This window comes from Oryzias latipes, chromosome 22, assembly GCF_002234675.1.
Source record: "Oryzias latipes chromosome 22, ASM223467v1".
Lineage (NCBI taxonomy): Eukaryota > Metazoa > Chordata > Actinopteri > Beloniformes > Adrianichthyidae > Oryzias > Oryzias latipes.
In genome coordinates this window covers 9,272,975-9,343,110 of record NC_019880.2, presented here as the reverse complement: position 1 = coordinate 9,343,110, position 70,136 = coordinate 9,272,975, and the positions used below count along the sequence as shown (strand labels likewise).

The window sequence follows — 70,136 nt, the reverse complement described above, 5'->3', positions numbered from 1 at the left end:
GTTACATTCGGCGGGCCACATGCTCGCTGCTCCTCTCCATTATGATGCATCCACTTGTAGACGACTAGATCCATGTACGTCTTCGTTTTCCTCGTCTGAGCTGACATCTGGCTCCAAACTGTACGGCTGGATAGCTCCAATATTGCTCATGATTTTTGTTGCCCTGCTCATGTTTAGATGAGGTTGTGAGGGGCTGTAAGCTAGCGGGAGGGAGGGATGATGGGAAGTCGTGGTACCAGTCAGATTTCAAATTGATGTCCACTACCAACTATCTATTTATCAATGTTTTTAATGCTCTTTATGAAACATAATCATGGTACATGTCATGTATTGAGCAGGTGGCAAACATCTAAGAATAAACTGGAAATTCTGGCACTCGAGTTTTGAGGTCAGTGACCAATGATTTACCAAAAGAAAAAAACAGAAGATGTGTTGAATTTACTGCCAGGTCGCTTCCTTTAAAATGTTGACTGCTGGGTATGTACGGTCCGCCTGAGGGCTGGATTTCCGCTTGTGGTTCATGCTCTTAATGCCTCGATGAGTTTTGGGGAGATGAGATATGCATGAGGCCGACAGCAGGTCACCAGCGAGTGACTTGGAGCTGTCAGCTGTGCAAAACCGCCTGTAAGCCCTAAAGCGAGCAAGAGGTGGCATGTTGCTGTATGCAGTTCAAACTCCTTTTACTTTTAGTTAACTCATTCAAATTTGCATTTCACAGAGAAATGCAACAACATTTTGATGAGAATCCACAGGGTCTAATCTGAAATACATTCTTACTCATCTTTTTTTTTCCTTTTTGCTTTCCTTTTCTCAAGAGCTTTGTTTTTGATGCGGTGCTATTTACAGCAGGAGACACTCCTACATACATACGAAGACTCTTCGCACAACCATCAGAAGATCATAACAAATGCACACCATTGTGTTCCCATATTATTGTTGTTCTCATTTCTGTTGTTTTAAATTCACACTCTTTCATTTTTTTTCCACTCTTCAGGAAGACGGAGACGTCAAAGAGTACAACATTACCAATGTGGTTAAAGAGGGTTCGGAGAAGGCAGATGCCTCCCAGTTTGAGCTGCTCAAGGTTTTGGGACAGGGGTCCTTTGGAAAGGTGACATTAAACGTTCTCCTTCTCTTCACACCTCTTATCTTCAGAATTACACATTTTCTCCACACTTTCTTCATTTTGAGCTTCAATAATATTCTTAATTTGCCTTTTGTTTTGTTTTTTAGGTGTTCCTTGTGCGAAAGGTGACTCCTCCAGATGCTAACCAGCTCTATGCCATGAAGGTTCTCAAGAAGGCCACACTGAAAGGTATAGAAAACCAGCCATGCTCGCATTTTTGTACAAGAGATTTGGGATTAAACAGCTTCATGTTTGTGTGTTCCTGTACTGCATTAAAACTTTAAAAGTGCGTCCATCCATGAATCTTCCTTGCTTTAAGCTACAATATTAATTCTCAAGTATCATTTCAGAAACGTAAGAACGTGTGTGCACTTCCTGTAATTAAAACTAGCTTCATGGCATGATGGCTTAGACCGTCATAGCATTCAGTGGGTTCTTTTGATATCTCGATACCTCCTAAAATGTCACCTGTTGTGGCTTTTTGTTGGTGTTTACATCTGCAGCAAGGATTGCTTTTTTTTCAAAATTACAAATGGCTAAGACTTCAAACTACAGTGATTCCTTGTTTATCACGTTCAAAAAAATAACCTGCGATAGGTGAAATCCATAAAGTAGGATTATAGATGTTATAAGGCTATAAAACCCCAAACTACACACTTTTTTTCAAACAGAAATGAATATTTTCACCCTTTCTTTTAAACCCTCAAAGTTTAAGCCTTCATAAAAAAAAGTCCAGTTTTATAGAAGGAAAAAAAAGATCTGATTGCAATCAAACATTAGTGTAACTCTGGTCAACTACATGCATTCTGTACAGTAGACATGTTACAGGGGAGGTTGAAAATGGTCTCCAGCCAATCAGGATGCGGAACACAGTGCGCTGCTTAAAAATAAATAAATAAAAGCAAGCAAAGGTTACAATGAAAAAACGGAAACGGCTCGACCATGAAAGGGTGAAAGGTGAACCGCGATTAGGATAGCGAACAATATATCCACAAAAAGAACTGTTTTTCTAAGGTAAAAGTTAGTTCAGTCTCCACACAAATGCATAGTAAAAGTAAATCATTTATTTAGCATTTGGTAACACGGGGCTCTTTTCTTCTGTCTTTTAGTGAGAGATCGGGTCAGAACCAAGATGGAAAGGGATATCCTTGCTGATGTCAACCACCCATTTGTCGTCAAGCTCCACTACGGTGAGTCCGTCTGATCAGTCCCTCTTTAGGCCACACCTGATTGTTACTGATGTTCTTTCTGCAGTAAAACTACAGAATGAATTCAGCTAAACGATGAATTTTGGTATTTGCAGCATTCCAGACTGAAGGAAAGCTTTATCTGATCCTGGACTTTCTCAGAGGGGGAGATCTTTTCACCAGACTTTCTAAAGAGGCGAGTCATTCTTTGCAAGGCTGAACACGGTTTCTGTCACTTTTATGATCTAACTTCTCTTTTTCTTTTTCTGGCCTGCAGGTGATGTTCACTGAGGAAGACGTGAAGTTTTACCTAGCAGAGCTGGCGTTGGGACTGGACCATCTTCACAGCCTTGGCATCATTTACAGAGACCTTAAACCAGAAAAGTGAGCTAAAAGTTCAACAAACTAATATCCAACCAGCTGCTCACATGATGACATTTACTTTATTGACATATGCCCAACATGACCTGCTGACTATATGAAAGCGATTTGGAATGGAGAAAATAAATGTGGTAGAAACAAATCTGCATCATCTCACCTAAATCAGTTGACAGAGGATTGGAATGTGGACTGCTGCAGTATTCTGTTCTCTGATTGAAACTCATGCAGAAAGACACACCCCGATCATCTTTTAATCCATTTTAAAATATGATTACGCCATTTTTGGCCAATATCAAAAACGCTGAGTCGACTTTTTATATGTTTATTTTTTATTTTTTAGGATGTAGCAATTCCGCCCCCCCTTCCTCTTTCCGTTACTGAGAACTTCACACACTCCACACACTCTCCTTCTGGCTTATAGTGCCCCACACCCTAAATCTAACATTACCGATGCAACAAAAATAGCGTGCAATATCAGATCTATTCAGCCGGACAGTTTTACTAAAACTGCAGCTGTCTAGATAAATGAGATAAAGTAGAGGAAAATGGGCGCATTAGGTAGATGTCTACAGCATAAATTAAGAGCTTTTTCTCATCGAGTTATGGCACTTTTGTTTTAAGCAGTGTATGCTTTTAACCTTTAATATTGATTCATGCTGTGTGGTTCTGGAGCTTTATAAAACCTGATTGCTCTTCCTAGCAAACAATGCAAAGCAAACATTATATGCTTATATTTCATTGCCCCTGACTGCATTTCCTCTTTTCTTCCGACATAGATATGAGAATATGCAAACTACACGAGTAATTTTAGTTCAAGTGCTGCGTCAGATAAAGATGTTCATGCTTCACAAGTTTAAACCATAGACCTAAAAGTGAAAGTTTTCTGCAGAACGATGACTTTGAACATTGTCGTTTGCAGCATTCTCTTGGATGAGGAGGGACACATCAAACTCACAGGTAAGTGCTGCTGCATCACTCCATACACCAGCTCTTCTGAGATCACACGCCGCCTCTCTATGGCTCGTTGGCATTTGTCCTTTACAGTGCCCTGACTATCTTATCTTTTTATCTTGATGGCAGATATCTGCATTCAAGCCTGTATATGTTCACAAAGTTAAATATGATTTATCAGCACTAAAAGGTCTTGAAGACGCACCACACACAGTTTGGATAAAAATACAATGTTGCAGTTAGATGAAATTCAGTTTTTGAGCAACCACGTTTTTTTAAGCGTTTCATACTTTGTCTTTTTACATTTCCAGATTTTGGTTTGTGTAAAGAGGCGATTGACCATGAGAAAAAAGCTTACTCCTTCTGTGGCACTGTGGAGTACATGGCTCCTGAGGTCGTGAACCGACAGGGACACACCCACAGCGCCGACTGGTGGTCATTCGGAGTACTAATGGTAAGGAGCAAAATGAAAATTGCCTCAGATCATGTTTCTTTTAGACCTTGATACCCAGATGTTTATCTGTAGAGTTAAAAAAATAAAGTAGCTGAGGTTTTAAATACAGTTGTCACGACTGCGTGTTTTAATTTTCCAGTTTGAGATGCTGACAGGAGCGCTTCCATTTCAAGGGAAGGACCGCAAGGAAACGATGAACCTGATTCTAAAGTGAGCCCCTTCTGGCTGTGGTAGCAATGCTATAGAAAATCTTTTTGTCATATACTGTAGGCATTCAGCGAGCCTCAGGTGCAGCTATCAAAGCTGGGTGTTGTGTGCCTCTCCCTGCAGGGCACGTCTAGGAATGCCTCAATTCCTGAGTGCGGAGGCCCAGTCTCTGCTCAGAGCTCTGTTCAAGAGGAATCCCTCCAACAGACTGGGTTAGTTTCATCTTACTGTTTATACAGAGAAAGCCATAAAAGCCCTTTTTTTCATAGTTTGATGCTTTTAAATGTAGGATCTGGAGCTGACGGAGCAGAGGAGATCAAGCGGCATGGATTCTTCGCTACTATAGACTGGAATGTACGTGTCTGACTCTGGAAAACATTTGCAATATGCACAAAATAAAACGTAGATGTTTTTGTTTTTACATTATACACTTGAAATCTTTCTTTCAGAAACTCTTCAGAAAAGAACTCAAACCTCCATTCAGACCAGCCGTTGCCCGTCCAGATGACACCTTTTACTTTGATTCAGAGTTCACTTCCCGCACGCCAAAAGGTAAGTAAAAGATTCAGCGGAGTCTTGCTGACAGCTGCAGGGATTTTGGTGATTGAACACTCCTAAGTCCAAAATGCATTTTTGTTTCTTATTTTTTAGACTCTCCTGGTGTGCCGCCAAGTGCAGGAGCTCATCAGCTCTTCAGGGGCTTCAGCTTTGTTGCATCAACTATGTTGGAGGAGGATGGTTCGGTGGAGCCGCCACAGCCCCCACCACACCCAGTGGTCAAGGTAAGGTTGTTGTCAGACATTCACAGGAACAGCCTAAAGCTGTAAAAAAAAAAAGGGGGGGGGGGGTATAAGGGTTAGAAGAATTTACAGTTAGAGTTTAGTTTATAAAATGAACTTCTTTAAATGTTCAGGCCACAATTTGGTCAAAAGGAACTAAAAGTGTGCCGTGTAACTGTATGCACAATATAAAACTAAATACCCTAAAAATATTATTTCCATTGACAAATGGGACAAACAACGTAACAGTTTAGACCCAACTTTAATTTTTTTTTTCATATTCGTGCCTCATATGTCTTAACCCTTAATAAACTAAGTACCACAGGTTTTCATAACAACTAAGAAATGCTTTGTGACCGAGAAAAATTACAAAAATCTTGACTATCTTCTGGTGAAGATGGCAATAGAACATAACTTTTGTGAGTCTTTCATAACTTTGCTTTATTGGCAATCCAAAAATCTCAAAATATGTTCTTCGTTTTCGACATTTTCAATTTCAGCATCATAACAGAAAAATGAATTTTTAAAAAGGGCTTTAGAACCAAATCAAATGTATTTTTTTTGACTAGGGAGGAAGGTATTTCATAAGTATTGAACTGTATGCAGATTTAGTGAAATGGTGAAATTTGACATGAGTAGAATGTGTGATAATATCACACTATAACGTAATCAAATGCACTAAGAAAAATATTCATAATAAAAACATCCTAAATTTCAGGATGTTAAAGTTAAGATCAAAGACTATTTCCATTTCGGTTTTAAAAGTGAAAAACTATCAATATAATTTCTGGACTGCGTAGCAACATGGCAGTTATAATTACAGCTTCACTAGAAGTGATTTGTTTGCATGTTATCTGTCAGTTTGTTTGCTCACAGATTGAACTATAGTCTAAAAAGTCAGCTAACATGTCCACACGTGTGCCAGTAGGAAAAGCCCTTACAACAGAGAGAGGATGGACAGGAGCAACACATTTGGGTTGTAAATATGTGCTGCAGACTGCATCACAGGGGGAGTTAAATGTGTGAGTGGAAGTGCATGGCTTCAGATCCCGTTTTGGGCCTGACAGGAGCTGTAATTAACTCTGTGTGACAGATTCCGAGTGACATTTTAACAAAGAGAGGGGGGGACTAAACAAATGCATTCATCTCTGTCCCTCAAATCCATCAACAGCCTCCAGCTATGTCATCTCTGTCAGTTTGTCACACCTCCGCCTCACTTTTTAATTTCCACTCTTGTTCTGCAGCAGCTGCATGGGAAGAACTTGCTGTTCAGCGACGGGTACGTCCTCAAAGAGGACATCGGCATGGGGTCCTTCTCTGTCTGTAAGCGCTGCATCCACAAAGCCACCAACACTGAGTATGCAGTCAAGGTATGAACTACAGTTTTTAAACTTTTTATTTTAGGTTGAAATCAACTTTTTGAAAGTGTGTTTATTGTGGAGCTAAATTAAAAAAATCATTCAGATATATTTGCGTGATTGACAGGTGATTGACAAGACCAGCACAGACCCATCTGAGGAGATTGACATTCTACTTCGATATGGACAGCACCCAAACATCATTACCCTGAAGGATGTCAGTACAGATTCACACCTACGTTTTTTTTTTTTTTTTCCCCTCAGGGATTAGAAATGAGTTACAAAGTAGTTTCCTGTGTTTCTCTGCCTCAGGTGTACGACAACGGGAAGCAGGTGTTCCTGGTGACGGAGCTGATGCGTGGAGGAGAGCTGCTGGACCGGATCCTCAAGCAGAAATTCTTTTCAGAGCGAGAGGCCAGCGCTGTACTTCACACCATCACCAAGACTGTGGAGTACCTCCACTCCCAGGGGGTGAGGGCGACTGACGTGTTTTATATTTTTGCAGATAAAAGCAGATAAAAAAAAAAGACTTGAGAAAATAGGAAATAGGATTCAGCAAAAGCTTTAGAAAGTTGGGTTGTTCAATCTTTGTGTCCTTCAGATTTTTATTAAGTCTGTTCAAAAGGCATCACCTTCATACATCAAGGAGGATAACAAAGTTTTTCTGAAATTTGCATAAATCTTGTACAGTAACTGTGTAAAAGTCATTCCTTCTGTGATAGTGCAGTGGGCCGTGACAGATAAGTCAATTAGGAAATTATTTAATTTCACCTAATTGGTCTAAAAAAGCATTTTTCATTGCCAGAACATCAGCTTGACAAACGGGGACCGGTCTCAGTGGTTAGGAAAATGAAGGATCATAAAATACTTTTCTTTCTGTTTATTACTGGACAATATTGGCCAAATGTTTTTATTTTGTAAAAGCTTTAACCCCTTAACCTGTTTCTGCCAATCATTCTTGGAGTATATACCTCATCAATCTAACCAATCAGATGGGTTAATTTCCTCAGAAAGTCTCTAAGTTACAACAAAAATAACCGTTAAAGATGGCCTTTAGCAGCTTAGCTTCCCGTGTGGTCAGACCGGGTAAAAAGTGCTTAAAATAATAAAGCTCAAAGGCGTAAGTCTGTCCATGATCAACACCACAGTTATTTCACTACGTATCCCATGGTTCATTGGGTTGATGTGACAGCATCTCTGCGCTAGTGTTAACCGTCATGAGGACAACAAACACAAATACTGAACAGTCTGTTAGAACAGTTTACAAATATTCTTGATTTCAGACTTTAAACACTTTTGATAAAATATAAGTTAAGTTTAAATGTAAGTAATTGCAAAATAAAGAAACAGAATTAAGGTAAAGTGGGCAACAGACATATTTTACTAAAAATAATGTGAAAAAATAGTTTTTCCCCCCAAAATAAATACATAAATATATCTTTAAGAATTAGAGTTTTGATTAAAACAGAAAAAAAACGAGTAAAACTGTTGAAAACAATATTTTTTCTATTATACTGATCCATCACTAAACAGACTATATTTTCAGTTGCTGATGTGTCTTGTGACTTTTGTCAAAAAAGACTGCAGTAACATGTTTTTCCCCATTAAAACAAGTTAAAGGCGTTAAAATGTTCACGATTCCCCTCTTTCCTTTTCCGTCCGGTCCAGCACCCAAAATTTTCAAACATGGTTGAAATTAATAACGTTTGGCCTCAATTACAAAAGGGTTTTATTCAGACATACCTCTGGTTTGTCTGAAGATTAATAACCCCTGTTGTTAAAGTAAAATATGTCCAACACAAGAGGCCCTCAGCTCTCATCTGCCTGCCCAGCTGTTGGACAGGACAAGTTAAAAAAAAAATTAAAATGTTCACGATTTTTATCTTTTCCACATTGTGCAGCTCAGCCCTCATCCTGTCCTTAACCTGCTGTTTTCCAGGTCGTACACAGAGACCTGAAGCCCAGTAACATCCTATATGTTGATGAGTCAGGCAATCCCGAGTCCATCAGGATCTGTGACTTCGGCTTTGCTAAGCAGTTGCGTGCCAACAACGGCCTGCTTATGACCCCGTGCTACACGGCTAACTTTGTGGCTCCTGAGGTAAAACCCACATCTCACAGCTAAACCCAAAGTCTGGATTTATGAGTCCAAAGAGTTCATAATCACAGTGAAAATGTGGAACATTTACCTCACAGGTGCTGAAGCGTCAGGGTTATGATGAAGGATGTGACATCTGGAGCCTGGGAGTTTTACTGTACACCATGCTGGCTGGGTGAGGAGATACCCAAACATACTTTTATCTTAGCTTTTTTTTATGTGCGTGTCATTTGTTTTGACCAAATTTTTTGTCTGTTTCTTTTTTTTTTTTACCAGTTTTACTCCGTTTGCTAACGGACCTGAAGATACCCCAAACGAGATTCTGAACAGGATAGGGAATGGTCATTTCAGTCTGAATGGAGGAAACTGGGACACAGTGTCAGACGCAGCCAAGGTATATCCCTCACAGCTGTTTAAGACTTTTACTCTGTTTATATTTCTTTTTCCCTTCATAATGTTTTTGTTTTGATGTTGTTGTTGCTTTTAGGACCTTGTCTCTAAGATGCTTCATGTGGACCCCCTTCAGAGACTTACGGCTAAGCAGGTCCTCAAACACCCCTGGATCGTCCAGAGAGAGAAGCTACCCAACAGCCAACTTCCACATCAGGACCCTAAACTGGTCAAGGTAACAAAAAAGTTCAATTTGATGAAGATTAAAGTGCAAAAAAGATTTTTACTTTTACCCATCAACTATTATAGGTGTTTTATTTTTTTGTTTGGACTTTTTATTTGATCTAATTCATATTATTTAATTGAGCCAAAGCAGACACCTGTATATCATGCTGACGTGAGTTAGTTTTCACCAAATGGTTTATAAATGTCTTGGGTTAATTAAAAGGTATATACCAAAAATACAGATTTTTTTATTTCCTTCAATAACTTTTAAAGCAATCTAAAAATGTGCAGTTTAAAAAAGGGTTTTAGCGTTTAAGACATTGTGACATCACAGGTTGATTAAACTGCCTGGCTGTATGTCAACCTAAATAATACATTGGCTTGTGATCAAGTTTTATAGTCCCACTTCGATTGTCTTTTGATCTGTTATAAAAGTGTTCCCAGTGGTCTATTAATCATGATTATGCCATTTTTAGCCAAAATATTTTTTTTTTAAAAGAAGCGTTTCTAGGACTTCATTAAAAATTCGAGTTGTGGCCGGGACCGTTGGCGTGGAGCAACCCCACCCCCCTTCTCCTCACTGTTGTAGAGTGGAGAAGGGAGCTGGTGACCCACCCGTTGTATTTTCTATATCACAAATGGACTCTTTTTCATACAACATATTATTTTATAAAATCCAGTGCTTAATTACAACCGTTTGATTAAAAAACAAAACTCAGAAATATAATTTTCAGATTAATTTTCTTTATGTATCTACTCTATCATCAAAGAAATGCCACAAAAACGTGTTTAAAACACCAAAAAAATGACTTTCATGAGAGTGGGGTTTTTAAATATTGTAGATCCACAGCAGGAAAGAACAAAAAAACAAAACAACGGAGGGGTGTACCCAACTGGCTGACTCCACCCCCTAAAACCAGCTGCTATGAGAAGACGTGGTTAGAAACGGCGCCCTTGCTCTGCATCTATTTTTGTTTCTGCAACAGCTTCTAAAAATGCAACATCATTTCCTTCCCATGAACACACGCTACCGTTTTTGTTTTTAATATTACTTTGTTCCCCATCCTCTTGTAGGGTGCAATGGCTGCAACCTACTCTGCCCTGAAGAACTCGCAGCCCACTCCAGAGCTGAAACCCATTGAGAGCTCCTTCCTTGCTCAGAGGCGTGTGAAGAAGCTTCCCTCCACGTCTCTGTAGAGACTGAACACAGCCTATCACCTCACTGGAGTCAAGACCACCCAGTCAGCTTGCTTTGGGGACATAATGTCCACCCGCCAAAAATCAGCCAAGGAACACTGACTGTGATCCTGCCTCCATCATGTGGCATCAGTTCTCCTGCTCTTGCAATCATCCTCTTAGCTGCTGACCGCTACTTGGACCAGCAAAATATTAAAAGGATGGATTGGGAGCGAGAAGGGAACGAAGAAAAGAAAACAGAGGGAAATGCAGGTTATTTTGGCAGATGTAGTAAAGTGTTGGTGTGATTGTGTGTGTGTATGTGTGCGTGCATGACCTGCCACAAAGTAGATGCAGCCATGTTTTGGATGGTGGCCATTTCTCCTGATCACTGCTGTAATTGATTCTGGCTGCACGCTGTTCTGTCTGCCTGTTTTGTTGTCCTTCCTGTTTTTTTTTCGTGAAGTCCATGAGCTTTAAACTACTGGTCATGCTGCCTAATCAGTCTGTGCAGACAGCACCCAACCACATCACTGTTAAACTGCTGTTAAATGTTTGTTGAATAGCATTGTTAAAATGAATATTGACCCTTTTTTTTCTTGCCATTAATGCCTCTTTGGCTTTGGTCCAACCACAAAAAGTGGCTTCTGGGAAATGTCAAATGCTAATGTTTGGTAAATGTTAAGCTTGATTTTCAGCGTGCGTGTGTGTGTGTGCGTGTGTGTGTGTGTGTGTGTGCGTGTGTGTGTGTGTGGTGGGATGCTGCAGAGTCATGTGCATGATCTGGTGACGTGATGATGTAATGTGGCTTCCTCTTTCGCTGCTCTCCCTTCTTCTCTGCTTGGACGATCTGCTGGAAAACAGTTGAGACATCTATTATTTTTATTACTACAAAAAATAGTAAAATAGGTGGCTTTCTGTGAAAGAAGACCTGCCCAAGGAACTATGTGGCATGTTGGTACTTGCTAACTTCTTTGTATTCTCTTTTTCTCCTCCCCTCTGTGTTTCTCTATGCATATTGCAAGCTGTTTTTTTCTTTTGTGTGTGTTGGCTGCTTTCGTTGTTTTATTTTTCTTCTCTTTTTTTTTTTTTTTTTTTTTGTCCAAATAGTGGAAGACACGCTGAGCAAATCTTGCTTTTGTTTTTTAGAAATAAAAAAAATGTTAGCAGACTGTTTAGCAAAACTGAGCACTCAAATGTCAATGCTTTCTATTAAATCGCTGGTAACAAACAGACCTGCACTCATTCTGGAGTGTTCTGTTTCCCTTTCATTAAATATAATCCCATCCTCTCTATTGATTATATGGCTCGCTAACACTCCAACTATCAATTAGAAATCTTCTTAGTGGGAGTAAAGGTTTTCTCCTCACTTGCCTCATAAACACCCAGTTTCAGCTCAGCATTTATACCCACATGTAAGGCAGAATTTCCACTGAACTGCCCATTTCTGAAAGGGAAAGGCCTGAGTGGCTGAACCAACCAGTTGTCTTACCTCAAAAGGGATCAAATTATGTTTCAACTTTTGTTTGATGACAAACCTTTTCCTCCTTTGACTAATGGTGTTATGTTGAGATGTTATTGTATGATGAAGATGAAGATTTTTATATCTTACAATATTAAAAATTGAGTTGCTATGACAGTCTCTGTTTTTGATTCTTAGCAATGTTTGCAGTGATGTAATAGGAAATCTACTTTTTTTTTAAATATATGGATCTCCATCATACTTTTGCATATTCATATTAAATAAGAGTTTCTTTTACATTTTTCTTGTAAAGTACCGATAGGCATTCTTCGAGGTTTTTTTAAATCATTTTTATTTTGAAGAATTCACAATTTCAAAGGTATAAAACTGAGCATGTTTGATCAAACTTTGTCCTTCAGATACTGATGGATTTGCACGACAGAGTACTGGGGCCACCATGAAAAAAAATTTATCAATTAAGAAAATATACTATGAATATAATTATTTAAAAAGTCACCATTTTAAGACAAAAAATGTACATTTAGTATATAAAGTAGTTGTTCAAGTAATAAGTAGTGCTTTTATGCAAATAAAGTTGTAATTTCATGAAACTAAAGTTGTACTTTTACAAGCAGTAAAGCAGACTCAGCGAATCTAGAACTGTTTTATGTACATGCTATTTTTCTGAAATCTTTGTAACATAAATTTAACGGGTAATGTTCGATTGTACCCTGCGACAGACTGGCGACCTGTCCAGGGCATCCCCTGCCTACGCCCAAGTAGCCGGGAAAGGCTCCGGCAGCCCCGTGACCCCGAAAGGGACAAAGCTGTACAGAAAATGAGTGAATGAATGTTCGATTGACAAAAAACAAACAAAAACAAAAAAAACCACTGGTGTGGTGCAGTTTTACACATGCTCACTAGAGGGAGAGAAATGTTACTCTGTTCTTCATATATATAAACAGTTGGTTTAGTCCACTTTGTTCAGAACATTTCCAGAAAAATATAGTGATACAAACCAAAACTAAGTAGGTCATATTTTTATTCATGCTGGACTTCCTTTAGATGCTGATCAGTCCCTTTATATTAGTCTAGATCTAATTTTTTTTTCAGAATTAGACTTTAAATTATTTCTTTTCATGCTCATCTTAATCTTTCTCTTTAATTTTGTTTCTGAAGAATTGTATTGTCTTTCGCTTTGTTCGAACTGAGTCTTTAGTATCACTGTGTGCTCCCTCCTCTTTGCAGGAGTCAATTCAATGAGTGCACAGATTTAGATTTATGTTGAAAACTTTAGCCTCTTCGAGATAAACCAATTCACTTTCATTCATTCTCTCTGGTCACTGACGTCATCCTGCCAGTAACTCACACTGGAGTGAAGGTCTTTCTGCAACTTGATACTCGTGCAGCAGACTGATTGAGTCTGCATCGGCAGAATGAGGCAACCGATATTGATCTAGAAGCGCTGACCTTATTTATAGGTTATCATTGGAGGGGAAGTGGTCCGTTTTTGTCCTCAACCTGGTTTCTCAGATTACTGTCCGTCAGCTGGAGCAGCTCAAATAAGGAATATTTTGGGGATTCTGTTACAGTGGGAGTCTAAACCTCAGAGTGGACACAGATTTTAACGATAATATCTACAGCCTTGGGTTAATCAAAGTTGACTGTTCAAGGAGGTCAAAGATACTTGATGTGTTTTTTATCACTCCAGTCAGAGTTGGCACAATGAATCAATCCTCATCTTCTACACCCTCCTCCCATCATGTCCTCCCTCATTACATCCATGACCCTCCTCTTTGGTCCTCTTTGTCTGGTCGCTGCAACCTCAGCATCCTTCTACCAACATAACCGCTGTCCCTCCTTTCAACGGGTATTTCTTATTTACCCAAACACAGAAGCTCCACAATAATGTACTTATTTTGGTAATCCTGATCCAACTAGATGCAAGTCCTGTGCAATATATATTACAAATAATAACCTGTGCATGAAAAATGGCTGCGCCTGCTATGAAATTAAATTACTTCCAAGGAGAAACACAATTACAACTGAGTAAATAAAGCAAAAAATGCAGAGGCTGTGTGTTTAACAACAATATTTCCCTAGAGATACCAGCAGAGTCTGACATATTGGTGTTCAGCTGAGGTGTCTTTCTCAAATGATTTCGACTCTTCTGTTTTATATTGATCTTTTACTCTTTTTTATTGACAAGCTTTAAAGATCTGACTGAGAAAATATGAAGCAATCATAATAAATTCACTTTTTAAAAAATTCTTGTGCACCACAAAGAAGAATGATTGTCATCCTGCATTCTTCAGTTCATCTTTTTATATGATTCTGACCCTCAACTCTGTTTTTACAGATAAACTGAGGGATGCATATGATATGAAAACATAAGGCATCAGCCAGCTGTGTGAGCTTGTAACTGGACATGAAAGGTTGGCTCACATGGAGACCACTTTTCATCAAAACGCTGACTACATATGTGCTGGTGACGAAGACTGTCTGGGTTTGGCGCACAGGGGATTAGTTTCGAGTAAGTGTTTTTTAACTGATGTTGTGCAACCATCAGTCTTCCAAAAAAAATGGACTGAATTTCTGCTTTCCTTTGTAAGTATCCCTACATTTTTGGTTGTTGCACTGCTGCTAGAATCCTCTTTGGAATTAGTTTACAGGCATGTATCTTTGAAGTGTCCCGCCTTTCTAACTGGCGCTCTGAGCTTTTCCCTTTTTAGCAAAGATCTGCATCACACCTCGTTCACTTTAAAGATCAGCGCAGCTAAAAGCAGGAAGAGAGCCCTCTGGATGAATGCTAATGCAACCCTGAGATGAGGCAAAGAGCTGAGTGAACACTCACACACACGGCAGACAGCATCTCACGCACCTCTGACCTGCTGAAAGCTGCATCTGCTTTGCCTCACTTTAACGGAGGACGGTTGTTTTAAAATAAATCTAAAATCCTAAAGCAGTACTCATTTGTCGATGCACTTAGGAGAACCCATGGATAAACGTTTGCATCCTTTTGTTTTTTACCAGAGTCTGGTTTTACATCTCAGCCATGAGGCTGCAGTCAAACTTTGTATTCACTGGTTGCTCAAGTAGGAAAGAATATTTATATGTTGCATCAGGATGATGTAACTGGTTACATCAGACTGCATGAAAATGTAAAAAAGCAATTTTTAGTTTTAGGAGGGTAAATATTTGTGGTTCATATACTGAGCTAAAGATGTTTTAGAATGTACAAAAATAATTTGATGATGAAAATCATTTTTTAATGAACATTTAAGTCCACACATGTTGGATGCATTTGGCTCATGTTCCATTACAGCCAAAGTCAAAACTGTTTATGTCTCACTGAACGACACATCTGTGCCTGATGGCTCTTTAGTGCTTCATTAATCTTCTAACTTCCTTCTTTTTTGTGTACTCAAACTAAAATGGGGGCATCCATTAGAGTCAACAAAAAAAGCCTCCTCCTATAGAAGGATTTAACTTCTCTCTGGGTTCAGTTGCTTTGCTTTTAAAGTCTTGAGCTCTAGAAAACCTGATACATTTTTAAGCCTCCCAAATCCCTTTGGGAATTATAGGGTTGCTGGAGCCCATACCAGCTATCATGGGTCAAGGTGGGGTAAGCCCTGGGCAGGTTGTAAGTTTTCCACACCTGGGAACAATCTAGAATCACCAATTCATCTATGAAACATGTTTTTAGACTGTGGGAGGAAGATGGGAAGCCCAGAAAAAAGAACATGGATGCACAAGGATAACAGAAAAGTCCCAGCCAGGATTTAAACCTGGAACTTCTCGCTCAAGGTAAGAGGGCTATCCACTACACCACCATGGAACCACCATTACAAACATTTAGGGTAAAATTATTTTTTATTTGAATTATAATATATGATTATTTAGACTTTTGAAATTGGTTTTTGCTCTTTTGGATTCAGATTGTATTTTTTTATTTTGTATTTTTTTAATGCAAGAATTCCTGATGTTACCCATAAGAATGACAGATTTGATAAGCCTAGATAAAATGTTCTGCAACAACTGTGATATATCCAAACAAAACATTTTTACATGGACATTTTAACATTAATTAATAAATCTAACCAAATCAAAATATTGGTAAAGAATTGTTCTATTTTTTTGGTCAATTTTTTTTTTTATAAAATTGCTGAAATTTAAAGGGATACAGTCTTTCATCACATTACACTTTTGTTAGGTTAAACCTTTGCAAATGTCAAAATCTGACATCATTTTGCTCTACTTTAATGTCAGATTTTGACATTTTTTTATCTCTTGTTTTTATTGTAAAAAAAAAGAAAGAAACTAGTATCTATTTTATAGACTGAATCTGTCAATCACTGAATTCCTTCAGGTTTAAACAGGACTGAGCTGCCCTTATTCTGTCAGTTTGTGCAAAAAACAAGAAAAGATCATTATTCAATTCTTAATTCAGGCCATTTTTTCTTTTTTACACAGCCAAAAGCAACTATTTTAAGTGGGTTATTTAGAAAAAAAAAAGTCTCTCATGCAATATGTTTTATCATAAACTTTGACATTTATCTAAAGATAATATGTGTTCATTTCTAAAGTCTTACATCATCTAGAAGGCCACAACTTAAAGGAAGAATCTCCCAAATGGGTGCAAGAGGTATTGCTGAGCTGCAAGGTGATTAGGGCAAAGATAAAGTGGAGCATCACCCCTCCCTCCTCTGTTGTCATCTGAAGTCAACTCAGTGTTGCTAGGGGCAACATGCCTTGCATGGAAAAAGCGAGAGATGGAGAGACCAGCTGGCGAGCGGGATGGCAGCACAGAGGCGGGGAGAAAGACTGACTGGCTGCCTCTGCTTCTCTGGACTGAGCAGAGCTGATCCAAGCAGAGCTGGGATCGTGACGATGAAGCAGAATAGTTGAGACACGACAGCCTGGCAGCATCAGCAGCACAGAGGAAGGCTGCCCAATCAACGGCCGACATGCTCATGAGTTCAGCAGCCAATGGAATGCCAGGAAGCACCCACCCTTGCAAAAGCACTCAGTCGCAGAGGCTGCACAGTCCTGCCTCAGATCTCTTATTAATGAATGGAGCTGTTTTCAGGCTGCATCAGTGCACATCTCTGCCCTCTCGGTTCAGCTGCTCCATCCTCTGACAGAGAAGACCATCAGCAAAGACAGCGGCTATAAGGAGATTCCAGCTCTGACAATGGAAGGACAACAAAGAAACTCAGAGGTTCACGATGGGGACACAGCCGAGGACGTGGCAGCAGCTATTAAAGCCACAGACTCCATTCTTGATCTCCACCTTCTGGATTCACCATCTCCATCCTCATCTTGTTCCCCTCTTCCTCCATCAGCATCGGCCTCCGCCCTGCTGGCTTTGGCGTCTCCAGCCACCAGGCGCTCAATTTCTATGGGAGACTTTCGGAGGGTTACAGGGGCACTCCTAGCTCGTTCGGAGCCCCCATCAACTTCTGCCACGGCCCCCTCCTCCAAGCTTGTCACTCCCAGCTCCAGCATGGAGTTTGAGGCCGCTCGCCGGCGCCTCCTGGAGGTGGAGGAGCGTCAGCGTGTGATTAGAGAGATGGAGCGGCGACTGGAGGAGCTCAGGGAGATGTTTGTGCGCTCAGAGCAGCAGGTAGTGCTTCATGGGGAGCTGGTGACACGGATATCCAGCGCAGCCCAGCAGGGGGAGCTGTACGTGGCAGAAAATGGTCAACGGCTGAAAAAAGGCTTAAAGTTCAAGAAACATCGCCCGACCATCATCTTTTCCTCCATGCTTGGACTTCGCACGTGCCTCCCATGGCCTGTGAAGCTCAAATAGGACAGCAGGGGCATTACAGTTTAGTCCTGCGCTCTACATACCTGAAGGGCAGGACTCCATCTTTGAACCGTCTTTGGCTAACACAGCTACTTTCCATTTTTAACCTCTTTGCTCTTGCATCTTGAGGCTGGACCTCAGGGGCTTTAGAGTGCCTACAAACATCACAAATGCTAGTAAGGAACTTCCAGTTCAGTGAGTGTCTGAGGAAATTATCTAGCAGGGAAACCAAATAAGCCTGAACTAGTGAAATGTGATCAGAATCTCATTATGTCCACATAGTTTTTAGATCTTTTTCTGCTTGTAAGTTGTTTTAATGTTGCAAAGTAGAGCTTTAGATCAAGCCTGCAGAACTCAGATGAGTCAAACAACGTGGGAGGAAAGGTTCAGAATGACCTGTGAGACATCTCTATGGCTAACATATGCTGCAGTGGGGCTTATGTAATGTTAGATTGTGAGAAGAAGAAGCAAAGCAGGACAGAAGTGGAAGAAATGGTTAAAGAGCTGAAACATCTTAATAACCTGCTTGTTACCTTAGCAAATCTAAAGGCTGCTTCACTAGAAAACCAGGGATACAGAAATGATTTGGAGAAGGACAAAACCGTGCCTAGGCTTTTCAGGGACTACTCTTCCTCTACTCTGGATCCTAATTTTAGACCACAACCAAGGAAAAGCAGGACAGCAGGAAAGCAATTCATGCTGGGACATTTCCACCTGTGGCCTCTTTTTATCCAGTCACCTAGCAACCACTCATCCCTCCATCTTAAAGCCGATTCCACACATGCATATGATGCATCCAGATGAGTTTGTGACAGCTGGAGATCCTCTGAGGGAATTAGTCAAAGATACTATAGATAGAAATTTGTAATTAATGTGCTACCTTTTTTTGATTTAGGTGATGGAATTGTGGTGATTTATCAGTGTCAGAATGAAAATCTTGACGATGCTGATTTGGTGAGCAGATTACGTAGAACAAACAGGTAAATGCTGCTTCTTAGAGCAGTCCCGCTTGCAGTCCGGGTTCTGTCTCATCTGTAAACATACTTTTATTTGAGTTCTTTTGAGAGATTAGCCATGAGTTAATGCATGCACCTGCAAGAGGTGACCTGATTTCCACACGTGATTTGGACCGGTCTTTGCCTGTTTCCTCTCTTTTTGGGTCAGTGTTAATTTAACCTCTTGAATTGATTGGAATTTCTGCCATTACTTTGCTTTAGCACACAACGTGTAGCTTACTATTTTGGCTGTCAAAAGGTAAAAAAAAACAACCTTTAAGATTTCTGATGGTGCTTTTATCATTATTACTAGTATTATTATTTTGCTTTTGTTGTGATAGGTAAAAAGAACAAAAGAGCAAGGCTGTTTACAACACAAGCATGCGGTTTCATTGTATAATCAATGTAGGGTTCATAAAGCTTCATATGCTTCAAGGCAGTTGTTCAATTGTGGCTTTTGCTAGCCTGCACAAATGAAGATCATGCATTAGATGCATTTATGCCCTTCCTGTTTAGTCAAGAATATTTGAAAACAGTGCTAGTAAATAATTTGAGGATGGTTGTGTCAGAAATCCTGCACACAACAAGGAAGGAAGATAAGATGTGTGGAGTCAAACGATGAGGTTTGACATGTTGGTTGGTGAACCTGAGTGACAGAAAAAGATCTTTAATAGACTCTAAGGGCTAGACGTTATCACTCTGGCCAAGCTGGAATCAAACAAAAGGTCACTCCACCATTTGCACAAGCTGCTACAAGCTAACAAGCATTTTAGTCAAGAGAAGGAACCAAAAGAAAGTAGCAGATAAATCAAACTTTCTCTAGAAAGCAGGGAAGACTTTCTGTTTTGAATGTAGACTGCATTTCACATGCTGGCCACCTTTGTGCACAAACCAAACTGTGTTTTGCAGTTTCTAGCAGATTGATTTTATGAATGAAAAGAGTCTCAGAGACCTTAAACATGTTTTCACACTTCTGTGTACATAGCTGCAGATTAACCCGCTTATCAAGCTGGAATAATATGCCTTATTATAGACGTTTTTTTCTGTGCATTAGAATTTAATGTAGTCCTGGTATTTTAATGGTCTAGGCAAAGACAAGGGTATTTCATGACCATCGTTGACTTCATTTAAAGTCTCTTTTAATCAGGAGAAATATCCCACTTGAGTCAAGAACTGCTGAAAGACAAAACCTTTTTGTTTTTCCATGAATGAAAGGAAACTCAAAGATCTTTACACTTACAGAATGAATGTAATGCTATTTTTGGTTTATTAGTTTTAAATCTATGTTGTTGTAATCTGTGACTGGCTTTATATGCTTATGAATTTATTAGCTTTTTCTTTTTCTCACATCCCTTTACAAACACCTGTGCTAGACAAACACAAAAAAAAAGATCTGGATTTCATATTTATACGTTGCTAAATATTAAATATTGGCACTAAAAGCACAGTGTTTTTTTTACAAGTGTTAAACACATTTATTAAGAGTTTTGTAAACTTGAGAGCTTTACTTTCAATTATTATAAGATCAAAAATGTCTTCTTTTTAAAATTTGCTTGTAAATACTTGGGCACAATTTTGCTTGGAACAGATTTTATTAATTGCACAATACAGAGTGGACCTTGTTACAAATGTAATAGTTCTGGTTTTAAGATTTAAAAAAAAGGCACTGTGAAATAGTGAATGTTCTGCGGTTTTCTGCCTTCAACTGCTTTATTTCTTGACCCATTTCTTTTATTTCAGCACAAAGCAAATGTAAGAGACATTAATATTTATTAGAAGCTCTAAGGTTAAGCAGTTCTATTTGAATTTTTGTAAGATAGGCTCAATTATTGAAATAAAATCAACCTAATGGCTTAAATGTTGCAAAGACTTCTCATTTTCTCTGCATCTTTTACATCAGAACAGGAAGGTGTAGAGTCACCTTGAAGCTGCTCGCAGAAGCATAAAGCCTGGTCAGCAAAAAAAAAAAAAATCCATCTTTGACGTAATGCGATGCTGCAGAACAAAGGAACAACAAAAAAAATCTCAACAGTGACTTCAATCTGGCAAATCCTTCACGTCTTTTCAAGGAATCCTGATTATTTGTTTTGAATTATGTTATGTAACAATGAATTCAGATAAAACAGATAATTAGAACCACTGACGTTCAATTTCTCTTTAATGCAAGAATAGCATGCAAGGCATACCTTTCTAAAAATAATAACTTGTGCAGTAGTTTTGGTGTATGGATACCTTTGTTATGACCCTGTGGATTATTTTGCACCACTATAGCTTCCCATTGTTGATGGATGACTGAGCGAAGGCTAGGGAATGTCGTTTCGCTCTGCTGACCGTCAGTGAAGGGGCCGGTGACGTAAACGACACGGTGGCTTTTCATCATCCTGTCAGATGGAGGGAGGGTCAGAGTAAAGTGGGATCCAGATGTGGAGGTAAATAATACTGGAAAGGCAGAGGAGATGAGGGCTGGCTACCCGAGACTTACAGGTAACCAACCTATTAGCAGAGGTGGATACTAATCAGTTACACTTGCACAAGCATTTTTATGTAAAAAATTGCACGTCTAAGAGCGGTTTTGCAGTACTATATGCTTTACTTTTACTATAGTAGATTAAACAAAGGTGTTTATATTTCTTTATTATTTCAATTTTTGTTTTAGGACCCCATAAACAGCTAAATTTCCACATCGTAAAGTAAATTGATGGCTACTTTTACCATTCACAAACTAAAGCTACACTAGCTTATATGTACTATAGGTTTGGTTAAGAGTTTCTTTTTTTAAACAGGAGCTAGGCCTGCAAAATAAATCGCAAATAGCTGTGCAAAATGCATATCGCAAAAGACGGCAACAATTGTGCTAAATTATTACTTTAAATGTGCTAAAAAATCTTCCTCCTCCTATCTATGTAGACGATTCTCATTTGGGGTTTAGTTTAAGTTATGTTAACTCTTATTTAAATTAAATTGCTGCAGTGAAATGGAAATGTTTTTAGTTGTTTTGCCATTTGTTCATATTTCGCAAGTTATATCGTCATCGCAATATTGATCACTAAAATTGCAAATTGCAAGTTTTCCTCATATCGTGGAGCTTTTAGTTTTTCTAAGATTCAAGACTTATAAATGTAATGTGTTTTCCCCTGACTGCCCAAAGCTCAAACATTTTAATTCACAAGGGTGAATAGTTCTAAGCATGAAAATGCTGCTCAGCCTCCGGCGAGCATAATGATGGAAGTGAATTACTGATGTTTGTATACGTGGGGTGTTTGTGCCAGCTCCAGGCAGACCACTTCACAGCACTTGAGAAGCTTTTAATCAGTGCGTTAAGACAAATATAATTAAAATGAGCTCATTTATCTACATGACAAAGAGTTCTCAGACATTTCTGCTGCTACATGTATTGTTTTATTAAACACGGAAATGTTAGCAAGCATTCCTTAGCAACATGCTAAAAGAATGTGTTTTTTCATGCATTTCTCTGGATATTAACCTTTTTTTGTTTTAATTCCCTCTTTTTCTCAGACTTCCTGGTTGCACATCAGTTCCACATGACAGTAAAATAGGCATAAAACGTGAAACTGTCCTTTATGACGCATAACTGTAAAATGAACACAAGTACACAGTAACTTTAGATAAATATGTACAACAAATAGAATAGAGAAGCAGTAAAATGTGTTACATTTACATGTTAGTTTTTGAAACTTTATTTAGAACACTGATGCAGTGGTGCATGTGTTGGACAAAAAAAAGACCTTTCAGTAAATAAATGTTATCTTCAGCTATATGGAATAGTTTTCTCATACAAACACTCTTTTTAAGTGCCATTTGTGGGAAGACAGTGGGGGTGCTATTCTGTCGAAAACGTCGACATTACCTTATCAAGAGACGGATCCATGGAGCCGAGGGAAACTGGATCTCTCACACCGCCTGCAGACGGTGATTTATGCCCAGACCCCTGACGACTGAGCCAAATATCAGAGCTACACAGACAGACGCCTGATATTTGATGGAGACAGACCGGCAGGCGGACTGCCCCAGACACGCACAGCATTTGATCCCCTTAAGTCTGTAATTTGCAACACTGGACCTTCTCTGTTTGACTCTAAAAGCAGCAACATCCCTCTGCAGCAGCAGAACCCCATCATCTCTTTAAGACTCCACTGAGATTCAAACGTCTCATCTGCATTTGAACTTTGACACAAATGTGTAAAGATGTGCATTAGCTTTGCACATTTCAATTCCTTGTCGCAATTAACAACAGCTGAAGGTTTTGGTTAGTTTTTGAGCTCAGTAACTCCTCAAATGGGAAAATCCTTTCAAAGCTTATATTTACATGTGTCCCCAGGTGCAGCTTCAGCTGGCTGAAGCTCGCATTAAGTTCATTCTCAGTTGATCCTCCAGTGAGAGTTGAAATCAAGAATGTAACAGAGTGTTCCTGTTAATAAATTCCACTTGGTGGATATTTCCCATATTTCACAGGTAAGCCGATGTCAGCCTTTTAGTTTTTGTACATAGTTTGCAGGAAAGGTCCCACTCCTGGATTGCTCCCCCTCTATGTGGCCAAGCTGTTGAGGTCAAGAGAAAATCAGTGAGTACCCCCTTTTAAATGACTTGAAAACTGCATTCAAAGGGTCATGGGGGGGGGGCTGCAGATGTAGAAAGATTTGTAGTTCCACTCACCCACCAGTGGGGGTCCTTAGTGTCTGTGACCACGATGACTTCATCTTTGAAGAAAGCCAGCTGCTCAGAGCCCACAGATTGGCAGTCCACCAAAGCTTTGACTCTGGTTGGAGGTCTGCTGCCAGAAACCTGAAGGAGACGTGAAATAGAGTTCTCAGAGTTCCATCAGCAACACCGACTGGGAATTCTTCCAGGAATCCATTTTCATGCTTCCACACTGAAGATTGAGCATTAAAAAGGTACCAAGAGGCTTCTGTTCGGTTCTGACCATTGCATTTCGGCGGGGTCGTGGGGCACAGGCCATGACAGGTGAAGATGAAGGAGCAGGACCAGGACCAGGACCTGGACCAGAAACCGGTGCAGGAGAACTGTTCCCAACTAAGCTGCAGTACAGCTCCTCCTGGCTGCCAGTACTGCTTGGAGACAAAGAACTGCACTTTCCCTGGCTGCCTCCTCCACTGCTGGTGCGGCGGTATGACGTCGTCTTCTCTGAACTGCAAAAGTATTTTTAAAAATCTGATTAAAAAGCATCAACGCTGTGTAATTCTTCAGTACATTCTCGCAGGAGAACAAGCTAATTGGCATTAGTGAAAATAGAAATCAGAACACGTTCCTCACCTCACAGGTCCTATGTGGTTCTGAGTGGATGTGGGTGTGACAGAATTTTGAGACCCAGAAAACGTGGCGGAATGACCATCCCAGGTCTGCCGGTGAGCCCGCTGAAGACCTCCCTGTCCGTGAGGAGTCCTGGACAGTCTGCCGCTCTGGCTTTGGCTCTCCGCAGTGGTTAAAGTCGAGCCGTGTTTAGTGTGCGTCTGAGGGCTGGACGAGTGGGAGTTCGGGTTCCAATGCTTTCGCGGAAGGACGCTTCCGTCCTGCATCGGGACTGAAATCTGGGGGTCAGAGCGGCCTGCAGAGGTCAACAAAAAACGTTATTTAAATTTGATCTTTGAAGGAAGTTTCTTGAGTCTAGAAAGAAGTCTTTTACAACGACTGAGCCTTTAAGGAAAGCAGCTCACTTTTTTACCTTTATCAATAAAGCCAATATGTTATCTTTAACCATGTTTTGATGCTTCAAAATCCACTTCTGATTGAACTCATTAATATTTGACACTTTTTAAAGTGAGCTGAGTGTAGTACGTATATGTGGTTAGAGCGTTACCTGCAGCGCTTTCGCAATAGTTTAAAAAAACAGCCCCTTAAATTAAAAATAACAACATTTTTACTCTACTGAAAACTTTAAACTTGATTGGGGATCAAATCACTTTTTACACCATCCTTTTGTACGCTTAAAGACCAGTCTGCCTTAAAAAAAAAAGTAACTTGTAAAAGTTTGTTAAACAGCAAAAAATAAAAAAAAATTCCAAGGGACTCCAATTAGCTTCAAATAAAGGCAACATTAGTGCTTCACAGCATTACTGGGCATAGATATATGTTGATGATCTAATAGAAAACTTATTTTTGATCAATCTCACCTCTCAGGATGGATTTTGATGGAAGTGGCGGCGGTGGCATTAATGTTCCTGATGGGAGGCTATTAGCAGGAGGATTTTTATAGAGGAATTCTAGGTTCTCATAGGTTTGACAGGGCCTGCCTGTACTCGCTCCATTACTCCCACACCAGCGGGCTGTTCCAACGCCTCCAGTCGAGGACGGGGGGGAACGGTTCTTTGGAAATGGGCTCACCTACGGAAGATATAAAACTATTTTAACCAGCAGATCTTCACTTTGAATTTTAATGACCATTTTATGGTTTTTATTTCCTTTAATACTGTACAAATATACACACTCCCAGGACAATATACAGCTTGAAATAGCCAGGGTGTTCACGATGTCTGCTTTACCCTTTCATCCAGGTCATCCTCACTGTCATAGATCTCCTGGGAATGAGTCTCCCACATGAACTCCACATGGATCTGAGAGTTAAACTTCCCACTCTGAGCCAGCTCCAACTAAAATAAACACACACACACACAGATTGACATGAGGATTAATTCAACTAGAATTAGACATCATCCAGTCCTGTAGATGTCAAAAACGTTCATAATTTCCAACTTCCCTGCTAAGCTATTTACATATTTCTGTCTCTTTAACTTTCCAAGAGGTACTGCTTCTAATTTAAAGACAAATGACAATAATTCAGTTTTTATATTCAGTTTAAAGGAAGGGAAAAGTCCAATTGGGGTGTGTCAATACCACATTTTTTTTACACACCTTATAAATAACTTCTAAACAAGTCGGTCTACATGAGCGGTCTTCATCCCTGTTCCTCCAGATCTAACACCCTGCTTGTTTTCCAAACATCCATGACCTGTCTGCTGCTAGTTACATAATCGGGAGTGCTGGAGTCACCTGGTCCAGGTAAAACGCAGTAAATGGAAGGTCCTGAGTTAAAACCTGCTAATCCACACCCAATAAAGACGCTTTCAAATAAATAATATTGTAAAAACCATCAAGTATAGTAAATAATAGTTGAATAAACCAGAGATTCTTTAGCCCTGACGCACTGTAACGATGTTACTCAGTCGAGCAGCAGGTTGCATAAGACCAGTCAGCTTAAGCAGAGTAGATGAGCCGTAAGAAAATAAGACCAGTTTCTTACTGACAAACACTGGGACCTGATGAAGATGATGCTCCTGTTGGGAGTTCTGCTGAGCTGCACTGAGTTATTTTAAGATATCATTTCAAATGTTGGCTAACTTTCTTCCTGACAGCATGTGTTCTCCAAGCATCTTAACGCACAACTTAAATGAAACTAGGGAATCTCACCAGTTCAATGCAGTGTAAGTGCTGAAGCCTCTTGGCAATATCAAGTGCAGTTTCTCCATTTGAATTCACTTTAGGAAACAGAAGGGACAGTTTGACTCGTTGCACTATGTGGCACAGAAACACAACCCTCAGAATACAATGTACCTGTATTCAGGGCTGCTTTTGCTTTGAGTAGCAACTTGAGAGATTCGGGTTTATGGTACAAGGCGCTGTAGTGGAGAGCTGTGTTTCCTTCTGCTGTGCACTTGTCCAAACAGTTGCTGCTCAAAAAACACATGGCACACGCAACCAGAGTTAAACTTTGCTGAAGGAGAGCAAACAGCGTCTCAGAGCTACACACAGAGCTGTTACTGAATCCAGTTAAGTTGTCTGACCTGTTCTGGCAAAGAAAATCCACCAGCGCCAGCGAGCTTTTCTCCTCCAGACGCACAGCAAGATGGAGAGCAGTCTCCTTAAACCCCTGACCGAGGAAGATGAGATGACAAGGATGCAACATTGTTAACCTTGTAAACACTGTTTTCACTAAATTGTACTTTTTTAAAATAATGAAGTATATGTTTTGTTATGTAGCCGTAAGCTTTTGCTGAAATTCAGATCAGCCTACAGTGTGGCAGCTCTGTTACTTTTGTACAATTTATATTTTAAAGCTTTAATTTGTTTATATGAAGAAGCTGAAAGCTTCATTTAAGTGTTTAACCTTTATAATGATGTTAAAAGTGTTTTGAAAACACCAGAACAAATGTTTGAGTAGATTTAATACAAGAAGATGAGGCAGCAGGACATAGAAGTGAGTCTGACTATCCTACAAGAAAAAAGGTCAACCAAAATTCAAAAACTGACTTCCCACACAGATTCTGGATGCAGCAAGGAGATGCACAGGGATTTATCCCAATTTAAAGGCTTATTGTTCTTGATGGAAATTACAAAAAAATCTAATGTGAAGGGTGCAAACTTCACCTAAAAGAAAAAAAAAAAACACAACACTGAGTGGGGCTTTAAAGAAATCAGGATAGAAGACATCTGTGTAAGAGCGGGACTTCACATTTATCCCAGGAAAACATAAACTGGCGGGCACCCCCAAAAAGAAGAGGAAACGCGTAAATAAAATCTGCCTCTGTGTAAAGTGTGGGCACCTGTCTGTCGGGGACTGTGAGCGGCTTGCTCAGGTCTGCTCCCTCAGCGTAGAGCTGCAGAAGGGACGTGAGGTCACGGCTTTTCACCGTATCGTACAGCCGCGCCGGGTTAGTGTCCTCTTTCCGCAGGACGTACCGATGCTCTGCGTACTTTGCCACAATGTACTCCTTCCTGGCATTCCTGTTACATGAATAAGAGCATAAATATGGATTCTTATGTATCAATATACACTAAATGAAGTATTTGAAAGCTTACATTAAGGCAGTGGGAACTCACATGTCACTTTGTGGTAATGGCTTCACATAGTCATTTGGGAGTCCCATCTCCATGATGTCATTGAATCTGGTGTTACCAATGCTGTAGGCCAACTAGAATTACACCCAGCAGAGACACAAAGCTTTCACACAGAAGTATGTGAATGGAAAACACTGTTGCCTCACGGCTTCAATTACGAATTCACAAGAGCACAAAATCGATGGAAACTGTGTTTGTTTTTCACTGTGTTGTGTTTGCTCTTGTGCATCTAGTACCAGCAGCTCTGAGGTGCTAAGCAGGTCCAGGGTGAGGGACTGAATCCTGGAGTAATGGACCCCCAGATCCCGGTGAATTCCAGAACATTCAATACATGTCAATATGCCCAGGTTGGTGGACAGCCAGGTGGGTTCTGAGACACACAAACAGAAAGAAATTGAAGAACAGAAAAAAAACACTCCATATTTATTCATGTTCCTGTTATCCAAAAGGTTTTTAGATAAATGCTGCTTTCAAATGTTATAAAGGAAATTTCTGCAGGTGATTATTTCTAACCCTTTAGGCGGCGATCCAGTTCAATTCATGAATAAAGATCAACAATTGGCAGATCGAACCACAACTCTTACCATTTAATCTAAATATGTCTGAATGGGTTCTGGACATTTGTTTCTTTTACTGGATGAATGAAATTCATTCAGTATCAAAAAGACATAACAGAAAAAACACAAAAAATTAGAGATAAATAGATTAGATTTCAATTAGGGCTGCGCGATATGAGGAAAACTCACGATTTCTGATATTAGTGATCAATATTGCGATGACGATATAACTTACGATACATGAACAAATAGCAAAACAACTAAATACATCATTTCCATTTCACTGAAACAGTTTAATTTAAATAAGAGTCAACAAAACTTAAACTAAACTCCAAATGACCCTAGTCTGCATAGGAGGCATAGGGACGGGCTCCATCTGATTGGTCAAATGCAGAAAGGGACTTATATGATTCGTTCAATAATTCAAGCTTCCATACGATTGTTTTAGCACATTTAAGCCAACCATTCATGGCATTTTCCGCCGTCTTTTGAGATATGCATACTGCACAGCTTGGTATCGCGATAACGATACATTTGTAATTTATTGTGCAGGCCTTTCAACAATGTAAGAGGCAAAAGTTTTTCCGTCAACCTCCTGCAGTAAATAAAACATTAACATCATTGTTGCTTTGGATCGTCTAAAAGAAAAATCCTGAAACTGTTTTCCACAGTTTCTCCATCCTCAAAGTTTTGCCGACTGCAGTTTTTAGTAGATAGATGACAATAAGATAGTAAACGATGACACAGCAACACTTAAATAAAAATGTTACAACTAGAAAACACTCACTCCTTTAATCTGACGACAAACTGACCTTTTCTAACTTTAAAGTAAATTTATCACACAAGTTCTGTGATGTTCCTAAATACAGATTCGTCGTTTTTATTTTATTTGTTATTTTAATCTATTAATTATCCTTTAATATATTCAAAACCAATAACTTTTTGGAAGAGCTGTTATTTTCGTACTCGAATTTCTGGAAATAGATGTCAAATATCCGAGCATTCGCATAATTGTTACCGCCCTAAATCCTGCAATTGAATCTTAGGAGGGTCTTTTCCTTCAAAAAGATATAAAAGAGATGCTAGTGAGCATTGTTTACTTCAAATCAACATCACTTCAAGAATTGTTCTTCATTTTTTATTTGTCTTCCGTTAGTTTTTTAAAGACTAACTGCAAAAAATCTTCAAGTCAAAGTCAGAAAAGAGCTTGATCACTACATTTGAACTAACTCTCACCAAACTAAACCAGTAGAGATAACTTGGTGTCCTACACAGCATAGTAAACCAAACATGACAAACAAAAGCAAAATGTTGGAGATTAAGGCTTCCATAAATCCATTTTGTTGCTCATATCTAATCTGTTAATGACAGTTTGAACAGTCAGAATATATAATTATTTTGATCAAAGCTAAGCTGCCAGAGAATGAGGTCCTGCTTTTGAGTCTGCCTAATGTTTGTATAAGTCCTCCTTGAGGCCTCTGACGCTGCTCTGCAAATATAAGGGAACTTTTATGGACTGATCTGCTAGCAGTTGTATTTTAAAGAGGTGTGTTAATGGCTGAAAAATAAATAAATGAAACAAACGGGAATTGTGCAAGGGGGTGTGAGAAAAGTACTCCTGGGACTCTTGTCAGCCTCTCTTTGGGCCATTTAAATTAAGAGGGCAAAGGAAAAAAAAAGCTTTCTGTGGTCGTAATTTCACTAATGACAGACTGACCTGGAGCTCCACAGTCTGCACACGCCTCGTTTCCCGGCATGTGTCGAAGCTCTGCAATAATAGCTTGAGAGAGGTCCTGGAGCCCACTGTCCTGGAGGTGAAGCTGATCTCCTCCCAGCGCTGTGTTCAAGGCCTCCTCTTTACTGTTCTGCAGCACTGACACCCAACTAAAAAACAGAAATGCAAACAGATTTAAGAGAAATGTCTCTATGGCATTCATATTTCCATGTTCAGTGTTTTGGAGCAGCTCAACAGATGTGTGATGCTGGAGTTCCTCCTGCAACAGATCAAAACAATGGATTGTGCATGAGCTTTAAGTAGCTAAAATATCAATTTTGCTCTCACTTTGCTCATCACTCTCCAAAGTCACTTGTTTATCCTGTTCAAATCCTATAAAGCTTTGAGGTTGGTGAGCTTCCCTGCACACCCTTTTAGTTTCTCTTTGCACCTAAACTCACAAACACATCACATCTAGGAATCTGCATGGAGGCCCACACACAAAGAAAAGAGCAGGGGCACAGATCATCCCATCTGGAACCACATCACTCAAAGTTTTGGAAAAAGTTCCTCCCAGAATCAGCTGGCCTAAGAGCTCCTCAAGAGCTGATCTTTGATTGCGTTCTATTTTCCTACACTGCTTTAAACATTTCTTTATTTAACTGAAATATTTCAGTCATCCATGCCTTGGATGTGTTTGTGTGGGCATTCCAAAAATTCCTTCCGACCAAAGCTCTGGCATATATAAAGAGACATGCAAGAACTTGTAAAGACCAGATGAAAAGTCGGGAAAGGGCAACTGCTGCTTAAGGACTTACATCACACATTCCTGCTCGTCCTCAGCCTGGAAATGATACGTCCGATTATCTGCAAAGACAGAAATGAGAGTTGCTGCTGCTGCTGCAAGGCTGGGATAGAAAAATAAAACATGATAAAAAATTGGATGGAAAGGACTTAAAGACCCACTACGATGAAAAATTCTGCTTTGTATCCCTTTATGTGTCTCCATATTTTAAACCCTTTTATGTCATTGTCTTTCTCTTAAATTAACTGTTTGTCTTTGTTGCATTTTACTATCATTCTTTTACCCTGTGTTAAAAAACCCATCTAGCGACAAGTGCTGTAAATTAGCTTCTGCTATTGACACTATGGTATGGACATGGGACCACATGTCTCTGTTTTGTCATCTGTCCCTATTCACATAAATAAATACATTCATTCTTTCCAAATTAAGCTTCAAATTGCATTTCTAAGTTTTTCTTTATTCAAATTAGTATGAATCAGAAGCAGATGAAAAAATACGGTTTGAAGAAGAGCTTATTTGTGACGTAGAAAATACGTTGGGCGGGCCACAAGCTCACAGCAACAGGAAGAGGAAAAGGAGGCGGGGTTGCTCTGCAGCAAGGGTCCTGCCCACAACTTAGAGGTACCGTAAATTTCTAATGTACTACTGCAGCTTTGCAAAAAATATGTCCTAGAAAACTACAGGTTTTTTTTTATTTTGGCTAAAAATGGCAAAATCGTAATTAAGAGAACATTGGGAACGCTTTGAAACTAACTCAAAAAATGATCTGAGTGGGTCTTTAAAGGGAGAAAAGTCTAGATATCATAACTAAACTTGGTGTAAAATGGGTTAAGATTTTTTTTATTATACACAATAAGAAAATGGCTATAGTTATTAGTTATTAGTTAGTTTTTGATTTGTGATTGGATGCAATGGGGTGAAGCTATCAAAGGCTAAACCTACGGGTGACCAGGTCAAAGCTCTTTTTGTCCTCTGGATTCGGTCGTACTTGACAGGTCAGCAGGTTCAGTTTGGCTGGAGGCCGATTGACCTACAAGAGGAACAGCATCTTGTCACTGAAAATGTTGAACACAACAAGTGAAAAAGGAGTTTCAACATTTGCTCGCTTGATGTTTTTTAGCCAATGAGGCGAGTGTGAACAGCTGATCCTCACCGTACTGTGGGAAATAGTCAAACATCCAAATTTGACGCCACACTTTCTCTTCTGCCAAACCTTCCTAATCCTGAAACACAATTGTAAATAAAGGCTGAGAAAATCTGGGTTAAACAGTGCTAACATGCATCATTAGTTTGAGTAATGGTGATTTATTCCACCCCGCTTCTCAGAACTTTATTCTTGTTTTAATCATCTTGACTGAATCAGGTAAAAGTTCTGTTTTGTCTCAACAGGCTGTGGAGTTTATTCTCCCATAGTCGTCCATTCGCTGATCTGCACAACCCTCCCTGTTTTATTTTTATTTTTACAAAAGTGTTTTTGTGTGCAAAAGGACAAAGTGGCAGTCCACTAAAGGTTTCCATGCAAGGGCCCCAGATTGAATGTTCATCTCAATATAATGAAGACCAGCTGGGCCAGAAAGAGTCTAACTCTTCCCTTCCTCCCCCTACTTAAAACAGACTGTTCACTTCCACATATTCTGAGTTGTGAATATAAAACATAAACTACAGGCAGTAAAAGTCCAAATCGAACTTTTCTGCAGCTCAAAAACAAAAAGTATTGTGTTCTTTTGACCAAAAACAATCTAAGAATGAACACTTCCTGCTCCTTTGTTTGAAAAATACTCAGCTACGAGACAATAATCTTGTTATGACTGATAAAGCTGATGCATTTACACACCCATCACTCTTCTTGAGCAGGAAACCAGATTTTTCTGTCCCATATTTCTTGTTTCCCTGAGGCTGGTGGATGCTGTATCCGTTGCCCGAGTTTTTCCTGTTGAGGTATTCCTGAAAACACAAAGCAGGACTTCGGACTTTCTTTCAAAAGAGTCTAACCAGTTCTAGACAATGTGAGAGAGAAAAAACGGCGGCAGGACTAGTTAGCCTTTTTCAAGAAACCAGCACACATTTTTCAAACACAGTTAGGTTGAAGATGTGTAAACAGACAAAAAAATGAGCCCACCTCTTTCCCCTCTACTTGTAGAAGTAACCTGAGAGAATCTCTCAACTGAGTGAGTTGTTTGACTTCCTCGTCCTGCTCCACACGAGTCTACAAGTACAATGACATAAAGAAGCATTTTACGTTTAGTGTATATCAGCTTTAGTTCTGTTTTCTGCCAAAACACCAGGGCTTTACATGGCATTCCATCAGGAGTAACAGGGTTGACTATCTTGGTGACTATTTTGGAGAGGTTCTGCTTTTTGTGCTGAAAAGATAAGAAAATGTTTTCAAATTGTAAATAAATAAAAAAAAAACGATTGTTTTCGAAAATGCTATAACAAATATTTAATATCCTCCTCCATCATGGCCCAGATAGTCTGGCGTGTCTGAACGTGTTCAACAACCAGAAAAACCACCAACGTTCCTGAAGTCCCAATGAACACCATTGTCAGCGCCCAACCCTGAAAACCGAATTATTTGGAAAGCAGTACGGCTAAAATAACAGGTGTTCTCTAAACAAATAAATTCAAATTAGGAATTATTTTGGTTATACACAGTTTGCTAGAAAAGTGTTTTTTCTTCAGGCACTAGAAATTAATTAAAAAATATGTAAACTACCTGCATGTCACAGTCAACTGGAGCAAAAACACATACACAAAGTAATGCTTTGTCAAACTTAACTCACTAAAAAGTGCCATTTCAACTGATCAAATCCATTAGTTTATTTACTTTAAGGCTTTTCTTTTTGTTTTTAATAAACTATTTTGTCTTTTTTTTTTAGCTTCACCTCTGTTCAGTTGTTTGAAAACTGTTATTGCACCCAAACAAAAGTAGTTTTAGAATAGAAATGGTGTTGAATTGTAAACTAAAAAATAAACTTAAATCTATTAAGTAGTTTGCCAGTGTTACACTGCAATTATGTAGAGTGAATAAATATTTCAACACAGATACAACACTGCTGATCCTGTAAGAATGACTTTTGAAATCAGTGCAAAGTTTGACACTAAAAGACAGAGTTTGCTTGATAAACTGTTTATGCTCCACAGAGTTCATTATAAAGCAGGGAAGCAGACAGAAATACTGCAGTTACTTGCCTTGTACATGGAAGAAGTAAGTTTCTCAATAAAGGGGGCAAGGTTCTCCGCAGCTTTCAGTCCTTCCCGAAAGAAACTGAAACCAGAAGAACAGACGTTGAGTCACGTGGTCACCATAAATACAACCTGGTCAAAATCAGTGATGAAGGACGGTGAGAGGAAGGGAAAACTAAAACGTCTGAGCTGTCATGCAAAGGAAACAAATACACCTGTTGGTTTTTTATACCAGGTGCGACATGGAAGGTTCTGTTGGAGCAAACTGACCTCAACTGGGAGTCGAAATACGTGATAAGGCTCTTGAGAAGTTCGGGGCCTTGGCGAACCTTCAGCTCCTGGATTTTTAGCAGATACTGAAAACACAAACACGAGTTACATACAGATATAAAGATGAAAACAAATGATTATTGTGAAAGTTTTCATCATGTAAAGTTTAGACGTGTCTTTAAGTGTGGCTGCACACACTCTAACACTATCATCATCATCTGATCATCTTTTGATCTATTTAAGAGCATTCCCAGAGCTCTTTTAATTATGATTCTGCCGTTTTTAGCCAAAATAAAAACAAACTTGTGTCGTTTTCTAGAACATAAATTCAGCATAGCGGCAGGAATTGGTTGGAGATTTCCCCCCTCTGAGTTGTGGACGGGACTGTTGGCGTCCAGTAACCCCCCCCTTCCCGTCACTGAGCCTTCTGTTGACACTCTCCAGCTAGCTTACAGCCCCTAACACCCTACATCCATATTAGCATAAGGAAACTAGCAGCAATGCTTTGAGCCAGATTCCACCTCGGAAGAGCAAAACAAAGACGTACAGTACATGATCTGGTCGTCTTCAAGTGGATGCATTAAAAAAAGGAGCTTGTGGCTCGCCCAGTGTTTTTTCTACCTAACAAATACAATCTTTCTCAAACGGCATTTTTTCGTCTGCTCCTGATTCATAATGATTTGAATAAAGAAATACTCAGACATGCATTATCAGCTTAATTTGTTTAATATATTTCCTCCATCATCATAATATTAAACAATATTAAAAACAACAAAACATTATTTTTATGGGAGTGGGCCTTTAAAATCTGTTAAATGAAAAAAACTTTCCACCCAAAAGAAGAAATGTTCTTAAGTTCAGTGTGAAAGGAATGAGTGTGCTACACTGCAAAAAGAGCTTGAAAAGTGTTTCCACTCCGACTATATTAAAAGTAAAACTTGCTATGTGGAGGTTTTACAGAGCCTGTGTGTACGCGGTCAGCAAAGGAAAGAATGACCGACGGTTTGGCCTGAATTTCAGTAGGGAACATTTCATTTCACTCTTTCTCCGTTTGGTTACTACAGCTGGTTTCAGTCAGGATTCAACATTGTTTTGCTTCGAGGCTTCTCCAGCTGCACACTAGCATAGTCAGCTGACATCAAAATGACCTTTACACAAACTGCATGTCATGCATTTTTCATAGATTTCCTTAACCTTGCACATCAACAGCCATTTCTATTTCTTTATCTTTTTTTTTTTTTGGTTTACTCTGAAACTCCTATCAGATTCATCCAATAACAATCCAAGTTGAAGATATCTGAGCACCTTATCATTAAAAGTTGGAGTAAACATGACAGACCACCCATGAGAAGTAAAAAGAAACAGCGCTTCAGGTGTTTTGACTGGCATGAATCCTCTCACCTCGCACATTTGCAGCTGGAAGACCCTTTTTTCTCTTTCCGTGTCCTCTGCTCCATCTGACCCCTCCACCCTGATCAGCCCCAGCTGCTTGGCTCTCTCCTTCCTTTCCTTTTCCACCTTCCCTCTGTGAAAAGAAATAAAATAACAAAGCAAGCAAAAAGGATCAGTTCAAGCTTGCACTTACAGCACATCTGACTCCTAAATGAAGGGGAACTTCCCTCAACACACATTGTTTAAACCCTGGTTCTATTTCATCACGGGTTTTAGGAAGATGAATGAAAAGGGAGAGGCGTAATCTTCTTCCAAAATTAAAAGACACTTAAAGCATCATCTGAGGATCAAATCATAGCTGTAAAGTGTCTCAGTCATAGTTCATGTCATGTCGCGGATGAGGTATTACTCTGTAAACCCCTCACACCCGCCTCTGAGACTTGTTAAAGTAAAGAGTGGATTTCTAAAGGCATCCGTCTATTACACAGAAAACACTTTTCTTTCAGGGCGAAAAGAAAATATGAAGCTTCAAGACGCAGAAAATAGCCACAGAGCTGCATGAGTCAGTAATGAGATGTAAGTAAGAATTAATTACAATTTGATGTCGTAATCCTTCAGACTCTTTTCCATGTTTTTCTTGAGCTCCTGGGGGAAAAGAAAAGAGTTACAGCACAGAGGCAGACAGGCATTAACCTTTGAGTTCAGCAGGATTTCATTGCTTCGACTCTGCCTTTCCTTGCCTGACAGTAAGATCTGTGATTAGATTCTTTAAAGGTAAGAGTTTACAAAAGCATTAAGCTATTCTGACGAATAAGTCTCTAAGTATGGCAGCATAAAAACTAAACAAATCGGTTCAGTGCTGGATTGAAGCTGTTAAAAAAAACGACCCTTTTGGCAGTCTGAATAAATTGCAGAAGTTACCATCAGTTTTGGGACCCCTTTATTTTTGAGGCTTTACATCTATACCAATAGAAGTGGTCAATCCAAGAATTGGTGCAACCCCTTTCAAAATAAAATGACTTTGCACTGTCAGGTGATTTTTCCTTTTGATAGTTATAGCTTAGAGATAAGACTTGACTTTATGACTTTTTACCAATGTTTATATGTTAATGTATATTTTAATCTGTGGTAGTGCAGACAGTGTCACTGTTTCCATTGACTGGTTGTTCAAAGTAGTTGGGCATCAGTGTCAAAATACTGAATTGGTTTGATTTGTATTCAAAAATTCTTGTTTTGTTTTATAGTTTGATGTAAATTTTACATTTAAATTTCTGCTTAAAACATATTTTTTGTCTTTCATTTTATTTTTATGCAAAACAGTTTTTCCATCACTAACTATCCTCTGTTGTTGTTTGACTCCTCAGCATAGGGACTAAGCTAACAATGTAATCTGTTGTTTACTTATATAGTTCATTTGCATACAATTAAAATAATCTGGCTTTATTGTAATTTTCTGGATTGAATTGGATTATAACATCATGATTAATAAATCTGATTTATGATTTTTTTTTCTTTTTGTGATGCGCTTTGAGAGGACTTTGACTGTTACTTTACAAATAAACTCAATTGAATTGAATAACTAGTAGTATAGTACTGAACAAAAGTTGAACTTTGATTCAAAAAATTCTTCATTTTTAAGATAAAATACTCAGAGAAAACCTTTCTTTGTGTGAAAAGCTCGCAAGAAATAGTTTTAAGAAAATGAATTCATGGATGTCTTTATTTCAAAATTGATTCAAGTAAAAGTCAACTTGTTTTTGATTAAATTATATTTTATACCCAGTCCTCAATACTACAATACAATTGCTAAGAACATAACAATCATCTGACTCTGTAATATGAAATTGTGGTGATGCATGCACCTGTTTTAACCAGAGGTTTTACATATTTGAGGGAGTTTTAGTGATTTGATGCAGACTCACTAATCTGCTGTCCCGAAGCTCCGACTTCAAGACATTTTCCAGAGGAAACGTCATGATGCTGCTGAGGCTTTGCACCTGAAACAAGCCAGAGCAGAAAATGAGTTCAAACATTTTCCCACTTGACAACACAGATGGTCCCTATCTGCTACAGTATGAGCCATCACGCACAAAACAACACAGTCCGACACATTTACGGTCTCTCCCTGTGGAATTGGGTTTCTGGGAATGAGCATGGACGACCCCCAAAACACGATGACGCAGCCATTTCAGAGTGATGAGTCATTAGAATAAAAGCACCAGATAACAACTTTTCCTTCTGCAATTTCCGACCCAACCAACCGTTGAGATGCAATCCTATTCTTGAGTTGTTTGTGTTGAGGTTCAACTGAATCACCAAATAGCCTCAATTTCAAAGTAAACCTTATGTTACCGATTCCCCTCCCCCACATTAGCAAATCGTGGTTATTTCATCAACCTGACTAAAAACAGAAGGAATCATTTCCATGTGTTTACACTGCACCACTGTACAGACTGACAAAGTCCATTAGTGAGTCCTGCAGCCGCTTTGCCTCGGATTCTGGTAAATTAAAACCAGGCCGTTCTCTCCTCCTAACATAAATAATGTCAGACCACTTCCGTGTTCTGACAACATAGCTGACCCTGCTGTATTGACTGAGGGGCCCAGAGGCTGGTAAGACTGTTATGGTTGGCACTGAAACACGGAAGCTAAACACTAAGGTGACTAGAAGTTAATAAATGAGGTACTGTAAGGTAAAAGTATTAAGCACGTGACACAAGGGCAAGTCCAAGAAACTCAAAGTCAGAAGAAAGACTTCCTGAACTATAGAAAGTATTTAGCATGGCGATAATATTGATCAAAAATGTTATCTGGCACTTAAAATGTCTTTAGAAGAAAAACCAACATCATCTCAAGCTTTTACACAAAAGAGACTTTTTTGCTTACAATCTTATTTTTCCTCTTTTCTACCCATTGTATTTCTATAATGTCTGCGTAAGTTCGAGGAAGCTACTGCATAGTTATAAGGGGCTAATGGGTCTCCAGTGTTCTTTGATTGTTTGCGTTTCATATGTAAAGAGACATTAGGGTCTAAGGTCAGGGATGCCCAGTTTAGCTTAGTCTGTTTAGTTTAGTTTACTTTAGTTTAGTTTAGTTTAGTTTAGTTTAGCCATTACCAAATAAATTGTATGACTTCATGTTCTTTATGATTTCATGTTTATTAAAAAGCCCATTGATACGACGATTGCTGTAATATTGGGCTACATAAATAAATTTGAATTGAACTGAAGTATCTTTGCAAGCTGACACACTCACAGCTAGTTAAAGATCCACTCCAATCATTTGTTGAGCTTTTTTAAAAGCGTTACCAGTGGTTATATATATAGTTGTTATATAGGCAAAAACACAAGAACGTAGCTTTAGTAACAAGCGGTTATTGATCACTTAGGTGTATTTGTATAAATGAGTACATATATGTATTTATTATAAAGTATTTACTATATTACACATATATATTAGTCAGCATGACATGTCAAATATTAGAGATGTCAAAAGTTGTAGGTGTGCCAATAAAAACATAAACCAAGTATATGTAATATTTAACCTTTACACTTAGGTACATATACATATGAGTATAAATACATGTGCATGTACAACTATTAAAACATATTTGTTAATAATATCAATTATTACCATTAGCCAAAATCAAAAAACATAGTTTCTGCATAGCGGCATTACCGTAATTCATTAGAATTTAACCAGCTGGTGCAGAGCAACCAGTGTTGCACTTTGTCACATCTACAGTACATACTGATTCAAACTGCATAATTTTTGTCTGCTTCTGATTCAGAACGATAAGAATAAATAAATCATAATTTGTTTGGTATTTGTCCTCCATCAATGTAAAATGCCATGAACGTGTTTAAAGTTCCAAAAACACAATTGTTGTTGTATTAATGTTGTTTTTCTACCTAATTTTTAATTCATCGATGTGTTTGTTTTATCATTGTAAAATGCAGAATAATTCATAATTTTTTTATTAAAAAAGAGTTAAAGGCATTCAGATATGAAAGGGCTAAGCTTGTTGAGGCGCATTCCCTGCAGTGGATAGATCGTCTAAAGTTCAGGTAAAACAGACAGTATCTAGAGGCTTCATTGTCTCAGAGTCAACCAGGAAATCCTTTTTAGCAGAGTTTTTCTAAGGTGAATGTGAGGCCACCTGTCAAAACAGCTTCGCTTTGTTAACCAGGGAAAAGATCCACCTTTCTAAATCTGTCTAAACAATAATGTCACACAGAAAACCATTAAGAACTGCTATTTTGTTTTCTCAAAATCAATAATGAAGATGGCATAAGTGATGTTCTGTTTACCTAAGCTTGTGTTTAATGTTAGTGTCTGGTTGGGACAGGAAGAATCCCAATACAAAAACTCAAACAAAAGAGTTTTCTTTCACCACAAGGCTGTGACTTATATATGATCAGACATTTGATATTTGTTCCTAAAATCCTTTCTTTGTGTGTGTTTGGAATCATATTTTTCCCTTCTGTGGGGGCCCAGTCTCTGCTGCAGGGCTCTGGCTGACGCAGGGGTGGGAGGCCGGTCGATGTACGGTAACTATGTGCAGACTGCTCCAACGTGGAGGTCTGGGATGAATTATTATCACCATAGAGACCATCAGTGGGAGGGCTCTGGATTGACCCAGTCACAAGTTGTTGTGTATACAGGTGCTGAGAACCTCTAAAGCAAAGCCTTCATATTATACTGTTTTGAGTCTGCAGCTACAATACCATAAATGCCTCAAAACGCTTTGGATAGTAAGATTAAAAACAGAAAACTTTAGGACTTATAATTTTTTGGCCTCATCTCTATCCTTTCTTACCAGGTTTTTGAAGAGTGCTGTGACCTCTCTGGTAAACACAGCCAAGTTGAGGAACCCTGGGAAGATCTCATTGTTGTCCTGATTTACATGGCCATTTCCCAGATTCTCCAACACTTCAATATACTGCTCTTTGTTCTCCACATAGGCTGAAAAACAATATGCAGACACACAATCAGTGGGAGTTTATCAAAATAAAAGGGATAACAGGAAAAAGCACACAAGTCTGCCAACTCTTCTAGGAATATTTTAACAGGACAAACACATACATAAAATATATGAATTTTCTTATGGCTTAAAGGTTATTTTTAATCAAATGTATTAGTCTTCAAGATGGTTTTTATGTTAAAACTGGCTTAAAAAAAAGCAAATAAATAAGAACTACTTTGGCTGATACAATAGAATCATGTCATTTCTAACTTGAAAATAACTTTTTAATGAGCAACATTTTCATATGACAGTAATAGAAAAAGGACAGAAAGCTGGTGGTAGAAAGAGCCTCCATACCAGCTTATAGTTCAAGTCAAATGTGAAACAAAACTTCAATGCTTGAAACTGGAAAACGTGTCTCAACTGGTCCAAAAACATCCAAGGATCATTTGGTGATTCATCAGATTCTAAAATTATGAAAAGAACGTATAGGGACTCTGGCAAACAGGAAGAACAACACCCAGTGTTGGCTGGAGAGGTAAAATAATAAAGCTGTGTTATCTGAAAACCTTCCGAAAAGATATCAAGAAATCCCCAGGAGCAGGAGGGTCACTGTGCAGCTGGCATCCAACAGCTGTCACGACGTCTGGGATCAAAATGTGTGCTTAGATCTCGGGGAAACAGAAAACGAAAGTAGCAAAAGTCTCACCACACGTCCGCTGCTGATGAGCAACAAGAGTCTTTAGGTCATATGACCACCGGGTGGGGGGTGGGGTGGGAGTGGGGTGGGGGGGGCAGCTGGGTCTATTTCTGCAGTGACTCAGAAAGTCGAACGACAATTAAGATCGTTAAAGGTCCGTTTAAGGGTTCCAGCACTTAAATGAGAGAGTGGGGAAAGGGCCTCCCATCAACACATTACTGGAACCGCTGCATATGATTCTACTTAGAGGATGAAAGCAGCTGCGAGCAGGAAAAGCAGAGGGACAGCGGTGATGGAGAACTCCTCTACATGGCAGATCTGGTAGCTTGATTCGGCACAGCTGCTGGACTGACACAATGTTACTAAACGTCCAAAACAAGCTCAAGAAAGCAAAGATTACCGGTACTGCATTTCTACATCGCCCCTTTGCTTTAATGATCTGGTCATTGAAAGTTATATTGACTCAGACCTGCGTGACACACAAACTATGCGGTCAAAAGGACTCTATGAGCACTTAAAGGAGCTTTTTGTTGTCCAAACCGCACACGTCTTTAACCCTAACCACGAAACTATACTGTTTCCTATAAACATGACCATTCCACGCAGCCGTGACCTATAACGGGCCTCTCTCATTAACACCAATGTCTACTCAGCCTCAATGATGTCACCTGGACAAGGCTTGTACTGAACTGCTTATCCACCCATAACACAGGCTGACCTTTAACTAAAAACAAGCTACTGAGAGGGAGCTTCTACAGAGCGGCATGGTAAAAATATTCAACAGATTCTAGAGATGTGTAAGACACAGATACCACTCAAACAAGATCGAACGAGTAACAACGGTAGAAAATCACAGATACGAACGAGATTACGTTGATAAAATGGTATAAAGTAGATCATTTCTGTCGGTTTCTGGCAAACTGTCAGTTTCTCTTTCTGTTGTGTCTCTACTTTCTACCTTTTTGCGTACATGTGATGTAAACAAAGACGTCCAATCACAAGCTCACTTCTACCAAGTCAGGTCAATTACACTTGGCTGGGGGTGAATCACAGCGAGGGATGTGTGTTGTGTGCAGTAACCACATAACCCTGTTTTCACTTTCACAGTACTGCAAAAAATCTCCAAATACATTAATGTGACACACATGTTTGAAGCTGTTATGTCAACGACATTTTGTTTTTGTTGCTTTAAACAAAAAGTGCCAGTAAGAAGAAAAGAGTTTCTCTGTTAAAAGGGCATTTTCATTTATAGTTTTAAATGCCAAATTAATTATAAATATCTAGCATGCATCCATTTAACTAAAAGAATTGGACTGTGTTGTATCACCACAAAAATAGTTGACTCTTTGATGAATTGATTCGTGGACCACATATCAAGATGTGAATCCGTTGAAAATGAAAGATACACAACCCTAAAACGCAGTAAAAGCTTTCAAACAGTATTCTTTACCATAACGTTGTCTCCTTACAAGTCGTTAAGGTAAAGGAGTTGTCTTACAGAATAAAAAAACTTAAGAACAAAAAATGAATTGACACTTACTGAGTCCAGATGTGTGTATAGCTTTAATTAACTTCTTCATCTTCTGAAAAGTTGTGTTTTCCATCTCCAGACACTGGAAATGAGCAGAAACACATTAATATTGACGTCCACTTCTAGTATTTTACCACCCTTGAGGAAAACTAGGATATGTTCTGGCCAAATGTTCAGTTTTGTGGCCTTTGAATAGTCATTTCTTAGAACAACAAACCTGGAGAAGTACTGATCCTGAAAATCGTGCAAGGGAAGTTATTGGTGACCAAGACTTGACACAGTGACTTTTATGATAATATTTTAACCTCCTTACTTATCATATGAGAAACCGTGTCTCCTTAGCTTTGCCTTTTAGCAAAAGGACAAATATCGTGCACCATCATGTCTAGCAGTAATCGTGAATGATGTCAGCGCATTTGTGCCTCCTCAGGTTAATCAAGGTATTCAAAACCTGTTTGCACACTCGTAAACCGCGCTGGATCTATGCCCCCAGAAAAAAACTTAAAAAGCTTAGCAGAAAAAAAATAATAACAGACAGCAGTTACCGTAATTACATAAGAAGAATGCATCTTATTGAAAACAGCAGATTTTAGGGGTTATTGGCCTCGGTTGTTGCATCAGTGAGCTACACTTGCAGCACTCCACCTACGGAAGGCCAGAAATAGCTAAAATGAGCCAGTTATTTCGACTCAACAGAGACTATGCTTTGCAACATGTTGTTGGTTCCACACCCTGCGTTTTGTAGCCAAGTCATCTGCCCAACTGTGAATCAAAAAGTCATGTGAATGCTTGGTATACTGAATGAGAAAGAGATTCTAATGATTTCCTTATCTTTTTTTAAGACATTTGTAAACTAGAAGTCACGGATAAATAGACGACATAAGTGAAATAGCAAATAGCAATCCCCGCAAAGAAGAGTGAATGCACTGAGACACCAGCCATGTTAGACCACTTGTTGATTATGATGCTGTACTAAATAATTTAGAAAGGTTACATATTAACTTTGATCACAATTTAAATTTATAAATGGTTTCAAAAAGATAACACAAGTTATAGCGGACTTTTACACGTTCTGTCATCCTGTTTCTCAGCTTGGAATCATAACAAGTAGCTAAGATGAGGCACACACAAACCCACATAGAAATAGCATATAACAATCAATCCATGATAATAAGATTCATATTCATCTATACGTTCTTGAATCAAAAGTACATCCGTCTGTGTGCATGTGTGTTAGATTCCAGCATGACCCTCCCCAAACAGTCATTTCAGCTATGTCATTGGTTATATCCGTAAAAAAGGAATCCAAATTCCCCAGACAGCTGACTTGAGCTAAGGTTACTTATAAAGGAATCAAGCTGTCTCAATTTATGTTTAGTTGTTTGTGTCGTGCCCTCAGATAACGCCTTTCTTTTTTAAAGCATTGTGGATCTTGTTTCACCAAAACGATCTGCGGTTTTCGGAGGATCCTTGGCGATCCTGATAAAAGCCCTTAGGGAAAACACAAATCTGCGGCAGGTTATAGCAGAGCTATGGACCCATGGTGTTTTTTGTCCACCAGAAAGGTACAGTGTGTGTGTGTGTTTAGATTATTTGTTTTATGGCAGAGTTCATGGCGACCTTGCTCAGTTCCCTCCCAGTGCCTGAGGAGCTTTGAAAAGAGAGATTTCAAACAAACACAAATACACACACACACTTGCACACACAAAGCTCAAACAAGCTTAGAGCCAAGGCGCCAGTTCAAGCACAAAAACTACCACACACTGACCTTCGCGTACATGCTTGCAAACACATGCTTCTGATCACAAACATCATTCCCCGTCCCTGTGAAGGATCACGTTGCTTTCCGTCATACTCAAACCTTCTGCCTGCATTTCTGTCTCATCTTTGCCCTAAACTCTCAGAAAACTGAAGGTGAGCTCAGGCATTGTTAACTCAAATAACCGTCACAATCAACACTTACATCATCGATCATTATTACCACATTTGACCCAAACATTTGCAAGTAAAAATACTTAACAAGTTGGGTTTTTTATTCAAAAACTACTGTGTTGTTGATCACATTAGAATCTCTAACGGTGCAACAATCAGCTCACATGAATCTATTAGCCTGATAATACAAGTTTGTACAACTTTTAACTAAGTTAAACTTTTATTTTTAACATATTTTAAATTTATAAAAACTTTGACTTCATTAATAAATACACTAATATAATATACTATTATACTATTTACTATTATAAACTACTAGAAATTGATTAGTAATGAGATTTGTTGTTTGCAAAAACTACAAAATGTTAAATAAATGAATAAGAATAGTGTATTTTTGTGGGAAAATGTGTGTATCCTGTTATAAAATGTGATGGGCAACACATGTTTTTGTTGCACTGTGTGGTAAATCATCACCCAGACCTTCAATAAAACTATGGAAACCCCAAAGATAAACTTTCTAATAACTCTTTACGCTGCTGTAACTGAGCTTTTTAAGTACTAATAAACCCACAGAGCTCTGCAGAGAAATGGTTTGAAGTTGGTTCCTCCTCACTCTTTCCATCGTGAGCTAACAGGTAAACAGACTGAGGTGAACCGCCTCAGTCTCACGCACTCACCTCCTCCATGGTTGAAACCGTGTTCCGACAGTCACTCATCTTCGTATGAAAACTGGAAGTCGCAGGCGAAGACAAGTCCTCGTTCGTTAAAACCACAAACTCCGAAATGTTTATTTGCTCCGGCATTTTTGTTTTCCACAGAAAAACGGTTCCAGCGTTCACACACAGCAAAAAGTTAAACGAAATGACAAAATGAAATGACTATAAATTCCATTTGAAGAAGAAGGAAAAAACACCACTTCCCACTTTTTTGGTGTGAAAACCGCTGCTTAAATTTCGGTCTTCAAAACATTTAGCTGTCTGAAACCCATTCCCGGCTGCAGACCAGTGACAACTTTGTTCGGAGTGAAAGCGCGTGCAGGTGAACAAGCGCGCTCCTGTGAGCTCGGGGAGGCGGAGCCTGCTGTCACGTGGGACACTAGGAAAGGAAAGTGTCCGTCTGCTTTGCTCTGACATCAGAACGTTTCATTCCTATGCAAACTCCACTGAGAGAACGGTTTCCACGGAAACGCAGTTCTAAGGAACTGGGAGGGACATTAAATAAAGCTGAGGGATTAGAGAGAGAAGAAGCCAACAAACAGTCAAAGTTTTTAGAAGATTTTATAGGACATCATTTATTTAAGTTATTTAAGGAGTAAATATCAGAAAAGCTTGGAAAGGTGTAGAGCAAAGAGAAGTTAAAATGACATCAAACTTTGCAAAATACCTTGAATGTTTTAAATCTTTGCAAGTATCAAATAGTTTGCAGTGCATGTAATGTTATTATGAAAGAAAATAGACTTTCTCTTGATCCTCTTTACTGGGCCTCCAAAGTTCCCAGTCCATCCTTTTGATCCTTTGCGGGTTTTTTTCTTTCCATACAGAGGATTTCTAAAGTCCCTCCCCAGCCACCGAAATTTTGAGGGGGGGGGGGGGGGGACTTCAGGAGTTGTGTGTCACATAAATCCTCCATGGTTCGACATTGTGAAGCCTGTCAGTTCAAAGAAAAAAGATGTTTTTATGGACCTTGCCTTGGGGGAAGTCGTGGTATAATACATCATTGGGGGGGTTTCAGGGAGCTGAACCAAACACAGTGGCTGCCTTCACCATATAAACCACACATTTTGCTACGATTGTTGCAGTATGTAAAGGGAAATATTGAATTAGCCCAAGCCCCGGGGGTAACTTGAGGTTTTTATGACCATATTTATTCAACCAAAAGTCGACTGACTACGAGGTTAAAGAGATTTTTTTGTTCTCTGTGTCTTTTTCGTCTTCTTTCTGGTTCTCAACTGTTTGCACTATAAGAGTGGGGCTGTGTTTGTATTCACAGACATAGACAAGCACACTCACTGTTTACTCTTCATTAAGTCACAGGCCGAGCAATGTGCATCCCTAAAGTGTTGCATTCACAGCTTTAAAACAGTGAGCCACATAAAGTCCAGAAATATCCACAAAGTTCCTCTAGTTCAATTTCACCCAGTAAAACCTGAAGGATCTTAACTTTTTTTGTTCGAAAAAATAACAAACTTATTTTCACTTGGTAAGAGTTAGCAACAGCACAACCCATTTTTTGCAATCACGTACATTCATGTGTTGACACACATCAATGGGAAAAAAGGCTAATGTCCACTCCATTTCACTATTTATGCAAGGTGCATGCTTCTGTGTGCTCGACGTGCACGAGCTTTTTGCGTACTTGAAGTACTGCAAGCTGCATTCAGACAATACCCTTCTTTAGTTTCTTTGCAGCCCCCGGTAAAAAAAAAAAAAATAGACGAGTCTTTGTGTGTCAGTAAGCCTTTGAGCTTGAATTTTTATTGTGAAATTCGGCAAACAGGTTTGCTCAGGCATGGCAGGCCAGCAGTCAAAGCTAATTTGAAGGACTGGAAGGAGAAATTGTGCAAAGCTCTCTTTGAAGACCCACTCTGACCATCGTTTGATCTGTTGTCACAGTGTTTCCAGTAGACTTATAATTATAATTATACCATTTTTAGGCAAAATAAAAAATCTTGTGTTGTTTTCTAGGAAATAGTTTCCGCAGAGCAGTAGTTAGAAATTCACCTCTGAGTTGTGTGAGGTACTGTTGGTGCGTAGCAATCCCGTCCCCCTTCCCCTCCCCATTGTCGAGAGTCTCTGTTTACAGGCTCTAGCTTACAGCCCCTCACAACCCCAATCTAACATTAGCGGCGCAACAAAAACGACAAACAATACCGGAACTATCAGGCCATACAGTTTTGAGCCAGATGTCTGCTTGGACATTTTTTTTCATCTGCTCCTGATTCACAACAACTTATAGAAAGAAATACTCAGAAATGCAACTTTGAGTTTAATTTTTTTCATATACGTCCTCCATCATCAGAAAAATCTCACAAGAACACATTAAAAGCACTGTTTTCATTGACCTTCTTCACTCAGTCAGAGTGAGGAAAAGAGAACTGAGCATCTCCCAGTGACTCAGTTATTGTTTTCCTCCCCAGTCACCTCCCTTTTTTTTCTAAACTGCAATGATTTCCCATATCACACAATCTATCTCCTCCCACAGTGTATGGCAACCACTTGCTGTTCAGTAAAAATGAGTCATTTCTTTGGTAAATCTTTCAAAAGTTTGGAAGCAGAGAGCTTTTTTGGCGAGGTACACCCAACATAACCTACCTCATTCAGTCTTCTTCCTGTAAAGTGAACAACCGCCAGGATTTCTTATTGCTTCCCAGCATTTCAGAGGGGTACAACACACCGCTCCACCTTCATTTTTCTCCTTTCCTCTGTCTGTTGACTCAGCTCTGCAAGTCCCGCTACTAATTTACTACCTATATCAAAGCAGGAGGGCCAGGTTTACAGGAACATATCCTCTTTTCTGGTCAACAGAGAAGAAAATTGCAGAGGAAAAGACGTGGCTGCACCGAAGGCAGTCTGCTTTAACAACCACAAACAGCTCTGAAAATCCACCACCTCTGCCATTGGCAAGGCATCATATATGTGTAAAAACAAAGAAGAGTTTAGTTTTTGGCAATTTAAAGCCTCAGCTAACAATATTCGTGGTCTGTTTTTGCTAACACACACAGGTTGTGTGATATATTTGACTTGTCAGTTAAATACGTCAAGTTTAAGCTCACGTGCTGTTGTGTGCAACATCTGGCAATGGATATCTAACAAGCATCTGATTATGGTTAACAAGCTCAGTCACCTGAAAGGGCTCTTTATGGCTGGCTGCGAAAACTTTTTTAGGGCCCATGAACTTTTGCTTGTTCATAAAATGACATGAGAATGAACAGAACAAGCTTGTTAGGCTTAAAAAAAACCCTTTAAAATAGCTCATTAGGAGCCCTGTCAGTGAACTTGTTTTTGGAGATAAATATACTTACAGGACTCGTTTGTAGGAGTCTATTTTAGCAGTGTCATAAAATAATATCTTTTGTTTATTTTTGTGTCAACTCTGCCATGACCCTCACTGATCTCTGACCTCCCCTTTTTTCTTTTGCTTTTAGTGAGCTTGTTTCCAAAGCAACCCTCTCACAAAGAATGATGGGGGTTTTCGTGTCAGCCTGCCTGACATAGCATTAGTCAAAAGTTCTTTGGGAAACGTCTCTTTTCCTATAGGTCAGCATTATTAATAGTGAGAGCTTTGCTGCTTTTAGAATTACAAGAGAAAAGAAATAGTATTGACTTAATGTTTTGGTTTAAAATGCCGACCTCCCTGTGGCTAATTTAAGGCTGCAGATAGCCAAAGATATGGTTGCTTCTTTTTCTGAATTAAAAAAAACAATAACACTAACAAAGAAGCTAAACTGCATCAAAAGTTGTGAATTTTTAGATTATTTAAACCATTCTTAAAATTGTTTTCTGCACATTTAAAGACCCACTCAGATCATCTTTTGAGCTTTTTTAGAAGTGTTCTCAGTGTTTTTTTAATGACGATTATGTCATCAAAGATTTACATGAGTTGTGGATGGGACTGTTCGTGCAGAGCAACTTTCTTTCCCTTCCTGTTGCTCAGAGCTCAGTTTAGAGAGCTTGTGGACGCCTCAATGTATTTTCTACATCACCTAAAAGCTCTTATTCAAATCGCAATTTTTTATTTCTGCTACTGATTCCCAAAAATTTAAATAAATAATTCCTCAGAAATGCAAATTTATGCCAAATCTTCTTAATGTATGTTCTCCATCATCAGAAAAATGCCACAAGAAAATGTTAAAAACACTCTTTCATCAAAGTGGATCTTTAAAGAAAATTATTTCTTATTAGAATATGATTTCAACAAGAACAGATAAGTTCCTGCTTTAGAAAAACTACATTTGAATTTAAAGGAATAACTAAGTAGTATTTAGAGACTTTGTTGGCATATAAAATAATGATTCAAGGTATTCCAGGTGTAAGCACTGGCTTCAGTATTTATTTAACAACTTCAAACTGGCCACACAAAATTACCAAATAGTAAGTGCTGCAAGTCATTAAAAAATAATCCAAATTTTTTCTGAAAAATAGGCATAAATACAAAGCAATTTCTGTACAAATACCAAAAACAAAAACTAGTTTAAACGTAAAAGCCCTACAAATTCTGAGTTCACATTCTCTATTCTACAAGGTAAAAACCCACACACGCACAAGCACACCTCGGTACCCAACAACACACACTCATATTCAAGTTTTGTTAGGACAGGACAGTCAGCTTATCTCCAAATTGTAGAGGGAAAGCCAAATACAATAAAAAAATAGCATAAAAAAATTCAAATCTCTAGAACACTTCTCAATACATTTAACAGATAAAGTCATTGACTTTGTGCCTTTTGTTCATAAGCATTACTCCACAACATGAGGGAAACAAGAGGCTTGAAAACCTGAAAAACAAAGACACAAATTCTTCAATGTTTAACTATTTCCTAAACAAAAGAACTTATTTTTTTTTCTCATGAAAAATTGCTGCTAAATCAACAGCTTTCGTAAGTAGCTGCAGCACAAATGCTGCATTTCATTACCTGTGTTTTTTTCTCTTCTTCCTAAGAATTACAATAGTAGCTTTTTCCTACTAGAACATATAAAACCTATTAAATTTGCATCAACAGGGGAGCAAGATTGGCACAAAAAAAAACAGCCTTGGGAAACTAGCGAGAAAGAGAGATCCTCTTTGATTGTTCAGAGAGAAGCTATTATCCATCCTCTGGCTTTGGATCTTTGTTTTTGTTTTGTTTTTGGCACAAAATGCAGCACCAAACAGACACATGGCTTAATATGGAGCATAAGGCAGTGGAGAGTAAATCTCACCCGACAGAAGCAACATGAGTACCTTCAAAGAAGTCACTTTTTACAGTGTGATTCAAAAATACACGCACAGAATCCGCACAACTGTAGCTGAAAGAGTTCGTTCACAGCTTTCCTACAACTTTTTCACTCTTTGTGTGGTTCCTTATGGCTTTAGCTTACTCTCATCCAGTGTTTTCAAGCCTGTAAAGCTCCATTTAAATTAAAGCTGACATTATACAAGGCTGCCCCCTACAGGCCATTATTAGCAAAACACCAACTGGAAAAATCCTGAGTTGTCCATATGAATGCCTCATATCCTTTTTTGTTTAATACCACATGCACAGAAATTCTTTTTTCTTATCTTTCACTTTTGTAGTATACCACCAACCCCTGCTTTTTTAATTTTTATGAAATATAGCTCAAACTCCATGTAAGCGCTCTATAAGTCAAATCATCTTTACAGTATGTACAAATGATTTTTCATGAAGAACTTTAACAAAAGAATGGGGGGGATGCTCCCACAGGAATAAAAAAAAAAAAAAAAATGCGATGGCTTAATAGTGTGATTCATTTAAATATCCCATATTCTTCTGTTTTTTCCCTCAGCTCCTCAACAAGTCACCAAGATCATAAGAGTCAAAGAAATCAGAGACGCCCTCGCCATCCTCAAGGCTCCAGAGGTAATCGTCATGGTCCAAAGGTGGGGAGAAACTGACAAATGGGGTGTTTGCATCAGAGGTGAAGGAAGTGCCGGGAAGTTGGTCCTCAGTGATCTGGAGGAGGCTGGGAGGCAAACCCAGCAGACCCTCGACATCCAGGAGGGAGGTGGCGGCTGAGGTCGTGGCTGGTGCGGATTCACTAGCTGTGTTTAAAAATGACAAAAAGGAAGGAGGATGTTGAAATAACAATAACAACAGGGTCCCTTTAAAACATTGCAGTAATCAGACCTGCTGCAAATATGCACTATGATGAGGATAGTGGATTTCAATAATTACTTGATTGCGGTGAAATAATCAAAGATCTTTTCATTACAACCGATGAGTATTGCATTGTGTAATGTGCAATAATGATGACTAAAATGTTTGAATTACAATCAATAAGCTATTGATTTTCTTTAATTGATCTGCAATGTGTAGCAATAATTATTGGTTTAATGTGATCATGTGTTCTAATAATCAATGATTATTACATAATAGTTACAGTTACTGTTTACTGAAATCATTGTTATGTGCTGCTGCTGCTGCTGCATCCCAACACTCTGCTCACCTGGCAGGTGAGGCTAATAGTCCTGATCAGCACCTGCCAGGTATTTAAGTCAGGAGAGGCATGCAGAGAGAGCAGAGCAGGAGGCTGAGGAGCAGTGGTTTTGATTTGGAGCTGTGCTGGTTGCTTTGTTTCCCTTTTGATTCCCTCGTGGTCCTCAGCAGTCTTATACTGCTGGGTTTTGTTATTTTAGTTTGGGGGTTGGACCTTGGTATTCTTTATTTGCGGGCTTTGTTTATTTACTTTCAATAGTTAGATTTTGTTAGGCAGCCTTAGCAGGGAGCTGCTGACTCCGACGGTCAACGTGGGTCAGTTGTCTCCCTGAATTATTTTATGTTTGGCCAAGGCTCCAATCCCTCTGTTTTGTCTTTTGTTGGGACCAGCACAGTATTTATTTATTTCTTTTTGTTTCACAGGATACAGGTTACTTCTTCCTCGCAATAAACTGTTCCTAAACTTATTTGTTCCATCGTTCATATGTCTTGGCCCCTTTTTGATTTCCCTTAGACTGCGACAGGTTTGCCTGTCGGGGGGGCGTAACAATCATGAATTAATGTTTTCTAAACATAATCATTACTGGATTTGTTACTTGAAAAGAATCAATCGGATCAGAACCAGATTTAAAAAAACTGTAAAACTATAAAATGAATTAACTCAATAGGGGTGGGATTATATAAATTTGCTTCTTCCCACTCCTTTTCAAGGAATAAATCAAGCTATACTTGACTTTAGTAAATGATCACTGTATTTAATTAAGCAAATGTGATTTAAGTGACTTTTTTGTTTTGTTTTATTCTCTGTCTTTTTAATCTATGCATTTCAACATTCCTGTAATGACTTTGATAACTGTGTAAATTCTTTATTGCGTTGACTACAATGCTTAAAATAAATCAATAAATCCAGTCAAATCGATAATGTCCCACTCCAATCATCTTTTTAGCCATTTTAAAACCATTCCCAGTGGATCCTTTAATCATGATTATGCCGTTTTTAGCAACAGCAAAACAAAAACAAAAACGTGTGTTGTTTAGTACATAGTTCCTGCAGAATGGCAGTAGTTTTTCAGAATTTCCCCTCTGAGTCGTGTGAAGGACGGCTGCCACAGAGTAATAAGCACACCCCCTTCCCATCATCCCTTTGTTTACACGCTCTCCTGCCAGCTTAGAGACCCCTCACACCCCCAACATAACATCACCGATGCAACAAACGTGGTGAGCAATTTTGGAGCTATCCAGCCTCACAGTTTTGAGCCAGATATCAGCTCAGACGAGGAAAACGAAGGCGTACTCGGATCTATTTGTCTGCGGGGTGGGTGCATCGGGGTGGGTGCATCGGGGTGGAGCGGAACACTGAGCTTGTGGCTTTGCGTGGTAACTTGTACGTCACACTTAAAAGCTTTTTCGACAGTATTTCTAAAGGACCATCTCATCCCACATCTGTTCATTTGTGCCTTCATCCTGATCATCTCACAGCAAAGCTGGATGATCCAACAGAGAGGCAGCAGGAGAGGTGGGGGTTGCCGGTCGTGCCCTCATAGCCCAGATTCTGTCCTCGTCTTGGATTAAGATTAAGATTGTCTTGATTTTATTTTACTTTGACTTTTTTTAAAATGTTTTTTCATTGTTGGAATTTATTGGAGACCGTCGCCACTTCACAAAGTGTCGTTTTAATTGTCATGCTAATTTAGTTGAGCAAACACTGTTTTCATCTTGATTGCAGTAGTTAGATCCACTCAGATGAAAATTGTGTTTTTGTTGATTTTAGGATGTTCTCATAGAAATTTTCTGATGATGGAGGACATAAATACGGCATGAGCCCATTGGGACAACTATTGTTGTCTATATAAATAAATTGAATTGAATATATAGAGAAATAAGCTTAAAATTGCTGAGTATTTCTTTATTCAGATCGTTGTTAATCTGAAGTAGATGAAAGAATACAGTTGGAAAAATGTGACATAGAAAATAAACTGGGTGGGCCACAAGCTCCAAGCTCTTAGCAAGGAAGGGAAAGGGGGGCGGGTGGCTCTGTGCCAATTGTGCCGCCCACACTTCAGAGGTAAGTTTCAAATGAACTACTGCTGCTCTGCAGAAACTACGTCCAAGAATATGAGGGTGTTTTTTTGATTTTGGCTAAAAACTGCATAATCATAATTAGAAGACCACTGGTGTAGGTACCATAACCATTCGGCGTGCATCAACCGTTCAGGGTCCTTCGACTAGTGCTGACGTCACATTATGTGATTGGCTGTCCAATGGCGTATCAGATAGTGATTGGTCTGGACAAATTACGATAACACCATAGAAGAAGATATTATACGGTCCCTTGTAAACAAACAGAGCTCTGACAAAGAGCAAGACTATCTTCTAAATGTGCTTTTATTATTGTTATCATTATTATTAAGTGCATTTGCAGCCGAGCGGACTGTGGTCCGAACCCTTCTCCGGACCGCACACTATAACAAAGCACCTTCCCTGCCGAAGCTACGAGACTCCAGCTGTTCTGCTCAGAGACACGGTTCACTCTGTGGAGCAGCCGGTTCATTATAACAGCCACAGATCTTTTTACAAAGTGGGTTGTAGCAAAATCTCTCTATAAACACTACAAAGAATAATAAAACCCTACAAAAAACGGATTCAGTCTAAAAACTGCAATTAAAGTTTGACACTGAAATATTTCTGCAACAAATGTCAGATTAATGGGAAGTTAATAAATATAAAGAGCAGGCTGTGGCTTACAGTCATCAGGCTCCTTTTTAATACTGCAGCTCAGAGGTTCTGCTGGGGCTGCACCCGGTTGGCCGAGGCTGTGAGGAGATGCCTTACTCGGGTTGAGGATGCTTTTAACCGGGCTGGGATCTTCAAGACCCTCCTCAGGACATAGGTAGACCTCTATGGGCCCATTTTTACTCTTTAAATAGATCTGCAATGAGCCCTGCTGTAAAGAGGAAACAAGAAAAAGGAAGTTTACTACTTGAAGAATTCCAATAACATATTAATAAATAAGAAGTACAAATGGGTGATTAAAAAAAAAAAAAAGAAGTCTTACCGCTGCCGTTTCTGGCACCTCCAGCTTGGTTTCAGCTGGAGCTTTCACAGCTATAACCGTCTGGTCTCTGAGACTGGCAATGGAGCGGATGTCCTGGTACGTCACGTAGCCCAGCGTGAGCTTTGGTCAAGGTACCAACAGCTGAGTTGTGTCAATATGACGGTCATTTCCTCAAACCGCTCTATAAAAAGGATATCTCTGACTGTCTTTGTACTCTGTGAGCTGTTTGAGCTTGGTGGTGCTCGACTGTATCAGGTCATCCAGGGATCTCTCTGCTCTGTCCAGGTCCACCAGCTCTCTCCTCAAGGAGCAAGCCTTCTCTCCCCCACTGGCCCCGCCTCGAAATACATCTCCCACTCTAAAGAACCACAAACAATGATCCCAATTGAGGATTTTCCGTCACAGAAAGCAAAGCCTACTTCACACCCAGTGAAATTTTGAATTAGAAAATGAGAACAAAGGGCATCAGGTCAGTGATGTGATAGTTTGCCATCAGTTGGTACATTGGCGTAGCCACAATCTATCATGGTGGTGATTATTGGAGTAATGAGTTATTTTCTGCCTATTTTTTTACTTTTAATTCCACGAGTAGAATTTTTACATTTGAAGTATTTCAAATGCTTTTGCAAAATGTGAAATGACTACAATTTCTGTTATCTTCAAATCAATCAATTGCACTTGAAAGCATCATTGTTAGGGATGTCGGACATTCATTATGAATCTAATGTCAGAAATACAGAATCCCTCATCCAATCCTCTGCTGGTGTTATTTAATTATCCCCCTTTGAACTTACAGCCACTGGATGTTGTTTTTGGACTTCTTTCGAATGAGCTGGACTCCCTCCAGGACGTTAGTGATGTCATAGATGCGTCTCTTCTGCACTTCCAGAACTTCGGTAGCCCAGTTCAGGTCAAGAACTCCATCAGGGGACTCGGCGATCAAACCCACAAATTTTTTGGTCAGCAGGCCCAGTGAGGTGTCGTACCGCGTCCGCTCGCCCGGAGACTTTGGCGCTGAGAGTTATAATGCAAAAAAAAAGGTCAAACCAACAGAGAAATACCATTTACAATATTTTCTGCACTATAAAGCACACTTAAAGGCCTAAGTTTTTTTCCAAAGTTCATTCATTGACGATGCGCCCTAATAATTCAATGTGCCCTATTTTAAAACTATTGTATTTTCCCAATTTATCTGAACCAACTTTGGGATTTCTGCCTGTAGTGGTATTATATTCAATCCTGCAAAACCTCTTTTTACCCCTAAACCTGACCATATTCTGCACCTGCAACAGTTAAACTTTAATTCTCCAATCCGTAAGGTCTACCCACTCCTTGGACTTGGTATCCTTGCTGCAGTAATGCCTTTGTCTTTGGGGGTCCGAAACTCTGTAAGGCACTCAGGGTCTTCCAGGTCCAGCTTCCTTTTAGCCTGGAAAGCAAAGGATTGTTCCACATTAAGACAAGTGATCATGTTTCCCAACTGCTATGAAGCTGTTCTCCTTTTAGATCGATAATCTACTAGGAAATCTTCCTGCATTTATTCGATGGGTTTGGCAAATCACAAAAGTGAGGTGGGGGGGGGGGGGGGCTTGCTCAACGTAGCTGGGTTGTAAATGTGCCAACAGTCCTCAAGTGCATGAACAAAGCATCCCCCCTCTCACTTTCCCAAGCACTCCGATGAGGGGCTGATTGTGTGTGGGCGAAAAGGCATGGAAAGTGATTGGCCCCCGACCCGCTGCCTGCCCCTGTTCCATGTGGTTGGAACCTCACCTTTCTTCTTCCTCTGACACCTTCATCTTTTCACCCCGTCCCTTCACAAATAGTTCACAACAAAGGCCTCTTTGTCAAATCAGCGGCAAATAAGGCACACGAGGCGATTTAGTCGACAGGTTTGGGTAACTGCCGCCTTCAGAGACGAGAAAAGTGGCCCATTGACGGCTGAGGGGACCAAGGAACGGCGGGATTGTCCAAACACACAGACTGATGTGACCACATGTTAGCTCCTGACATCTGGAGCAGTGTAGATGCAAATGTAACAGGCTTTAGGAAGGTGGATTTACCTGCAGCAGCAAAAGCAGGCAACTACAGTTTTATTCATGCTGTCTTGAGCGATTCAAAAGTTCTTCGAGGACGAGTAGGGTAGGAGTAGAAGTTACCAACTGGATTGGTTTAAATCAAAACTGCACAAAGGCAGTTTGAATCCGAGCTGTAAACCTGGTTGTGTGTTGTAAAAAGGGTAACGACGGTTTTCGGTTCAGGTGGGCGCTATGGGAGCTCCCTTTTGTTTTTCTGCAGAATTCTTTGGTGACTCAATCATTATAGAAAAACAGCCTCTACTGGAAAAACAACTGGCTTTTGTTTGATTAAAAACTACAGTAACAATGAATTGGCCGTTTAAAGGTTCGCAGGCAAGTCGGTTTTAGCCAAAGCTAAACCATTTCCAAGAAAAATCAACTGCTGTAAAGGTTAGTTGTTAACTATAAAGACTAGATAGCTCCCCTCCTCATTGACTCATTATCTCCCTGACAAGCAGTATCACTTCCCTCATGCTGGCTACAGCCTCACCCCGTCTGCTTACTGAGTTACACCCAAAGCACGTGGCCTCCTCCTCCTCTTTCTCCTTCTTCTGCACTACATTCTTGGACTGATTCCCACCCCCTCTACTGCCATACTGAAATCTCTACGTTGGCTCTTCCCACGCGCGCATTCCTGTCACGTGAACGTGAGATCCAGCCCCGTCCGGGCTTAAAAAAACCAACAAACTTAGCCGGTCAGATTCCATCCATGCGAAAGCAAATTACAGTAGGCCTGCAAACGCCCTCATCTTTGCACAGAGTCGCTCATGGCGCCACACCTGTTGGGCAACCTTACATGGAAACGAGCTAATTTGTTGTTTGTCAGTGCTGACAGGGCAAAGCAAATCCATTCCTGGATGGGAATACAGCTTTGCGATGAGAACAAAAACCCCGTAAGGGCGTAATGCGCCTGGGGTCGGGCTGACCTGAGGCAAAAGAAGGTGGCTGATGGGAGGAATGCAAATGAAAATGTGACAAATGACTCTGGCAGCAGCGTGATTGAGACGCTAACCACAGGGGCTTGAAGAAAGCAACTTAAAGCTATTTATAGAAGGGTACATTCCTACCAGGTAGAAAGACACGCATTTGACCAAAAAAGTTGTCCTTCTTAACAGTTTGCATCCCATCAAGGCAGACATACTACAAAATACAAGAGATTTTGAGTGGTTGCAACAATTTTCTTTACACCCTAGTGCTTTAATTAGCTGCTACAAACATATTACATTCTATCCGGAATGCAGAATCCTACAGCCAATCCAAGTTTACCTTTCCCTATAAACCCTCCACGGCTTAAAACGAAAGCTGAAGTCAAAATGGGGAGTTAAAATTTCAGTTCTATTTGTTTCTGAAAATTCACAATAAAAAAAAGGCTTAAATGAACGTTTTATTTTTTAACTCCCCAGAAAACAATCGGCTTTGTAACATTTCTTTTTTTCAAAGTGAATTTGAAGGTAACTACCAATCCAGGTTAAGACGATGCCTTAACCTTTAAAGTCCCACTCCGCTCATCTTTTGGTCAAATGGAAAAACAAAAACTGTCCATTTTCAAGGACATAGTTTCTACAGAGCCGCAGGGGTTCATTAGAAATTCCTTTCTGATTGTGGGCGGGATCATTGGCGCAGAGCAACCCCGACCCCCCTTTCCTTCCTGTTGATGACAGCTTGTGACCTGCCCAGTGCATCTTCGACATCACAATTAAGCTCTTTTTCAAACTACATTTTATCGTGGGCTCCTGATTCACAACGATTTGAATAAATAAATACTCAGAAATGCTATTTTAAAGTTAATTTTCTTTATATATGTCCTCTATAATCAGACAAATGCCACAAGTACATGTTAAAAACACCACTGAGGTGGGTCTTTAATGACCAAACTGCAAGAGAAGCATTCCTAAAAACATTAGCAAGGATTCTGCATGCAGATCAAAATGTAGAATTTAGGTTGAAGCATCCCTTAATACTAAACAGTATTGTAAATGTATGGTGTAAAATTAATCTATTGTATTTCTTTTTAAGATTTTGACTAAACTACATGAACATGACAGTTCCTGGTTTGGAATTGTGTGGATAAACTGTGATGTATTTTTGTCAGGGGTATCCTGAGTAGACAAATGGATGCATGCGGGGCATCTGAAAACTCCAAGTGAAAGACCAGCCATGACCTTTAGAGTGATGGCCTGAAGACTGTAACACATTTTGCATCATCATCAAGCCCAAAAGGAAATTCTATTTCATAACACTCTGAACTGTCTCCACACCCTGGTTAAAAGTCAATGATGCACTGACGTTTACTACACAGCATGATTGGTACATAAATGTGAGACATCTGCAGCTAAAGTCAACAAAAGCTGTTCAAAATCAACTTAAGGATGTTATTTTTTTGTACATGTCGTCTACAGAGTGTTGAAAGGTTGAGTCTATGGGATCTCAGGGCTAGGGTTCCGTTTATGAGGCAGAAATGCAAAAGAGTGGTGGTTATTTTGTTGTTAAAGGAAGTGTGCTGCATATGCAGCAGTTCCTGTAAACACAAGGCCTGCACCCAAGCAGCTGTGATGGCAAAACCCAGTTTCCAGGAGATCGCTTCAAACAACACCGCGGCTCAGATCAAGTGCAAATAAACCCTCAATGGAGAAAATCTGCGCATCTTCACTTGATAATTACAATATAATGACAGTAAAGGTGTGAAATTTATGATGACACTTCATTGAAGAGGCATCGTGTGTTTATAAATGTGTCATTTCTGCAGAAATTGTGTTGCATTGATTTTTCTTTATTTTTTATAACTCATTATAATACACATTTATAAACATCTTAGAATCTAAGATCTCCCAATTATACAAAAAAAGAGCCAACGATATGAGTTTCCGAAAACGTTTTACTCTAAAGTTCTTCTATTACTGTTGAAATAAGCATGCACACATGGAAAAATGTTAAAAATGATCATTGTTTTACAGAATAAACACAATATCTATGGAGACAAAACCTATAAATCCTGGTGTATTTTTTAAGACTTAGCTATAAACTTGGTGTTAATGCTGGATGAGGAAGAAGAATGCCTTTATGAGATGTAAAAACGCAAACTTGAACAGTAAAATCACCTCAACATATGATAAGCCAGGTGGTAGCCTATTTCTAACTGTCCAAGTAATCCTCTTGGAGGGCCTATTAGTGGATCCACGCTCCTGGGCCAAGGGGTCAGCGTGAGATTTGAAGAGCCTGCACACTCTCCAACAACTAAATGAACGATGGGAGATTTTAATAGAAGTGGCAGCATGCATGTGGATCAGAATCCACAGCAGATCAACAGCATAATCCTTTAGGAAACATAGTGAATGGAAGTTTTTTTTTTTTTTTTTCCTCAATCAAAAAGCTCTGTGGGGAAAGCAAACAGTTGCTCACTCATGACACCCTGCTTCCTGCAGTTGCATGAACAGGTTACACAGGTCCAGCACTGGTTAACTGACAGGTGCAGATGGAGCAGCTGTCTCTGGGTGTAGTCTGCAAATGCAGGAGTAAGGGAAATAATGCCTCCAACCAGCACAGCCATGCCCTCAGTATTGTCTTCTGGTCTGTAAGCCATCCTGACTCACTGCAGTATAGGGGGCCACTCATCCTACATTTTTTCGCAAGGGACCTCTAAACAAGATCAAACTGGGGGCCCCTTCCTCTTTATCTGCCACATCAAAAACAATCACACTGGCTTGCTCCAGCTATACAGCTGGACTGCGTGGAGAGATGCACACACATGGGGGAAAAAGGCCCCTCTGTGGCTTATCGCGTCAAAACATAATTGCAAAACTGCGCATGCCGATGGAAATCATGCATTATTCCTCCCACATGGGCACAAGAAATCCCTTGTTCATAAGAGAAAAATGAGCTGCAGAAATGCTCCTTACCGGCAGCCGCCCGGAGGATGATCTGATGGGTTTAGCCTCGGGGCCGTGGGGGGTTGAATACAGGCTGTTGGCTCTTTGTTCGGCCGCAGCCGTGTTACCGATCTGGGTGAAATACCCGATCGGTACCGCGTGCATGGGCGGGCTGGACAGTCCGGTGCTGAAGAAGTCGCTCTTCACTCCTCCGGACGACAAAACCTTCATTTTCTGCTGGGAGGCGAGCGCCACTGCTGGCCGAACCGAAGCCGGAGAGACGCCTTTAGGCACCCGCATCATTTTCCCGAGGAAAACCTCAATTACCGGATTGGTCAAGCGGGGAGAGAAGCGCGCCGTTAGGGCCAGCGCGACGATCACCGGCTTTAGAGAATAATATTATCCCCGAAGAAGACGTCGACAAAAGAAGAAAGAATTGCAAATACTAAATTAATATTTTCAAAATAAAATGCACGAATTAAATCCGCAATATGACGCTGTTTCCTAATAATAATCGTTGATAGATTCGTTCCTCTTCTTAGTTCGTTTTTTTATAAGTCGTATTTAACTTGTCTTACCAGATCCAAAAACGATTCCGAATATAAATTAGTTTCTTCAAACATGCGGGACTTTAAAGTTCGACTCGAAAATGCGTCTCGGGGACAAACGCTAGAACTTCTGGTGAGTCCTTCCGACTGCGGATTCCGACCCAGTGTGCGGCTGCCGTCAGTCCACCTCGGGGTGCCCCTTCTCCATTCAACGCGACAGGAGCTGCAGCTGAATAGTCTTTTTAGCGCCAAACTCCGTCCCGCGAAATTCGGATCTCCCGCGGTTGTAGAGCGCCCCTGATTGGCTGGTGGCACGCTCGGCTTGTCATATTTGCATAAAACAGTTGTTCGGGGCAGGGCCTGGTTTTCTTAAAGAGACAGTACACGAATTCTCCACACGCGCCTTAAGCTGTCTCACTTGAACTGTTTGTTACAGAAACAAAAAAAACCAATATTAAGAAACTAATTTTAAGCACTTAACTTTACCAAATACAAGCAAAAATACTACATTTAAAGTCAAACTACTCAAAACTTTTACAATTTGGAGTATGAATCCAAATTAAAATGGACTAAAATGACTATTAGTACGACAAAAGGAATGCAACTAAATGTGAAATTGTAGTTCAAACAAATATTAACTTTGAATTGTACATATTTACTAAAATAGATCCCAAAATAGTTGTAAAAAGTGTCATTTAGTTATTAAAAGAACTCCATTTCCTTCAGAATTTATATTTCTGGTGACAATAGAGCACACATTTGTAAACGTATTTCCTAAAATAAGGAAAGTGGCACACAGCAAGGGGCAGCCCTGCATTGTCTGTACATGATAATTGGATTCACCACTCTTGCTTATTGGCTCACAAAAGATATTGAAAGAAAACACCCCCTCCCCCATCTTTGGCGACCAAACCCAAGCCAGATGACTTGACCCCTATTGGCCAAGAACGAGGAGACCTAAAGCCTCCCATGGACGGTACGTCTTTAAAGAGTGGAATTTCTTCCAATAAAACCTATAAAAAGTCGCGGGTAATCAGATAAACGCCTAGTGTTGTTGACCTAAAACTGAAGTTGTGACTTGAAATCTTAGTTCTTGGTCATCATGGAGGATTGTTGATGTGTTTTCATTTGTCCAATAAAATTATATGTGCAACATTGAAAAGTTGTAGGTAAAAAACATGCCTTCTAAACTGGACTAAGCCGGCATCATGTTTTCTACTTGCGTCAGTTGGGTTTTATTACAGTAAAACTTTGGAGTTGTTTAGTCATTTGGTACAATTTTTTTAATGGTTTATTTCAAGCAATCAAATTGGAATCATACACAAAAACAATACAATCACCAGTTATACATTCATACAATGGCGAACCAAACTTATGATAATTAGGCATAATAAATATTGCTTGAAAGGGAGTGGAAGGAAGCAAATTTATATAATCCCACCCCTAATCTACCGTAACCATTTTATTACATGATTTATCAATATCCGGCTCCTAGCTTTTATCAGACAGAATTAAGAATCCTGAGGTATCAATTAAGCACATGACAAAGATTAATTACTTAAATTATTATGTAAAAAATAACGTTTAGAAATCAACATGGCAATTGCAGATCATTTATCCAAAATATATGCAATTATGTTACTTAAAAAAAAGTCATGTATATGATTAATAAAAATACTATATCAGTAAAATAGACAGAACACTGTTTCAAAAGTCTTCATAGAAAGAAATTCTCAAGTTTTAAAAGTTACAATATATGCAAAATTATGTCACATTAAGAAAAATCATGAATCAATTTTTAAATTTTTGGAGCAAATGAAGTAATATTATTAGAAAAATCAATTTAACCATCTTGCATAATTGATTAAGCATTTATTATAAATTTTTAACCATTGACAGTCATTTTGCAATTGCTGTGTTCAGGTCAGAACTATAGGATGCTGCTTTAAAAGTATTGTTATCTCTTTATTTAGTCATCCTTTTTTCAGTTTGAAAACTAAAGGATTTTAGCCTCCCAGAGCTTTGGTTCAGTCATTCTGCTGACAGAAAGCTCACATTGAGTCAGGGACGCCCTTTGTGCTGGACCACTAACTTAAGTCTATCCGCCCAAAGATTCTTTGAAATGCTTTCAGTTTCAGGGATTCCTTTGCTGGATAACCTGTGACTTTTCTAAAATAGTCTATTTGCATTTATGAGAGGTCTAAGAAAGGGTACACAGTGGATTGGCGGTTAGCATTCTCATCTCACAGCAGGAAGGCACTAGTTCAAATCCCTGATGAGACCCTTCTGTGTGAAGTTTGCATGTTCTCCTTGTGCACTTGACTTTGTACGTGTGTTATGTAACGATGGCGCTTCAGTATTCAGGCTTCCTCCCACTGTCCAAAACCATGGTTCATGGGCTAAAAGGCTAATTGATTCCTCTAAATTGCTCCTAGGTGTGCATGTGAGTGTGTGTATGATTGTGTGGCCCTGCAACAGACTTGCAACCTGCTCACACTGTACCCCATCTTCGTCCAACAGAGCTGGGACAGGCTCTGGCAGCCCCGTGACCCTGAAAGGTACACAGTGAGTTTAGAAAACAAATGAATGAAAGTAGTCAAAGAATCCTGATGTTTGAAACCTGTCAAACATCCCCATCTTGTGGGGTAAAATGGAAACTCTAACATCACAACATAAATTGTTAAAGTCTGACTAAAAGTGGGAAAACAACTCTAAAAGTCAAAGCAGAGTCAAATTCTCCATATTTCACTAAAATTTCAGTAAGTCTAATTTTGTTTCCTTCAATAAACTTAGCCATTAGGCGGAAATGCTACTTTTAGAAGGCTTCTCACAGACGATATTCACTTCCTTTTAGAAAATGATGAGCTTAAGATGTCTGACCACATACACAAAAGTCCCGAATCAGCTGCATGAAAACATCTTTCCGAGATAGTAAGAAAATGAGCTCACGCCATACTAGAAAATGTACTATTATATAAAAAGATTACTGTTGTATAGTCTGATTAACATCTTATCTTAACTGTCATTGCTAAAATGTAAACAGAAACAAATGAACACACAGAACAGTACCTATCCATTCATCTTCAGAACCAGCAAAATTCCTTTTGGGGTCACAGGGCTGCTGCAGCTAGCCCAGCAGCTGTTGGGACCACACAAATCTATGGACAATGTAGAGACCTATTACCTATGAGGCATGTTTTTAAACTGTGGGAGGTGGAAGTGAAAAATCCATGCATGCAGGAAGAGAACATGCAACCTCCACCCAGAAATATCCCAGCTGGGATTTGAGCCAGGGCCTCGTCACTGTGAGGTAAGAGTGCTAACCACTGCTCCACTGTGCAGCACCATTACTTGTACCCAAAGGGATATTTCAGCATTGAGCTTTTTGTTTTAACTACACCTTTAGCAATTAACAGCTTAAACACTTATTGGTTGAAATATTTGTTGCTTACCTTTTAAAGTTTCCAAGAAGTTGAAATGTCTTATCAGCTTAAAGCATCTTTTTAGGGTCACACATATCCCCTGAATAGATTTGCTAATCATTTTGTTGTAGGATTCCTTTGATACTTTAAATACTATTGCTTTCGTGATCAACAAAGCATCGTTTCAAAATAATATAACTTTATTATTTTTAACTGGGAGTGTTTGTTTTCTTTACACATTAAAAAAAAAATGTTTGCACAACATTCCTCACGACTTTGTGAAAATTCACACAAATTATGTTTTACATTTTTCTATTCAAATTTCTCAGCGTGATACCGTTAGAGAACACCTAATTTTGTTGGAACTCTTCAACTGCAGTACTTTTTAAAGTTTAAACAAAAGCCTTTTTGTCTTTAGGCTGCACTGTGGAGCAGAGGTTCGCGCTCTCATCTCACGAGTCACAACGACGAAGCCCTGGTTGAAATCCCACCTGGGTGTTTCAGTGTGAAGTTTGCACGTTCTTGTTGTGCATGCGTGGGTTTTCTCTGGCTTTCTTCCAAAGACGTGCTTCAAAGGTTAATGTCTCTAAAATTGCCCCTAATTGGTGCGCATGCGAGTGTGTGGCCCTGGTGCCCTGTTCAGGACTTACCCCATTGTCACCCAACAGACGCTGGATTGGCTCCAGCAGCCGTGTGACCCCAAAAGGGATTCAGCAGGATCAGAAGACGGTCTTCAGAAATAAAAAAAATAAAAAATCTAATACAAATAAAACTTTCACCAGAACAGGCAGACGGCTGGATGCAGCCCGATTATTGGTTCAGCTAAAAGTCCACAAAGCTAAATCAGGTTCAGGCAGGCAGAGGTCAATAACAGGCATGAAAGCATCAGAGGAAAGACGGGAGGATCCAGGCAAGAGTCCCAGCAGGCAGAGCCAGGATCCAGGCAAGAGTCGCAGGAGCCAGGAGCCAGGAGCCAGGAGCACAGGTCCACAAATAACACTCAGTAAAGAAGGCAGAAGGGCACAAAAAATACTTTGCACTAGTGCAGTGCTTAAGTATACTGTGGTTGATTGAGCGAATGAGAGTCAGGTGTGCGGGATCCAGGGCTTGCTGGGAGCTGTAGTGTGGTTGGAACGCAGGAGACAATTCCCACCAGTGACCAGAGGGGGAGACAGAGCTTACTTCTGACAAAAACGACATTTCTTTTATGAAAAGATTGTTTTTATCCATAAATACTACATCTAAAGAAGCGCGTCTTTTTTTCAATTATAGTATTAGAGTTCTTAAAAAGTAATTATGAAATACTGAGTTGTAACCTCTGCTTGCATTATTTTGTCACCATTATAAAAGCTGATTTAATCTTGAACTCATTCATCTCTCCATTTTCTTAGTTTCTTTTGAAGTCTTTTGGGTGCTGGAGCCCATCCCAACAACTGTTGGTTAAACCATGGACACTTCATCACTCTATTGCAGGGCCACACAACTGCAAAATCACACTCACATTGAATTTGGTGACAATTTAGTCACCAAATAACCCATGAAGCACATTTTTGGACAATTCGCAGAAGCCGGAGATGCCAGCAGAGAACTCAAGCATCTAGGGGGTGAACATGCAAATGCCACATAGAAAGGTCCCTGCCAGGATTTGAAACCGTCTTCTTTCTGTGAGGGGAAACTGCTAACTACTTCATAGTGCAGCCCCTTAATAGTCATACCAAAAAAAGGAAGCCAGTGAAAAGTCTTGGAATTACTTTGGTAATGTTTTTATATGCATTTTCGAAGATCTTTGGTGTCATTTTAAGGGCCATAAATAAATCATTGTCCACGGGAGACCATTTGGTGTATGTTGGATTACAGTAACATCATGTAAACACGAGAATTTATCAAGTTTTTGTTGATTCCTTTCTTTGATTTGTTTTAAATGTGTGCAGATAGAATTCCCCTTTCCTGAAGGTAAGCCTTACGTTTACGTTAACCAGAAAGTTTACCATACGTTTACCAGAAAGGCCCCCCAAAAATTCAGTGTCTGAAGTTTCTAATAAGGTCTGAAATGCTGCTGACAACAATCATGAATTTAAGAGTCACAAGTTACAAAAACGTGTGTTGTATCTATTTGTGAAAGTTGCCCAAATTGTCTGCATTTTTAAAGAAAATCCTGATAGAAAAAAAATCACTAATAGGACGTGAGACTGCTAAAGCATGATTGTATATTTATATTTATGCACATACAAGAGGTTCAAGGGTTTTGTTGCAGTTGCCAACCAAAAATTGTTGCTATTTTTATACCTTGTATATTTTGGGCAATTGTTTAAATGTTGACTCAGTGTCTTCTTTTTACCACTAGATGGAGCTAATGTTTTATTTTGAGGGACAGTGGCTGGAGCAGAAGTAACTGTACTTTTCATTATTGCTAAAAAGCCCTCATATAGATAGAATGCTAATGATAAGATCATGATAATTTCTGAAACATTTATCTCTTGTTTTCAGATACAAAAAAGTTCAAATTTGATTTGCTGGTAATTTTACAGGTCATAATGTCATGTATGCACTGTTTTATTTTTTTTAAACATTTTTATAAGTAAGTAGTCATTTGTACTACTTTAGCTGAAGCGTCTAACCTTTTTAAGTCAAAGTAACAAACTCTGACTAACACAACTGTGATAACGCATCTTAAATGACTTTTAATGACTGGAAAATAGAAGCAGTTTGAGGAAATTCCCCTTTGTTTGATTCACAACCACTAGATTCTTCAAGATTCTTCTCAGTACATCCTGTTGTATCAGCATTTCATCATTGTCATCCGTAGGCAAAAAGTCACGTCAGCATCGACCAAACTTTCCAAGATGAGACTTGGTCAAACCCATTCAATTGTTTCACAACTGGAAGGCGGCCACAGTGATTGACATAACCTTTAATTCTTTTTTTTTTTTTTTTACATTTCCATACATACAAAGTCAAATCTACAGTAGGGAGTTTATGAAACTCATAGCGCATGGTCTGCAGAAATAACAATCCCTACAAACAGTAACAATAAACTCTATTATAGAGTTTGGATTTACACACATACATACACACCAAAATACATTTAGACGTCCATGATGACTCACACCGTACATACCCATGGCTGACACAAAGACACGTGCCAAAGTTTCAACAAAACTTTGTTTTGGGGGTGATAATTAAACGAGGTGCAAGATAAGGTTTGTATATTCAGTCTGAGTGTGGAGGTCAGCCAACAAACTGGTCTGGAATCCATTGAAAAAAATAAAGATTAAAGAAAAAATGTACCAATATATTTCTACTTCTATTTACTTGGAATCCCAACTGTGTGAGGAAGACAGTTTGTTATTTTCCAATCTTGGACTTCTGCTTTGTTGTGTCGCTCTGTCTGTCCAGGAGCCAAAGAATGAGTCTCTGTTTTCATGCTCATGCACCACTGTTGATCTCCTCTCATCTCTGGGAGAAACAGTCCTCATTTTTCCTCCTACTTTAAACCCTTCACCTCCTCCTCCTCCTCCTCCTCCTCCTCTTGTCTCCTTCTATCCCAAATACCTATCCCACCCTTTTCTTCCCCTCTTGTCCTCTTGCCCGGAGTGAAGTGGAGACATGTGTTTCTCTGCACCTGCATGGAGAGAAAAGAAGAAAAGTGAAGTCAGATCTCTGCCTCTCACCCTCCCTCCCTCCCTCCCTGCAGAGGGGAGTAGACAGACTGGCGCCTAGCATGGAACTTTCATTAACCTCAGGCAGATATATGAATCCGCCTCACAATGCTGCCCTAACTAATTGGCAGCGTGGTGGATGTGCGGCAAAAGGGGCCCCTTTCTTTTTTTTTTTAAGAATGTTTTTTATTTCTATTTATGTAATTGCAACACATGTCACTCATTTAGGTCAATAAAATAAATACGTACCACAGAGCGCCATGGTGATCCTAATGGCACAATCGACCTTCTTCTTTAGAGAAATTGCGAGTGATGTCTGAAGTCTGCGTAAAGATGGACAGGAAGGAGCGAAATAATGTTAACACTGGCATTCTGTTTAAAAAAATGAAACTAGTCCGACCAAGTTAGTTTTGGACATCTGTGGTGCAGCTCGAGTTTGTGGAGGATGCCCTGCAGCCCGCAGATCTGCCCCTCACCTTTATAGACAGAACCATCTCCGGCGCGGACGGGTCCACAGCCTCCAGCGCGATCTGCAGGTCGAAGATGTAGTCGATGACGTGCTGCAGGATCTCCACCTGGCTGACCGACTTGTTCTGCGGGATGCTCGGAACCAGCTCCTTCAGCCTGGAGTAGCAGTCGTTCATGTCGCACAGGGCGCTCACCGGCTCGTCCTCGCAGCAGTGCTTGTTAGTCCGGTTGATGGCGAGACTCTGCTCCGAGATGCAGCACACCGCCTTGTAGCAGTTCCTCACCGAGCGGACGGGACTGATCGCCTTCATGATTCCGTTAAACGTTGGTTTGGTCCTCGTTTGATTGCTGTCGGTGGTCTCCTGAGAAGCTCGCGCTGTGACTACCACGTACGCTCAGGTTTTTATGCAGTCCTGGGGCAGCACACGCCCCCTTTATCGCATCGCGTTCTTATTGGTCGGGGTTGAAAAGAAGCGCCTTCCCATTGGCTGATGCTACCTTGTGGAAAGGCTGGGAAAAATGATACCTAGAGGTGGTTGTCAGTCAATCAGTTATCTTTTTCAGGTGGGATACGTTTAAAATAGATAGTGCAACAAGACAAATGCGTTAAAATGGAAGAAAAACACAATATCAAGATATGTACGTGTTATTAATTTTCATGCTTAGGGTTTATAATATCAAGCCATCACAAATACATTAATTTAAAAGAGCTTCATGTCTTGAAATTTCTATCGCAAAGTCTGATAGTAAAACACATAAAAGTCATAAAATGATCAACATTTCCCCTCATATTTTTAATAATTGGCAATGAAGATCATTTTCCCTAACTTTATTGCACTTTCATGTGGAGTAATAAATAATATAACTTCTTTAAGGCACAATTGCTGTTTGCAAGTTTAACTTTCCAATTTGTTTCCAAAATCTAACTTTCTTGTGCCTAAAAGTGCCGTAAAAGCTAGATTTGAACAATTCCAAATGTTTCAGTTTACATCAAAGCACGTTCAGTTCTGCTCCTATTTGGGTCTTATTTTCCCCTTTTCTCACAATCATGTTTTGTGAAGGAATGCAGGCCCTGGCCAGCTGTGTGTCCTATCCCGGCCCAGCTGTGTTGATCTAACGCGCCAGTCCCAGACTTACTGGCGCCAGCCTCCCGACGTCATCCATTCACCCCGACGCGCACTCCCCTTCCTTGGCAGACCGCCCGCCCTCCCCCGTGAACCATCAGAGGGAAGAGAAGCACAGGCGCTCGGTGATCCGATTGGCTGAACGGTTCTGTCATTCAGGTACGAAGTTTTTCTGCCTTTCAGCCACACTTCTATCTTTTGGATTTCAAATAAACGCAGATAATGCAGAGTACTAAACACTTAA

At 39.6% G+C, this 70,136-nt stretch overlaps 5 protein-coding genes across 10 annotated transcripts in view; 2 read left to right on the top strand and 3 right to left on the bottom strand.

The window, feature by feature from the left end:
* LOC101169648 (ribosomal protein S6 kinase 2 alpha) overlaps positions 1-11,971 on the top strand; it is a 50,888-nt gene extending 38,917 nt beyond the window's left edge. For all 4 annotated transcript variants that reach the window (XM_020713732.2, XM_011490281.3, XM_020713734.2 and 1 more), the window contains 20 exons: positions 995-1,111; positions 1,234-1,315; positions 2,236-2,316; positions 2,430-2,509; positions 2,591-2,697; positions 3,614-3,651; positions 3,957-4,099; positions 4,239-4,309; positions 4,430-4,518; positions 4,596-4,660; positions 4,756-4,858; positions 4,958-5,088; positions 6,330-6,455; positions 6,571-6,660; positions 6,756-6,914; positions 8,383-8,544; positions 8,640-8,716; positions 8,818-8,935; positions 9,029-9,166; positions 10,231-11,971. In XM_020713732.2, coding sequence (XP_020569391.1) covers positions 995-1,111; positions 1,234-1,315; positions 2,236-2,316; positions 2,430-2,509; positions 2,591-2,697; positions 3,614-3,651; positions 3,957-4,099; positions 4,239-4,309; positions 4,430-4,518; positions 4,596-4,660; positions 4,756-4,858; positions 4,958-5,088; positions 6,330-6,455; positions 6,571-6,660; positions 6,756-6,914; positions 8,383-8,544; positions 8,640-8,716; positions 8,818-8,935; positions 9,029-9,166; positions 10,231-10,353 — 2,100 coding nt within the window. In that variant the 3' untranslated portion in view covers positions 10,354-11,971. The remainder of the gene's footprint in view (positions 1-994; positions 1,112-1,233; positions 1,316-2,235; positions 2,317-2,429; positions 2,510-2,590; positions 2,698-3,613; positions 3,652-3,956; positions 4,100-4,238; positions 4,310-4,429; positions 4,519-4,595; positions 4,661-4,755; positions 4,859-4,957; positions 5,089-6,329; positions 6,456-6,570; positions 6,661-6,755; positions 6,915-8,382; positions 8,545-8,639; positions 8,717-8,817; positions 8,936-9,028; positions 9,167-10,230) is intronic.
* Positions 11,972-15,496: 3,525 nt separating this feature from the next.
* Positions 15,497-20,460, top strand: LOC111946824. The gene is made up of 2 exons (XM_023951463.1): positions 15,497-15,601; positions 16,381-20,460. Exon 2 carries the CDS (start codon positions 16,989-16,991, stop codon positions 17,604-17,606), a length of 618 nt encoding a protein of 205 aa, XP_023807231.1. The 5' UTR covers positions 15,497-15,601; positions 16,381-16,988; the 3' UTR covers positions 17,607-20,460.
* A 1,428-nt stretch (positions 20,461-21,888) lies between these two features.
* On the bottom strand, positions 21,889-45,563 carry LOC101169401 (arf-GAP with SH3 domain, ANK repeat and PH domain-containing protein 1). Of its 2 annotated transcripts, none has more exons than XM_011490279.3 (26): positions 45,200-45,563; positions 42,600-42,672; positions 40,213-40,358; positions 37,316-37,390; positions 35,989-36,038; positions 35,403-35,526; positions 34,002-34,087; positions 33,738-33,813; positions 32,665-32,751; positions 32,380-32,489; positions 31,699-31,768; positions 31,488-31,575; positions 30,559-30,607; positions 29,744-29,910; positions 27,706-27,839; positions 27,452-27,543; positions 27,175-27,355; positions 26,416-26,501; positions 26,186-26,301; positions 26,042-26,109; positions 25,117-25,224; positions 24,748-24,958; positions 23,891-24,182; positions 23,541-23,766; positions 23,273-23,401; positions 21,889-23,157 (listed from the first exon to the last, which is right to left on the bottom strand). In XM_011490279.3, the coding sequence occupies exons 1-26, from the start codon at positions 45,323-45,325 to the stop codon at positions 23,083-23,085; spliced, it is 3,045 nt and encodes a 1,014-aa protein (XP_011488581.1). In that variant the 5' UTR covers positions 45,326-45,563; the 3' UTR covers positions 21,889-23,082. The 2 variants fall into 2 exon arrangements, with proteins under 2 accessions (XP_011488581.1, XP_011488582.1); XM_011490280.1 differs by having other exon boundaries at positions 23,277-23,401; positions 45,200-45,550.
* A 3,979-nt stretch (positions 45,564-49,542) lies between these two features.
* e2f2 (E2F transcription factor 2) lies at positions 49,543-61,464 on the bottom strand. Of its 2 annotated transcripts, none has more exons than XM_004082503.4 (7): positions 60,702-61,464; positions 56,060-56,159; positions 55,525-55,744; positions 54,927-55,088; positions 54,731-54,845; positions 54,421-54,616; positions 49,543-51,281 (listed from the first exon to the last, which is right to left on the bottom strand). In XM_004082503.4, the coding sequence occupies exons 1-7, from the start codon at positions 60,972-60,974 to the stop codon at positions 51,022-51,024; spliced, it is 1,326 nt and encodes a 441-aa protein (XP_004082551.1). In that variant the 5' UTR covers positions 60,975-61,464; the 3' UTR covers positions 49,543-51,021. The 2 variants fall into 2 exon arrangements, with proteins under 2 accessions (XP_004082551.1, XP_011488580.1); XM_011490278.3 differs by having other exon boundaries at positions 54,421-54,619; positions 60,702-61,462.
* Positions 61,465-67,532: 6,068 nt separating this feature from the next.
* On the bottom strand, positions 67,533-69,159 carry id3 (inhibitor of DNA binding 3, HLH protein). The gene is made up of 3 exons (XM_004082237.4): positions 68,777-69,159; positions 68,550-68,623; positions 67,533-68,263 (listed from the first exon to the last, which is right to left on the bottom strand). Exons 1-2 carry the CDS (start codon positions 69,077-69,079, stop codon positions 68,570-68,572), a joined length of 357 nt encoding a protein of 118 aa, XP_004082285.1. The 5' UTR covers positions 69,080-69,159; the 3' UTR covers positions 67,533-68,263; positions 68,550-68,569.
* Between the last annotated feature and the right edge of the window lie 977 nt (positions 69,160-70,136).

Bases quoted from the DNA above. Each gene is read 5' to 3' on its own strand.
- e2f2 (XM_011490278.3), bottom strand. From the start codon at position 60,974: ATGATGCGGGTGCCTAAAGGCGTCTCTCCGGCTTCGGTTCGGCCAGCA. The intron at 54,620-54,730 runs GTAAGACTTCTT...TCCTCTTTACAG, and splicing joins AGGTGCCAGAAACGGCAGCG to CAGGGCTCATTGCAGATCTA. The intron at 51,282-54,420 runs GTAAGCCACAGC...TTTTAAACACAG, and splicing joins TAAAAAGGAGCCTGATGACT to CTAGTGAATCCGCACCAGCC.
- id3 (XM_004082237.4), bottom strand. From the start codon at position 69,079: ATGAAGGCGATCAGTCCCGTCCGCTCGGTGAGGAACTGCTACAAGGCG. The intron at 68,624-68,776 runs GTGAGGGGCAGA...ATCTTTACGCAG, and splicing joins AGATGGTTCTGTCTATAAAG to ACTTCAGACATCACTCGCAA.
- LOC101169401 (XM_011490279.3), bottom strand. From the start codon at position 45,325: ATGCCGGAGCAAATAAACATTTCGGAGTTTGTGGTTTTAACGAACGAG. The intron at 36,039-37,315 runs GTGAGTCTGCAT...CTTTTCCCCCAG, and splicing joins AGCTTCGGGACAGCAGATTA to GAGCTCAAGAAAAACATGGA. The intron at 29,911-30,558 runs GTAAGTCCTTAA...TCTGTTTTTTAG, and splicing joins GACGAGCAGGAATGTGTGAT to TTGGGTGTCAGTGCTGCAGA.
- LOC111946824 (XM_023951463.1), top strand. From the start codon at position 16,989: ATGGAAGGACAACAAAGAAACTCAGAGGTTCACGATGGGGACACAGCC.